Genomic DNA, 72,089 nt, shown 5'->3' with positions numbered 1-72,089 from the left:
TAAATCCACTGGCTCGGCTTCTACATAGGCCTACTACCCGTTATATGATCGAGGATACTCGTCTCTACTCGCATTCCGAAAAGACAGACAACCTTCCAATTTTCAGATTTAGAACTCGCGGCTTTTCTTCTGGCGACCTTGACTTGCCTCAGCCATCGAACATCACACCTGTTATACGAGCGAGTTTTCTTCGATTATACTTGCACTGTGAAAGGACAAAGTTCCTTTCAGTGTGCAGGCTTACATCTTCTGCCATTTCCCTCTCAGTCCTTTGGTCAGATTTCGATCGCAGTCCCCTTTCCCCGCGTAAGTGGTACCTAAGAGATTACGTCCATTTTCGGCTTTTATCTTCAAAATTTTCTAGAGCTCCTTCAGTGGAGCAGTGTAACCCGGAGTGAGTCAAGTGGCCAAAAGACTTAGAGCTCACATACTTAGTTTATTTCAGCTCCGAGGACTCGTTTTCGCGTAGCTCTTAAATTTCTCCTCCCATTTCCCCTCTCTTTCAATTCAATTCACAATTAATTCCTATATACAGCTCTGAGAACGTTCACAGTAAGATGATCGAAACGTTAGCTCCAACAACTGAGACAACACGGCACACGCCCGGAAACTTACAACCCATGAACAGCAGCCGCGGAAGCCTATGTCAATACGTAAAAGTATAGCTCGTGTAAAGACTCGACTTCGAGTCCTGGCAGCGTCCTTTTTATCTTATTGGATGTGTTCTTCAAACCAATTCAGTGTCACTTTTTCTGTATTTTGCTAGTCATATTCCGCAAAAGCATTCTGCTTACCTTATGATATACTTCATACAATGAGAATGTGGGAAGAAAAAAAAAGGAAGCCTTACTAGCAAAATTATTTCCTTTCTATGGAAATATTTCGATTACAGTATTTATAAAATGAAAAAGGATATGCACAAGTATTATTGTTATTATTATTATTATTATTATTATTATTATTATTATTATTATTATACAAAATATCAGTCACGTGACTTCACTCCAAATGACGGAAATCTTAAGTTAACCATGCAACAGTGTCCAAGGCATATTTGTGCCTGTTATAACAGTATTTGGAGCTCGTTTCTTTTCCTGTTTGGCAATTGTACAACTGGAATACAGAAAATATGCTGTTTCGGTAATTTATTAGGTCTTCTCCTTTAGTGGTTTAACGTAAATCGTTCACACACAGCAGATCCCATTTTCTCTGAAACTCGAACACATTTCATGACAGTCTTGAATCATTATGAAGGTTACATTTTTCTGTAATATTTCATAAGTAAAATATTTGAACTTATAGCCACTTCCCATGTGCACTGATCAGACTATATGAAGACTTCAGTAAAACATATTTCACTTAAAAATACTCATACAATAACAAATTCACAATATACTGATATAAAACCTTACGCTTATGAAATATTTTTATTGATCTGAAACTTGTCAAAAAAAATAACACAAGAGTCTTATATAAAATTGACATCCAATGAACATTTTTATAATCTCATTCAGAATCGACCCATAAATCTGGAAAACAGACAACTCTTACATTTCTAAATATAAAATAACATTTCATAGGTATATTTTAAAAGTAAATCAGCACATTTATGATGGTACTGGCACAATAAAACAATATTGTAAAGTAACTGAAAATTCGGAAGAGTCCTGAAATTTTATAACCAGACTCAGAGATCAAAGTATGCGTCTTTGCAAAATAATGTTGACAATTCATACAATTATAAAATGCAGAAATGTAGCCCATTCAGGAAATTAGTGGATACATAAATTACAAAAATGGACTAGAGTGGATCGGGGGAAGATGCCTCACTTTTTCTTTGATTGAAAATTTAAGAAGTGTTCATTTAGTTTTGAATTTCATATTGAAATATCAAAGTCTGGAAGGTATTTTGAAACTATACTTTTGGTACAAAACAGAAAACATTAATTACCTTGTTTATAGATACAGATTTTCTTCTTACCTGCACTGTAGGCATCTTTCCCCGATAGTCGGGTAAAATGGCAAATACAATTAACACAGTTACTGATATATGTGTTTTATCTGAACGTGGTTTGATACATGTACAGTATATAACAAAAATTACTTAATCTGAAGCTAATTGACACTTTCTCACTCGTTTATCACTACTTAGCAACACACTCATTGCACCTATTTTATTGCCATGTGCAAGACTCGTGAAATCACTTCTTGCACACAATAAATTCAATCCAGTACATTTTTTGTCGTCATTCTTTTTTAGGTGGCGTTTAAGGGTACGGTAAAGAATCTCGTATGCTGCGATGCTCTAAAACAGTTCATATCCCCTGTTCTAACATATTCCATCGCAAGTTGAATACGAAGTCCTTGACTCCACATTCCACGAGACCACCTAGACTCTACGGGTTGCCGAAAATTCACAAGAAGGAGGTTCCCCTGAGACCTATTGTCAGCGCCATAGGTTCTCCCACCTACCGGCTGGCCAAATACCTCACCAGTCTTCTGAATCCTCTTGTGGGAAAATGCAGCCACCATGTGAAGAATTCAGCAGAGTTCATCAAGACTCTACAGAGCATCAGAACAAATCCATCTGATATTCTGGTGAGTTTTGATGTTGTATCCCTCTTCACTAGAGTCCCACTCAAGGAAACGTTGGAGTTATTGAGACCTCACTTTCCGCCTGAGGTAATTGGACTCTTTAACCATACGCTCAGCTCCACCTACTTCATGTACAAAGGGCAGTACTATGAGCAATCCGACGGTGTAGCCATGGGCTCACCTCTGTCACCTGCCATAGCCAATTTGTACATGGAAGACTTCGAGCACAGAGCCCTGGAGAACGCGCCCCTGAAACCAGCTCACTTCTACCGCTATGTAGATGACACTTTGGTCGTCTGGCCTCATGGAGAAGAAAAACTTCAGGAGTTCCAAGAATACCTGAACAATATCCACCCGAACATCCAGTTCACGAAAGAGGTGGAAAAAGACGGATGTCTCCCCTTCTTAGACATTCTCATCTCCAGGAAGTCAGATGGCACAATGGGTCACAGAGTATACAGGAAACCGACTCATACCGATCTATATCTCAATGGACACAGCCACCACCATCCGGTACAGAAACGAACGGTCCTGTCGACTCTTCTACACAGGGCGAGAGGGATTTCGGACAAAGAGAGTCTCCCTTCTGAGATCTGTCACCTACGTAAGACGTTCCTACAGAACAACTTCGGCAACAGGGAAATCGGCTTGGCCCTCAGAAGGGCCTTTTCCGACAAACCACCTGCCGAGGAACAAGAGGAGACAAAGGGCATGGCATGTATACCGTTCTACGGCCCCATCTCGGGCAAAATTAGCAGAATGCTAAGAAAACACGGGATTAAAACCATCCATAAGCCGCCCACAAAGATCCAGAACTTGCTGAGATCAGTTAAGGACGACCTTGGTCTCAGGACACCTGGTGTCTACAGAATACCTTGTGAGTGTGGGAAATGCTACATCGGGCAGACGGGACGAACTATTATGGAACGCTGCAAGGAACACCAACGCAGCATAAGACTATATTATCCTGATAAGTCTGCAGTAGCCCAACACAGCCTAGAAACTGGCCACAAGATAGATTTCAGCGCCACCACCATCTTGGACAAGACATCAGGTTACTGGGACTTAGTTATCAAGGAAGCCATCGAAATCCAGCTAGATGGCAATAATTTCAACAGAGACGGGGGTCTACAGCTGAGTACGGCATGGAAACCTGCCATCAATACGCTTAGACCACCAGCACTCGGCAGACAGTCGGGACCAGCAAGTAGCTCCTGATTGGCTACCATGTCCACCAACCAGAATGCGCCTGGCGGTCGGGACTAGGAACTAGCTCCTGATTGGCCCGCAGCGGGAAGCCCTACTTTTGCATATATACCGGCTAGACGTGGGGGTTTGCGGCAGTGTCCCATCTCCGTAAACTCCAAGTTGTCCAAAACCAGGTGATTCGACTCATTACCCATCTCCCCCGAGTCGCCTCGAGAAGAAAGTTCCATGATGAACTAGAGTTGTCAACCATAGACGAGTTCATTGCTCGACTGGCAAGGAACCTGTATGCGGAAGCTCGTGCTAACCCCAACCCGCTCATATCTGGCCTCGGCCAGTATGATCCTAGGTTACGGCGTAGACACCAGACAGGTCCATTAGCTATACTATTGAGACAGGAGGACAGGGAGGCTGGCGTTACTCCCAGGTTTTGGTAGCCACGACTCAACTCCATGAGACTCCTTGGATAGTGCAACCGCTGTAAAATGACCTTGTCTTAACTGGGCTAAACAAAATCCCTCCATAACATTATCTACTTTTGTTGATCGATGGAAATCTAATAGAGCCAATTGGCTAGTATATATCCATCGATTCATAGAGTCATTCAACCTAAGAGCCAACTGGCTAGTCTCTGATATTGAGACAACTCATCCTGCCTAAGGTTTTTCCGTGGTTTTCCTAAGGCGCTAAGACAAATGTCGGGATGAGCCCTAAAAGAAATGGGCCACGGACCTGCACTCATATCCCCATGCATCTCCCTAATTAACAATTACATCTCTCCCCACTCTTCGCAATTGAGCCATCATATAGCCAAATGGCTGGTCTCGAAATTGAGACAAATCAACAAGGCTCATGACCTCCTACATAATAGCCAAATTGGCTAGTCTCTTATATGAGACAACTCATCCTGCCTAAGGTATTCCGTGGTTTTCCTCAGGCGTAAGACAAATGTCGGGATGAGCCCTATAAGAAATGGGCCACGGACCTATATGCCCTTCCCCATATATATTCCACCTTTCTTATAAATTATGTATGCCCTAGTTCAGATAATATTAATAGTCTATTAAACATACGAGGTCACTCAATAAGTCGCAAATTGAAAGGACAGGGACCTCTCAAATTGCAGCTTAGATTTCACGGCGCTTCTTCCGACGGCCTTCACCTGCTTTGTCATCGAACAACAGATGACGGCGTCTTGCCATCCTAACGGCACACACCAGCCAACTCCTCCTCGCCCCGTTCCGTGATCAATTGATCAGTCTCAGCCCCCCTCGCGTATGTGGTACCTAAGAGGTTACGTCCAATTTCGGCTTCCCCTTCAAAATTTTCTAGAGCTCCTTCAGGGGAGCAGCGTAACCCGGAGTGAGACTAGTGGCCAACAGGCTTGGAGCTCACATATTTAGTTTTGTACAGCCCCCAACCCCTTGCAAGGACGCGTTTTGCGTACCTTTTAAATTTTCCTCCCAATTCTCCTTCGATTTTTCGATTTTTTTCGTCCCTCATCACTTCGTCCCTGAAGAAGATGGCAGAGCTAGCCGTCGAAAGCTTGGAAGCTAATCTCCAACTCACCTGGCTGAGAACCCGAGAAGAGTTATTCTACATCAAACGCCGGGAAAGCCTCAAGACATACTGTTCTCAATCAACTGACTTCTATCAGAGAACCTTACGTAATGTTTACGCATTCCCTGCAAGAAAACAAAAAATAAAACTCTTGCAACAATTTGCAATCTTACTCCGAAAAAGATTGAGTAGCTTCCCCAAGTATCGGAGTGAGATGCCTAGTGCTGTGACGTAACCTAAAATGGCGGAACAAGGTCGTTGGTTCTTAGCAATACAAACTTTAGAATCTTTACTACAGTAACCATTATAAATGTTTTACAGTTATTACGAATTCAAGGATGTATTAAAATTGCAACATACCTTTGCAATTATTTTATAGCAGAAAAATGAGCTGTTTTCTTACTTTTCTTCTTTTCACAACAAGAACACGTGGCAAAATGAGTTAGCTTCCAGGGCCGGCTCGTCCATAAGAGCTGCGGAGCTGTAGCACTCCCTGCTTTGACAGGAAAATAAAAATAATATTTGTTTTAATTTGTAGAATAATTGTTACAGCTTTTATTGGTAAATTGCTTTATATTTCATCTGGCCGGGTATATGTACTATTATCTTATCCATAATCTTTTTGCGCGTCGACTGTACTGGAATTGACACTGCATTCAAAGTCGTCCTGGGATCTGCAGGGTAGGACAGCTCATAGAGAGTCTGCCTTGCTTGGTCAGGGGGTAGAGAGGTGAAGGGAAGTAGAGGGAAACTGCCGCTCTTTAAAACCCGTATTTCGCTGCTTGCAGAGCCAGGCCATTCAAGGGAAGATCTTTCCTCCACTCCCACACCGCCATTGTAATGCTACGTCAAATGAATTCTCTATTCCCTTGAAACTTAATGACAACATTTTTATTTTCTCTTCACATACTTATTGTTGTAGAATCGTATCGAGATAATATAACGAAATTAATATTGTATTTTGCCTTATTATTACGTATATATCCAGCCTCCAGCAGAACCTAATATTTGCCATAACTCAAAATGATTGCACGAGTAGAATTCGTTTGATATAGCACGTAAAATACGAAAGAGGCTTCTTTTCCAGTTTTAGAAAATTGTTAACCGTCAGTATATCTGAGTGTTGCTTTGGTGTGACGTCTTAGTACCGTAACTTAATCAGTGCAAATGTGCAAGCATGAGTGTGTGTGAATTACAGAATATTTATTTTATTTTTCTCAACTTTCCCTTGCGGAGAAGATTGACGTAATGAAGTGAAATTAAAGGGTCGTCCGTTACCCGACTTAGATCTTACTCAAGCTTCATCCAGCCGAAATAGTGCATATATGTAAGGAAGTATAACAATGAAATTTACGCTAAGCGTTTGTGGTTACGTGGATGTGAAAAAAAAAATTCTGTATTTTGTTTTCCATGTCTCCTCTTCGGTGGTGATGCTGCATAGACTAGGAGTGGTGTGACAGATTTAGGACATTTGCCCCTAAACATTGAAAAGCACGAATATTCGCAATCTCATCTGAAACATGTTGTTTCATTGGCTATGTTAGGTAAAGCTAATATTGCTGCGCAATTAAATGAAGCGTACAGAACAAACATTCTCAAACATAATCAAGAAGTGAGAAAAAATCGTGAAATTATTTTACAAAATATTAATTGTGTCACATTTTGTGGCCAATATGAACTTCCCCTTAGGGAACATGAAAAAACGATTCGAAGAACCGTGGTGTATTTCGTGGGTTGCTACATTTCTTGAGTAATCTAAAAGAGCCTCTCAAAAATCATTTGAAACATGCCACTGTTTGAAGGTAATTCTAAAACAATTCAGGATGAACTGGTAGATTGCATGTTGAGTGTCTGCCGATTTGAAATTCGGACTAAAATCGATGGTATTAGTTTTTCTTTAGCGATTATGGCAAATAATTCCACAGACATCTCCCAACTAAGTCAGGAAGTTTTGATTTTTCGATATGTAGTGCATTTATTTTTGTCCTATATTTATTAGTAATGATATCAAGAAGTGAAATTTGTATGTACCAAAATCTACTGCAGCTCCCCCAATCCACAAGTTCACGAGCCGCCTCTGTTAGCTTCCACTCTACAGACATCCAACTGTCTCAGTGACCATGAATACATGCGTGTGGCGTTCTCTCTTGGAAGAATGTGAAACTACAAAGAAATAAGCATCTTCCCCCGATAGTCATCTCCCCCCGATTCACTCTATAAAAATGCAGTTCAACCCCATTTTAATATTTTAAATTTATTAAACAATATATACAATTATTAATTAACATCACATGAACAGAATCTGAACCGTGAGGTATCCCAAATTGAGGCGCTGGGAACAATAATAGCTTAACTCTACTTAAGTCGTTATTCCGGCGATGGCATTTTCATAATCTTCTTTATCGACTGTAAAGTTGTATTTAATTTCGTTGACACTAAATAGCAGGAGAGTTGATTATGGGAAGTGCTGTGCTAAGTCAAAAGGTTCAAAATTCGCAATACAAAATATGTTACATTCATGTTTTATACAACAGTGTCTTGGCAGTATCTTGTACTTATAATACCGTTTTCCAGCCATTCAGTTCTTCACAACGTAATACCTCCCTCGTCCTGCCTTAATATTATTAAGAAGAATGATATTATTTCATTATTGAAATTCTTCAAACCAGAAAATGATCTTCTCTTAAAAATATTTTGGGTTCTGAACCAGTGCTGGATGAAAATCATCTTGAAAGTGAAATCAGTGACCACGAATAAAAATATTTCACACAATAGAGGAGTTTTCATCTGTAGCATAGTTTCGGAACTGATTTTCTTAATACGAGTTAATTTAATTTTCTCGTACATCTTCTGTTTTTAAAATTAAAACAAATGTGATTTTGTTTCTATAGTATAGCTCTATGAAAAATGTAAGAGCTTGCCGGGTAAAATTCTTATTTTGTATTATTTTGATAAGTTGAAACCTTAATGTACCGGTACTTTTATTTCTTATTATTCATTCAATAAAGTTCGTGTATGTTAGCGAAATAACACTTTTCTACTGATTTTAATGCCTAGGTATTCTAATTTAACAATTCTCAGACTTTATATGCAATAACGACTTAAGTTTTCAATAATTTATTTACAAATATTTAAAAATGGATTGTGTTTAAATTTGATTTGGATTTAAATAATTTACACAGTCTAAAATATTATACAAAAGAAATGATACAAGTATTTGTACAAATAAAATTTCTACATTGTTTCAAAACTTTGACATCGTTTTTCTGAAAACATAGTTTTTCAACATAAGCTGTTATTGCACCCAGTGCCTCAATTTCATCTATACAAACATATACCACGTGAAAGACGAACTAAGATATGTATAGAAGGATTTTAAACAGTGGTGTATTTCTAAATAGAAAAGTGGCCTGACTCTGTGATTTCTGTACTAGCAGTAGTTGTTTTCGTCTTTGCAGTCTAGTAGTACCGGTATCCTCTCGCTCTGTCAGGAGCATAGGACATCTGTAAAACACCTCCATCTAACTCGGTTCCTTGCCAAAATTTAATTACACTCCGTGTTTTGCCGCATGTCTTTGTCTACTCTATGATTGTCCTTTTCCAAGTACTGTACTATGTTTAGGTCTTCCTACTTTCCGTTCGTCTTGTGGATTCCAGTCCAGTGCCTGCTTCTAGATAGATTTATCTTTCTTCCTCAAAGTACGACCTATCCTCCTCAGATTTCTCATTTCAGTTTGTTCTTCAATTGGTTTCTCACCACAAATGTCCCACATTGCAGCGTTACTTATTACTTCAGTCCATCTTATACCAATTATTCTTCTCAAGCAACGATTCGTCGAAGTCTTCTTTTTCATAATAATAATAATAATAATAATCATCATCATCATCATGTCATCATCATCATCATCATCATCATCACGATTTCGCAGGAATACTTATGGAATATCAGACGAAAATCTACAGATTCGAATCTAGATCAAGGGCTGTTGGGTCTGCGGAAAATACATCACTATGATACACTATGATATTGTTTAAATATGAATAAAATGTAACTTCTTATAAGTGCAAAATTTGACGATAATATGAAAACCAGAAGAGTGTCCTTGCGCCGCCCTGCCTCGAAAAATGGTACCTTTGCTTTGCCAAAGTCAGTCAGGCCTGATTTTTTAAATTTCCGTTGGACAGAAAGCCGTCGACTTACACAAATCATTATGTATGTGTAAAATTTAAATTGCGGTTTATTTAACGACTCTCGCAACTGCAGAGGTTATATCAGGGTCGCCGGTGTGCCGGAATTTTGTCCCGCAGGAGTTCTTTTACATGCCAGTAAATCTACTGGCTACTGGCATGAGCCTGTCACATTCAAACACACTTAAATGTCATCGACCTCGGCCGGGATCGAACCCGCAACCTCGAGCATGGAAGGCCAGCGATATATCAACTGTGCTACCGAGGGCGACATGTGTATGTGTGTGTCTATATATGTATGTATGTATGTATATATATATATATAGACATGAAATGATCAGCCTAAAAATGTCCCGTTAAGGGCAAACGCCTCCTCCTATAGAGGGAGAGCTCTATTCGTCTCACGCGGTGAGCTACTCCGCGTAAGAGATATGTACATGCTTGAAATTGTTCACTTGGTTCACACTCTGCACTGTTTGATATTCTTCGCTTGTTTCTGTCGCATTGGTTTTAGTCGCTGTTCACTTGTCTTCTTAGGTTTTTCCAGTCTTCCCTATTTCTTGCTCTGCTTGACCAATGGCTTCCTGCACGTTCACTGAAGAGGTCGGCCATCTTCTTCTTGGTCTTACGCGTGATCTCTTGCCAATGCGGGGGTCCCATAGTGTGACTTTCTGCGTCCATCTTCCGTCTCTAAGTCGTGCAACATGGCCTCGCCACTTCCATTTGGTGTTGGTGGCTTGCAGTGCTGGATCTTCAATTGCTGACATCTTTTGTAGCACTTCGTTTGGAACTCTGTCCCTCAGTGATAAGCCTAGTATCCTTCTCAGCATTTTCCTTTGACATATCTGGAGATTGTTACGAAGGTTGGCAGTGAGACCATGTCTGACACCCATACAACAGCATAGGAGTTACGCAGGTCTCCAATATATATAACCAGGGAACGGATTTATATGGACTAAAAATATATGAAATATGTAAATATATATGTAGTTATTTTTACCAAAATATGGAATTAAATATGGATTTTTACCAAAATATGGAATTAAATATGGACTTAAAATTATAAAAAAAATGACTATGTACGTTAAATATTGGTACATTTTAATCAAACTAAACAAAAAATATAATGGACGTACCTTATCTTCCAATGTAGTTTCAACAAAACACAATTTTTATTGTCTGTTACCATAACAATAGGTTACAAACATTTCTTTCAAGTGCTGAAAAGTGAATCTTCTTCTATTGTCTCTGAGGATAGATTTATACTGACTAAAAGAGCGTTCGACGTCACAAGAAGTAACTGGTACATAATTCAATTTCACAATGTCTGCTGGGGATAAGTCCAAGTTAATCTTCACTGTTGATTCACCACTCATCACAGCAACAACCTTTTGTAGTTCTTCATATCCAGGGTTTTTTGAAAGTACAGTGTCCACCTTAGCTCTTACTGCATCTGCAACTTTACCTCTACCACGATTCAGTTGTTCCACAGTACTATTTATAATTTCAAAACTTTCAGATAGTGAAAGGTGCCTATTTTGGAGACTTTTGAGCGTTTTTATGATGCATGAAAATGTATGCTGAATGTGAGCTAAGTCATTCTTCACACTTATGTCACAGGTAACTGTTTTCGCAGTATCAATTGAGACTGCATCTTCAGAGTCCAATGCAAGGAGAACATTGTTAATAGAGTCTATATGTTCGGCATAATATTCAACTGCTTCTAGCCATGTACCCCATCTAGTTAAAATTGGCTTTGGTGGCAATGGAATTTCAGGGTACATTTCTTTCAACACGTTAACTCTACTGGGAGCTTTGAGAAATACTTTTTTCACTGATGAAATCAACAAATCTACTTTAGGGAAATTGTCTCTGACCACTTCTGCCACACGATGAAATGCATGCGCCACACAAGTAAAATGAGTCAATTTAGGATATACAACAGATAATGCTTGTCCAGCTTTGACCATATAAGGGGCAGCATCGCTAATAAAGAATAACACATTATCGTACATAATACCCTTTGGCCACAGGATACCCATAGCTTCGTTGAACAGTTTAACTATAGTTTTGTTATTGCACTTTTCTAGAACATCGCAATGTAAAAGAATTCGTTCAGAATATTGTTCACTTAACAAACCGATAACTACATTACCAACAAGTCTACCTTCTTTGTCGGGAGTCTCATCAATGGAAACCCAAATTGAACTATCTTTAATTTCATCTCTTATCTTCTGTATTGTCTCATCGTAGATGGATGGAGCATACGTCTTCCTAAGTGTTGACTCATCCGGGATTGTATGTTGAGTATATTTTTCAAGGAATTCCCTGAAGACCTTATTCTTTAGTTTGTAGAGAGGAATATCAGCAGAGATGAGAGAACGGCACAGGTCGATGTTAAACTCAGATCTTACATTCGATGTTGTTGGTTGTGTTAAAAACAATTGTCTCTGCTTGGAATTTAGTTGTTTGTTGGCCTGATGTTTACTAGTTGTAATGTGTTGTTGCACCAGGAACTTTTGTGTAGATGATACTGCACACTGACACAAATTACAAAATAATATTTTATTGTCAGTTGATAAACCATCTTCTTTAAATTCTGAAATGTAACTTGTTAGTTTTGATTTTAAATTGACTGAATGACGTACTTTTGGCATATTTACCGTCTTTATAGTATGATTTACAAAACTGAACCTATGTGTACTCTGACTGGCATTTAACTGTTGAGCTGCACAACTGAAGTCTGTTAAAAATTTTAAATTAAATTAATACAGTTTTGTAACTTACTTTCCCATTGTTGATAGGACTGCTAATTTTCAAATAACTCTGATGTTAAAGGGATTACTGAACATGTGTTTAAATCTCTATTGTTGAAATGTATTTTTAAAAGTTAATGGAATTTTGTTTTGTTTTATTGTTAAACCTAATATAATATGGACTGTTTTATATGAAATATGGAAAATATATGGAAATTAACGAAAATATGTACTAAACTCTAAAATATGGAAAAATATGGAAAATAAAAGTAGGATTTTTCAACCCTACACATTGTGAAACATAAAGATAATGCAAAATATAAATTATATTAGCTTTATAAGTAAATATGTATTTACATATAAATCCTTTCCCTGTATATAACATAATTTTAGTGATGATGTTGACAATACTGATAATAATTTAAATTTTATTCATATTTCAATAACACAATTTTAAATATTTTCTGTTAAAAAGAAATGGAAAATACTGATAGATCAAATAGATTTATTGCTTTGAATTTAAAACAGTGTCATATAATGTACTAATATTCATATCACCATGCGCACACATTTACATACATACATACATACATACATACATACATACATACATACGTACGTACATACATACATACATACATACATACATACATACTGTACATAGGCTACATACATACATACATGCATACATGCATGCATGCATACATACATACATACATACATACATACATACATACATACATACATACATACATACATACATACATACATACATACATACATACATACAGTGAGGGAAGTGAGACGGTATGCGCCGGTAAGGAATACCGCCACTAGTTTCTATGGCCAGAAAACGTACCGTTAGTGAAAAATTGCATACCGTCACTGAAAAAATTTGATCCGTAAAAATTTATTTATACATTTCTTCACAGCAAAGAGTACTATCTGTTTGCTTCGTAAATCTAAACCTCAGCCTTATGGAACTGTATTCAAATTGTATTGAGACATGTTTATTTGATAAGTCAACCCCTGGAATGCTTACAACGGTAGCATTTCAAGTGGTGGTCATTGTTACCAATTTACTGACTGTCATTTTTGTTGTTGTTGCACTTTTTAGTAATAATTAAATAAAGCACTTTGAAGCTTTAACATAATTTTAAATAAGTCTCTTTCAATGGACATTCCAAAACAATCTTGTAAATAACTGAAGTAACGTGAAATTATTTTATTAAGAAATGTAATGTGTTGCGTAAGCTAAAAACATGCGTGTTACTGACTGCACGAAACAATTTATTATGTAAATCATGCATGTTTATTTTGTAAGGGAGGGGGATGCCTCTTTTAAATGGGGGTATTCCAGGGAAAATCTTGGAGTAGCATACAGCCTTTGGTTTTTTCCCACTTCCCTCACTCCATGTATAACATGATGTACTCGTACGTATAAATGATTTGTCGAAAATCTTTATTTCTCATAGGCTACAACGGCGTCTGTAGTAGGTTAATTATTACATCAGAATCTCAGAACTTTTGCCGTACTGCCGGACATGGCAAAACGAGAGCAATGTTTGATGACATTTCGTGAACAATCAATCAGCATCGTGTGTTGTTCTTACATCAAAGGAAGATTAATAGCGGTCGCTTTACGTACAGATGGGGATCTCACCCTTAAGCTCCCTTGCTGACGTCATGCGAACGCAAACGGGTTGCGTCACCGGTAACCTCCTGCCCTTTGTATGTAACCTATTTGTCCGCTACATCCTGCTATTTGCTGGAATCGCGATCTCCCTCCATGCCTCCCACAATCAAACCCTCTCCCTTCATTTTCAATTACCTGTAATTAAGCGGTCTCCCATTTGTGTTAATATTGACGCTAGAGAGTGCTTAATAACTTTTACATCGTAATGAAATGCTCTCGAAATATTATTGAGATGTATGAACGTCATGTGCTTTGACGTCAGTTACTCTAATCATATGCTTGATGAAAACCACAGCGAATTCTCCGTAGGCTGCATATGTGGACAGTTTCTCATGCCTCGAGAGAGTTTTACCCTAAGCTAAAATTTTGGAAATTTTCGACCAACACTAGACGGCAATGCATTATCACGGTATTGGGTCTTTAATCAAGACAATATAAGACTACGTTAACAACAAATATTCATGCCTCAGGCGGGAGTTGACACCATGATATTGCATTCATGCAGCCTTGAACCTTTCCGCGTTAACCACTTAAAGCGGACGACAAATCATCTCTCACCTCAACAAATCCAGGCTTATATCGTTTGAAGAGTCCACTGCAAGAATGATGGATGTCACTTTCTTGTCAAAAATGAACCAAGACTGTCAATGCATAGCTTAAGACATATACAGGGACATCAATTTATTTTTACTTTAATTTTTATTGTACCTGAGTTTTTGAATGTACTTCACTCCCACCCCTTCTACTAATGAAGTTCAACCGTCCTCCACACAGATCCAAGACCGCATATACAGTCACAGTAGCCTTACGGTCACAGTAACCAATACGTTCCAAAAATATGTTCGCGTTTTCCAGTGACGAAAAAGCTTTCAATATTGAATCATTTTCGCACAGGTACTGTAGCCCATTTGCCTACGTCGCATCCCGGTTTCCCCCACCAGCTTTTATTCGCCAGCTAGTGGCTAGGCTGTCTTAGCTCTTTTCTGAGAACATTAATTTCTGTTAGATATTGGATGTCTACGTAATATTATACAACTATTTAAAATAATTTAAATGAAAGGGCCTCGCTATGTAATTAACTGTCACGTGATTTCCTCCCTTTCTACGACCCTACGACATAATCACTTGGACGGACAGCAGATAGTATGTCTGAGTAATTTTGTCTTTTCGGATCGGGCAGAAGTGAAGATTGAATTTACAGTACGTAAGGTACTCTTTTATAGAGTAGGTACGGAATTATTTCAACATGAATTACTAGTACGAAGAACGAAATTGGTAATTAGGATTAGGTGCAATAGTCTATAGTGCGATAATATGCACATTAGAGCTGAAGCCTGTATCGAAATAAACGTCCACCATTTTAAAAAGTGTGTTTAAATATCCATATTATGATTATTTTTAAATTTAACTTCATTCTCTATATTGTACGCTAATGTGCTGTAGACAGTATAACATACACTGCATAATGAATACGTCCACATGGACAGCTCAGTTCGTGAGTAAAAACACTCATTGTTAATACAATACTGTATTTTGATTAAACAAAAACCTAATGAAAATGATCAAACTCAAAAGCGCAATATTTCATACTTTACGTAAATGAACTACTTTTCTTCCCTCCTATACTTAGTAAAGTGATTTGTTTGTATATTACGCCAGTATCATCGGACTCCAGTCGTGGAAGGGGGTAGCAAACGGCGTTGATCCAGAGATAGGCCTATAGGCAAGTTAATATTAAAAATGTTAGTAAAAATAAAATGATGTCCCTGTAGAATATACATAGAGAGAGTTATATGACATTAACACTGATAGTCATTGTCCAGTAATGATCGGAAAATTTCAGTTAAGCTTTGAGCGCTAAGCATTTCAAACTTTCAATTGCTTCTCCTGCAAAATGTATTCCAAATGACATCCATCATTCTGGCAGTGGACTCTTCATTTGTAACATTCCAGTACACCATAACGACTATGCACAATGTCTTTGCAAAGGTTCATCACTATTAATAACTGCATTTGACTATATAGCCTAAATGGAGTATCGATAATTTTCTTCTGTTAAATCTTAATAAATGTTGCTTTATGACGTATTCTAAAAATAAGACAGTTGCTCAAAATTCTATGAAATTAATGGTGTGAAGTTACTTAGAGTAGAACATTTAAGGATTTGGGTATTTATTTTACACACAACTTATGTTTTAAAATGCACTTAAATCACGTGGTAATTGATGCATATAGAAAATTAGGATTTATAATCAGAAATACAAAAGGATTAAAAAATATAAATACTATTGATACTCTATATAAAATTCTAGTTAGGAGTAAGCTACAGTATGCGTCTGTATTATGGTCACCTCAGTTCCAGTCCCGTCAGATGCAAATAGAAAAGATACAGAAAAGATTTTTACATTGTTTATATTTAAAAAAGCATCACGTGCCGTCTTATGATAAGCAAATTTCATATAATCAGTTACTTTTTTAATTTAATTATAAAACTTTAAAATCTCGACGATTAATAAATAGTCAAATTTTACTCTATAAGACTGTTAACGGTATACTGAATAACTGTGATTTTCTCAAATTCCTTCAGTTCAATGTAAAAAAAAAACAGAATTACGTCATAGGCAATCTTTTGTTATTCCCATTCCTAGAACTGTTTTCTTCAAGAACTCTCCATTGTTTGTTATGTGTAATACTTACAACTCTCTGTCTTTAAACTGTGATTCTCAATTAGATTTCAGTTTAACAATTGAAAAATTTCATAAAATATTGAAAAGAATTTTAATTCCTTAGATATTTAAATTATGAAGAAGTGTATTATAATATTTTTACTCTAGTTTTTAAATAATTTTGCATCATTATATTGACATTTGGCACTATATTAACTGCAATATTATATTCTAGCATCTATTACCATTATGTATTTTCTTTCTTTCGTTTGTGTTGTTGGTTTTTTTTTTTCTTATTATGTATTTTGTGTATGTATGTATGTAAGCCACCTGTATTGGAAGCCTGCTTCCGTTGGTGGTGGATTTAAATAAAATAAAATAAAATATTTCGTTTAGAAGAAGTATTATGATTAGGGCTAGGATTCTTAGGTAAATAAATATTTTATTTCCACTGTAATTAGGTTTTAAATTTCGGACAAGGTCACCTGAATATGTATTCAAAATTTTATTTCGCACAAAAACATATTTTGAATTTTTTTATGTAAATACATATTTTAGAATATTCACTTAAAACATATAAAAATTAAGTTTTCATCAAGTAATTTTCGACAAAAGCCCCATTTCAGATCAATCATCACCCGAATTTTCAGAGCAGTTGCTTAGACGTGTTGTTTCTCGAAATTGCCTATCTTTGGACTTGTGGAACTGCAGCGAGCGGTAAGAGCTGTCACCACTAAAAATTGCACTGTAACATACATAACCACTGATGTGTCATTAAGGAGTACCTTGGAAGTTATCATAACGCTGATTCAAGGAGCAATTGTAATTTCGAAAACATCAGCTGCCTCTGTTTTCGTTTCCGATCATAAACATGTCTCTAGTGAGTGCACGTTGTTTCCCAATGGCCAGGGCTCCTTATCAGTCTTAGAATAATATTTCAGAAGTATTTTATTCTTTCAAAACTGCAGGGATCCTTCTGTCAGTAAGAGTTCAGCACATTCCTGATGTCGAGAAAAAACTTAACAGGCTTAGTGGACCTACAGTACAGGCTGTTATCCTGGACTTTCCTAATGGCATATTCTAGAGCAGTGGTCTTCAGCACTCGCTGAAATTTGCAAAGGGTAAGCGGAGCCGTCCCGTGTGCCCCGTCGTGCAGCAGGAAGAGATAGAGAGTATACCCGCTAGCAGTTGCGAGTGCACCATGGTGCACGGTGTTCTCCGCGGGTAAGGGACGCTAGCCCCAGGGTGCTCTGTGCTGACGACCCCTGTTCTAGAGCATAGTTAAAAAGTAAAGGCTATAGGGCAACTCCTTGTTGTAGTCCGCAGTGAATTGGAACACCATCAGATAGAAACTGGTTTATACGGACTCTGCGGTACGTTTCAATGAAACAAATTTTAATTAATCGAACTAGTTTCTTGGGAATAAAAAATTGAATAAGAATGTTATGTAAATCTTCTCTCTTAACTGAGTCATATGCCCTTTTGAAATCTATAAATAACTGATGTACTGTAGGGGAAACCCGGGAAAAGCGGATAAGCTAAGAATAAGCAATGCCACAGGCTATATTTTGGTGATCCCGAAACAAAAAGTTAATGACTTTGGTTGTGACACATGTTGTCTATATATCTACAAAACAGCAATTCGTTTCTCGTACCTACGGACAGTGATATAATTTGAGAAAGAAAATATAGTTAACTATTCGCTTTGCCCGTGTACCTGGGCAAAGCGAATAATTAACCCGGGCAAAGTGAATATCCCTATAAGATTTTCACCTTTCTATTTAATTTCTATTCACTGATAATAAAATTAAATCAACACATAAAAACGATGTTAATGAGTCATATGAAACGATAAGAAATGTTATTACAGCCCTTTACAGGACGTTAGATTAGTACAAAATACAATTTTGAACAAGTCGACGTTTCACTGGCACTGAAGACTTGGATTTCTTCTGCTTTTCCTCCTGCCCATAAGTTACTTCTCTTTCAACGTTTTTAATCGGTATAGATGTAAGAGCTTCAGAGCGCTGACATTTTCTTCGTTTAACTAGTATCGTTTGAGGATCCACTTCTGGCACTGGTCTAAATCAAAAGAACTGACTTGGATTCTCCTGCTGACGTTGTTGAGGGTTTTGGTGTAACCGGAACTGAAAATCTAAGTGTAATTGATGTATTGAATATTTCTTCAATCTCTGTATATGCCGACATCAAAGAGGTGGTTGATTCTGAGTGACCATTAACTGTTTCTTCAGCCGCTGAAGAAGCTGGCACCGCAGAATTTGTTAAATCTGAGCCATTTGTCGTTTCGCTGATTTCTGTCTCAAGTGGGCGATCTGTAAGTTCATATGGAGCAAAATCTTCATCAACAAACACATTATGGTTGTATGGCCAGATAGCAGAACCATTGATTGGAAGATTTTATTTCTTCAAGTGCTTCCTTCATGGCTTCTTCAGACCATTTGGCTTGCTCCGTCTTCCTCTTGAAAAATTAAACCATCTGAAAACACATTACGAACTATTTAAGTAAAAATTAAGATCAGTATTGCTGATTTATAATTTAATTAGTGTGACTTAATGCCTCCACTATGTAAAATGATCTAACACGCTTTATTACAATAGACAAATACATATAAAAATACAGCTGATACTTATATAGTCAAAAAAGGTGGCAGGGCAAAGCGGATAAGTTATCCACGCCACTTCGCTTTTCATTTAAGGTTATACAAATATAAACGTGAATAATCTTCTTCATAAGTACGGCACTTTAGAAGTAATAGTATCGCCTATAAATTACTATCACATAACAAAGAGTTTCTGCAATACTGTATGTTGTACATATATTTCTCTTACCTTGAAATATTTTAAGAAAACAGTCAATTTTCTTCAAACACACACTGACTTCTTTTCTCACTAGCTAGAATGACAAGTCAGTTCCAGCAGCAAAATCTGGTAGGGATTCTTCCCCAACATAGCAGAAAGCGCTACATATTGGCGTTTCTGAGAAATAGACATTATTCAGTTTGCCCGGGTTATTTGTTTTACCCGGGTCTCCCCTACCCTTATACTTCCTCTTTTCTCCAATATCTGTCGAATACAAAAAATCTGACCGATAGTCGATCTATTACGCCTAAAGCAGCACTGATGATTCCCAATAATTTCATCTACATATGGCATATATTGGCAAAAGTGCCTCACTTGAGAATTGGTGTCTCATAAGCTTTGGCAATGCTTATCGCTCTGTATGACATAAGCGTCTTCCTCCCCTTTCCCCTCTACTCTTAGCTCGTTGGTGTGGGCTGATTATATGTTCAGTTAGCAGTGGCGGAATCATAGCTTGTCAAAGTAGTGTGTACGAGCTGAAAACGACTCACATGTGGAATGGGAAAAGTTCTTTTGCTGTTTAGAGGGGAAGAACATACATTGTCTGTTAAGCTCAAAAATCGTAGTATCAGGTGTGACCGCGTAAATTACACGGAACAAATTTTACTTATATGTTAAACGTAATTTACGTCGCGTCGAAAAACTAATTTTTACGCGATTTTATACGCAGCGTAATAAATTATTTTAATTTTAATAAAATACTATCACAATATAATTGGCAAGCATTTATTTTAAATAATTTCATTAATCACAGAAGGGAAAATAATTTGAGTGGTGAAATGTAATGCACATAGGCTACGAGAAGTTAAGAAAAAGATTAGAATATTTTCAAACGTGGTAGTAGGCCTATTCATACAAACAAGAAAAAAGTCTAATAAACATCGGTATTAAAATAAATATTTTTGAAGAAACAAGGACTGTGAAATTAGTATTTTAACAACATCATAATTATCTTCTAATGTCAGCATTTTGCTTGTTTTCTATTGCAATACAGTACACCAAGGAGTAAATAGATGTAACATACCCAAAGAGACACGAGCAAAGGGCTCACATGAAAAGATAGGCTTACAGTTGACTTACTAGATATTAATTTTTGGACGCATATTTATTATGCTTTTTATCTTGTTTGTATGAATTCTACCTACCTTCTACCTAACACCCTGCATGACTAGACTATCAGATTACAATATGATCACGAACAATCTACAGGGACATCATTTTATTTTTACTTCAATTTTTATTGTACCTGAGTTTTTGAATGTACTTCACTTCCACCCCTTCTACTAATGAAGTTCTAACTGTCCTCCAGACAGAATCAAGGCTGCATATAGTAAACAGCACTGAGTTAGTGAGTATAGTACGTTCCTGAAATATGTTCGCGTTTTCCAGTGACGAAAGAGCTTTCAATATTGAACCATATTTTCGCACAGGTACTGTTCGTTTGCCTACGTCGCATCCCGATTTCCCCCACCTGCTTCTGCACGCCCCTCTGTAAAAGCTGGGCTGTCTTAGCTCTTTTCTGAAAAGATTAAAATAACTTAAATAAAAGGGCCTCGTTAAGTAATTAACTGTCACATGATTTCCCCCCTTTCTACTATCCTGCGGCATGACTACTTGGACGGACAGTGGATAGCATGTCTGAGTAATTTTATCTGTGCGGGTCGGGCAGAAGTGAAGATTGAATTTACAGTTCTTAAGGTACTCTTTTATAGAGTAGGTACAGAATTATTTCAACATGAGTTACTAGTACGAAGGACGAAACTGGCAATTAGAATTAGATGCAATAGTCTATAGTGCGATAATATGCACAAAAGAACTGAAGCCTGTATCGAAATGAACGGCCCCATTTTCAAAAATTTCTTTAAATATTCATATTATGATTATTTTTCAATTTAATTTCTTTCTATATATTGTACGCTAATGTGCTGTAGACAGTATAATATACACTGCATAATGAATACGTTCGCATGGATAACTCAGTTCGTGAGTAAAAAGACTTATTGTTAATACAGTACTATATTTTGATTAAACAAAAACCTAATGAAAATTATCGAACTCAAAATCGCGATATTTCCTAGTTTACGTAAATGGATGAACTACTTTTCTTCCTTCCTATACCTAGTAGAGTGATTTGTGTTTTACGCCAGTATCATCGAACTACAGTCGTGGAAGGGGATAGCAAACTGTGTTTCCGGTTCTCTAAAAGTATAGCCAGATTAATATTAAAAATGTTAGTAAAAATAAAATGATGTCCCCGTAAAAGTGTGTAGTAAAAGTCAAAGATGTCGCCTCTGGGAAAGTGTGCACAGAGAGTTCTCAAAAGGACAATAGATTTTGTTTTTTTCTTGTTTAATATTGACCCTACTATGAGAGCGGTTGGAACAAGTTACCTAGTTGAGGTTTATCCGGGGTTTTCCCTCAACTCTTTAAGAGCAAATGCGGATTCATTTCGCCGACTTATCACCTTCATCTCATTTAGACGCTATATAACCATAGCAGGTAAAAAAGCTTCGTAAAATAACCAATTAAAAAAATCGTCGGCAGCTTTGATGGCTAATACGAGTAAACTCTGGTGTATGTATCAGTGTGGCGATTAGCTAAGCAAAACGCGGAAACACTGTGCAGTGTCGGCGAATCTTTTCATATGATACAAAATATTATAACACTTGATATGAAGAACACGTATGAATTACCGCAAGTAAAGGACGTTGATAGCCAAGGAAGTCGAGTAAACAACTATTTAACACTTTGTTTATTTAACTTTTCAGAGGAAGTTGCAATTTTACTACTTTTTTTTTACATTTAGAGCAAATTACACATTTTACGCGTATTTCACGCATCGTGTAGAAATTAATTTTACGCGTAACTTCCCACGTCTGCCTCATACGCACTAATGGATGTTATACGACATAATTCCTTAAACACGCTGCATTAAAAGTACGAGAAATTAAATGTTGTTTGTACGTATTATTTCCCAAGGAAATTTATAAAAAATAATCGAATGTGCATAGAAAACTAAATATGATTTCTTGAAATTATTTTAGGTCGAGAAAGTGCAAATGTATTAAGTAATCTTGAGAAGCGCCAGAATATTCAAGAAAATAAACGTAGACAACGTGATGAAATATTATTGGCTAGTTACGCAATTTCTCGCCTGCGATTTAAATCAATTCAGCGACGGAGAAACAGTAAAGAGGTTTGTGATTAAAGCTGCCGAATTAATTTGCCCAAATTGAATAAAAGTTTTCGAGAGTCTTTCCTAATAATTCGCCACTGACCGCTTTAGCGATTACGATTAGGTGACACAGGTCACTTTTATTTCAGTAGGTTATTTTACGACGCTTTATCAACAGCTTAGGTTATTTAGCGTCTGAATGAGATGAAGGTGATAATGCTAGTGAAATGAGTCCGGGGTCCAACACCGAAAGTTACCCAGAATTTGCTCATATTGGGTTGAGGGAAAACCCCAGAAAAAACCTCAACCATGTAACTTGCCCCGACCGGTAATCGAACCCGAGCCACCTGGTTTCGCGGCTAGACGCGCTAACCGTTAAGGTTGGTTCACAATAAACCGGGAACGGAAACGACAATGAGAACGAGAACGGCAATATTGTTAAAATAAATGTATTTAAATGTGAGCGTTCACAATTAACTATTGTGAATGCTCACATTTAAATACATTTAGTTTAACATTATTTCCGTTATCGTTCTCGTTGTCGTTTCCGTTCCCGGTTTATTGTGAACCAGACTTTACTCCTCAGGTGTGGACCGCAGGTCACAGTAGTTTATGTTTCCCATCCCACCCGGCAGTCTGCTCTCCTAGTAAACAAACTATTTCAAATCGAGTGCCTCATGTAACCGAAAATTGTGCCCATCTCTGACATATGGAGTTAATTTTCTCAAAAGAACATTGAAAAAAATATTGTACAGCGTCATCAAAAGTGATATTCCTCAACAGTTACTACAGTTAGCACTTTCCTCCTTCTTAAAGATAGGCACAACTTATGGACTGCTTTCATTGTTCTGGTACAATTTCATCTTCCAAAATAGCGAGTACAAGCTTATAAAGTTAGCTACATATTGAGCTTCCACCCTCTTGTACTAATTCTAATGGTATTTGATCGATACCTGGAGACTTGCACTTTTTCAGATTTTCTATCGCAATTTCGACTTCAGAAAGTGTGGATTCAGGTATAAAAGGCTCAGCAGTTTGTATTTGAATTTCATCCCGATCACTTCTATTTCGCCTATGTACATTTAGTAGTTGCTCAAAATAGTTTTTCTGTATATTCAGGATTGAATATGAAATCTGCAAGCAAGACACCATTCTCATTCTTGATCACATTTATCCGTGCCCGATATCTATTCTTAAATTCCTTTATTCCCTTATATAAATCTCTAATGTTTTTATTCTATTTGATTCTACCTCATTCAGTTTTTCCTTCAAGTAATATCTCTTTTTGTTCATAAGTGTACGACTTGCTTCCCGTCTTTCAATGAAATAATTATCTCTTCACCTCAACTGGATCCTGTAAGAATTTCAATTTTGCCTGTTTTCTTTTTTCTAATACCATGCAACAATTTTCATCAAACCACGGTTTCTTTCTCTTAGTTTCATAATAATTTATGCTTTGCTCAGCTGCAAATGTGATTATCTCTGATATTTTCCCCATACACTATTAACATCTAACTTCTCCTCAACTTCGTCGGAACATCCTAAAGTGGCAAACCTATTTGAAATTTCGATCTTATAATGTTGCTTAGTTTCTATGTCGTGTAATTATGGAATATTGAATCTCTTAATATTATCTTGTTCCTCTACTCGGTCGACTACTAATATTCTTTTTCTTACTTATCCAATTACCAGATTATTGAAAGAATTACAATCTGCCCCCTGAAGGTTCGAATGTCTTATCTATCAAGACTGGATGTGTGTCAATCCATCTGGAGAAACCCAGGTATATTTATTTATATCCTTATAGGGAATGATGTACAGCTGTCAAAAAAAAAGTGGCCGCACTCGTGAACAGCGAATATTTTCAAAGTCCACTTCGGGTCGCGGCGATGTTACACGATGCATGTGCTTGTACAAGCAGTTCCGGAACTATGAAAGTGTTCCATATCTGCTCCTCGCAGACCAGCGGTAGAGTGCTTGTTTAATGATTCAAAGGTTCTGGGTTCGCGCCTTCTTCAAGTTTTCATTTTATTTTTTAATCGTTCCTTAGCGATGTAAATGATATTCAAATTATAATTTATATCGAGTTACCGTTCTTGATGGATATCACGTTATTTATATTTTGTTATCGTTCTTTAGAGATATGAATAAAATTCAAGTCATCATTTGTATTCTGTTATGGTTTTATAACGATATGAATAATAATTATTATTATTGTATCTCCAATGGGGGTTAGCCCTATTTTACATATGTATGTTAGGGCTATAGTTTTATACACAAAAAAGATAAGCATAAAGAGAAATGGAAAAGAAAATTAAATTAGCTTACGCGATGTAAACAAAACATAAACAATCCGTAAATTAGGCATTGCGATTGCAAAACAAATATCAGTTATCAATTTGAAACATACAAAAACATTAACAACACACATACGTAACACTTCTATAACACAAATATGCAGCTTTCCATACCATACATCATAAATTAATACACAATAGTCATACAAACACAATCAAACTATAATTACGACATTGCGACGACATCAAGCATCCCATAACTGACTCACATACATAACAAATCAAGCATCCGTTGCAACACATACACTTCAACATAGTAACCACACTTTTAAAAGTTACAAATTTGGCTCCAAGAAGAATAAATAGGACACTGTTACTAATTACTATTCTTCTACAATTTCTTAAATACATCTGTAATAAATCTGTGAAATTCCGATATGAATAATATTCACGTTTTTTATATTGTTATCGTTCTTTAGCGATATAAATAATATTCAAGTTATCATTTATATTGTTTTCCTTCATTAGCATTATAAAATAATATTCAAGTTATTTATATTGTTATTGTTCTTTCGCAATATAAATAATCTGTATTTTATTTAAGTAATTACTATAACACAAATAAACATCTTTGTTTGTAAAATAGGTTATTTTATTTAGATAATTAAATACGTATTATATAATATCGTATATTAATTAAACAAACCGATATTTATCATTTATATTCTGTTATCGTTCTTTAGTGATACTGTATAAATAATATTCAAGTTATTTATATTGTAATCGTTCTTTAACGATATAAATAACATAAATTTAATATTAGGTTTGGAAAAATCCAGTTGCATAATACTGCTATTAGTTTTTCTTTTTGTATTATTACATTATACTATCTTGAACCACAATAAAATGAAAAGGAGTAACGAGGAATTGAACCTGAGTCGTTGACATCTAAATTCCGAAGTTCGTCCGCTGAGCTACGAGGGCAAAAGTGTGGAAACATTTTCGGAAAAATTGGCCCAATCACACTCTAAGATTTTCTGATGATTCGTAGAAGCTAGTCCAGGATGCGGGGGGCAAAGGCTAATTGAGATTTCCCGATCTCTGATAGGGTCAAACATCCTGATAGAATTAATATTTAACCCTTGCCGTGACTTTCGGTGAAGTCCGGAGGGCCCAATTAGTCAAATCCACTCTCCTCATCTCCACGCTTGGGTCCCCTGGAATTTAATAAGATGCGAAAGAGATAGTAGTGTGCGGAAAGCAACGGGATGTTACCGCATTTAGGCCTATGCTTCCCAAGAAAAACTGCAAACATGAACAAAGGAAGCTTTAAATAGAAGAAGAAGGATCTTCTGCGGACCTCTGGAAAAAGAACTAAGGAAGAGACTAGTGAAGGGCTTTGTGTGGAGCGTGGCATTGTATGGGGAAGGAACATGGACATAACGATGAAATGAAGAGAAACGAATTGAAGCATTTGAAATGTGGATGTGGAGAAGAACGGTGCGTGTGAAGTGGACAGATAGAATAAGAAATAAAATTGTGTTTGAAAAAGTGAGTGAAGAAAGAATGATGCTGAAACTGATTAGAAAGATAAAAAGTAACTGGTTGGGTCTCTGGTTGAAAAGAATAATAGACGACATTAGGATATGTGGATCATATGCGGAGACTAAGAGGAATTGCAGAAAATAGGAAAGATTGGAGATTGCTGGGTTTGCAATGAAAGACCTGCCCATGGACAGAACACTTATGTATGTATGTTCAGAATGCCTGGAATATCGTGTCTAAAAACAGTCGCTATTTGCAAAGACTAGTCAATTCCATGCCCACTCGACTGCAAGATGATCGAAATAAGAGGAAGATAGACTAAATATTGAATTGTGGCTTTTTGTTCTGTTTTTTGAACGCTTAATTGTTTGAATGTTTTAAGGCCGACGCCAGTAAATTTGTTTTGTTTATGCCACGAAAGATATTTTTATTGAGAATAAAATCTTTTTTCTTTCCATTTGCAGCCACAATATCATAATGATAAAGTCATGGCATAATATATTAATGAACCTGATGTTAATTACTAAAATAATCGTAAAAGAGAAAGGAGCCATTATGTATAGTTTGTCTCTCTCAAAAAAAGAACAAAAAAGAACATAAAAAGCACGTGGTTGTAGTCTTCTGTAGAGGAGTGAGCGTTTATAACTACGATATAGCACCATCTACCCTGACGATAACCTATCACTGATAAAGTCGACCTTTTTTACTGCTGATTACATATATTATTTTATGGATAAAGAATCCTGTTCCTAATTGGTGATTATGGTTTCCTTCCTCATATTACAACAAGTAATGTCCTATTTGTGATATAGCAGTCCATCCAACGTAACCTCCTGTACTCCCACAAAGTCTATTCTATATCTAGCTAGTACTTTTGCTACCAATGTTACCCCTCCTGTTCTATATAGACTTGTTACATTCCAAGTACCAAATCTCACAACCTTACTCCTTTGCTGTGTGTCAGAAAATCAGTCCCATTGCGAGGCCTATGTTATAGTTTCGCATCAAGTTGTTTTTTACGGTGAGGGGTTGTTAGCCCTTCGCATAACCCCCAAGCTGGATGACCACTCCTTATCGACTGTCCGCGATTGCTTATTCAATATATGCGCAGCTACCCTCCGTTATAAAATTCATAGCTTTGTTTATTAGTATGATGTTTCATGTGAAAGGAACATTGTACACCAACCATTGCGGAGTCTCATTACTGCTCTACGGGTCTCAGTGTATCACGATAGACTGCATATATTCCTGCCCGTACGGATATTTTCCAATTAATTTTTTATCGCGATTCCATTCCTTCTAACCCAGTTCCTACACGAAAATGCTAAATAACCTACTACTTAAATGGCCTAGTCCTCCTTGCACGGTACATTGTGTAACCTGTTTGCAGTCCGTATATCCGAAGTGAACTCTATCGTCCAATCAGTGTGAAGTGATATCTCTGCCGTAGGATGCTGCTTCTAGAACTTGAATCACACTCGTTCACGTGGCTATCTATCGTCATTAGAGAGCTGCAATATAGGGCTTACAACCGGTTTTCATTCAATCGGTCAGAGAGCACCGTCAAGGTAGAGCATCCGACCGAATGTTCGAATTTCAACCGGTTGCCCCTGATGTTTTGCAGGCAGACAGAGCACTGACATTTTCTGAGTACACAAATGGAGTAACACTTGAAGGAAATTTACCACATGTAATTTAAAAAAATATATGTATTTGCTTAATAAAAGCCTACAAATTATTGCGTACTTTATTGCACTTATCTTCATAACATATATAGTACATTGGTAGATGAACAAATGGTCACCGGTAACCAGAAAGGGAATAAGTGTAATGCTTAACATGAAATATAGTGAGTAAAGAAATGCGATAATAGAATAAATTACAATTACTTACTAAATAGAAGAAAAAATAAGTACTGTGAACTCTCCTAAGTGCGACTGAACAGAATTGAAAGTTCAATCCAATAAGGGTAGTGGGTGTGGCAGGTGAAAAGAATACAAATTCTTATTGGTTATCCAGCAACGAACACAGTACTGTACTTGCATTTCCTGCCAGCCCCGAGACTTGTGTATGCGCTTCTAGTACAATAGTGAGTTTCGACAGTTCCGTCTCACAAACGGCACAATTCTCAAATATAAAAAGAAGAGTTCATTAATTTAAAATCAGTGATTAAATATGGATGTCCTAATCAACAAAATATTCTGTTTTCCTATAACAAAAGTATCACTACAAGACACAGAACTAATTCCCATTCAAATGGCAAACCCATTTCTTAGTGCCGTATAGGGGCGTGTCTAATTCTCCTACTTAATGCAGTCGAACTATAGGATGTCGAACTTGATTTCTGTCGAACTTAAGAGCTTCCACTGTACATACATTCGATTGTAACGTTTACACTTTAACCTAAAATTGTATACCTCTAAAACAGTAGTTGTTAACGCCTTTTAATTACTCTAGGCAGAGACATTATTATTTCATTAATGAATAATTTTTTCTATGTTTTTCTCTTGACGATAATAACTGTACTACTTGAATGAATGGAGGAATGAATGAATCAATTAAACAATCAATCAGTCCAATCAATTAATCAATGAATCCATACATGAGTGAATCAACGAGTTGATTGATTGATTAATCGATGAATGTATTTATTTATTTATTTTTTTTTGTAGTGAGAGAAAGATTATCAACTAAATAGTAGGCTTAGACGATGATAATCGGTCCTAGCAAGTGCTCTTGGAACTCTCGCATGGATCAATGTGGTCTACCTTTGCCTTCCACCCCTAAAGAGTAAGAAACAACTCCAATATTCGTTAAACCGAACTTGAGATACGGAAGAGCTTTCCTTAGTCTACTGACTACAGCGCCAGGCGTTCAATAGTAATAGCCTATATAATTTCTATTTTTTTTTCGTAACCGGTTGTGCACAACTCTAATCGTCATGTGGTTATTTCAGGATGGAAAGGGAGTGAGCCTTCGGAGAGAATGAGTGATGGTGATGGTGGAGAAAGTAAATTGATGGGAGAAGGTAAAGAGCAGGACCGGACAGACGCAGTATGAACTAAGCTCCGATGCATGGACAATAGATGAATAGGTAGCTCTTTTACAAATGTATTAGTTGATGTTCACCAAACTACTTTGTTAGAAGATTGTTTATCATTTTTCATATGACATTTGTTATTTGGAGTGTAATTCTAGTAAATACGCCTTAAATTTTTGCGAATTTGAAGAAAGTTTATGTTATTTGTGGGCTAAAGAAGATGGAGTGTCAAGTAAAAAAACAAAAAAAGACGAACACTTCCGACATATTCTACTCTTTACGTTTAATAGAGAAACAAAGGCAGCGAAGGCAAGTCGATACATGTGTGCCATGTACGAGGAGAATGCCATCGGAGAAAGCACTGCAAGAAAAAGATTTTTTCGTTTCAACACACAACATCCCGTTCAAAAGTAGGCTATTATCCATCCACAGAATATGATGTTATGCGTCTGATGGATAAAAAAGGCGTCGTGTATACTACGAATTACTTCCCAGGAATGTAACCATAGCTGCTGACTTTAATTGCCAATAACTCAGACGTCTTACGGCCGCTGTTGAAGAAAAAGGACTGAGAAGACTGCACCAAGTGCTACTACAACACGATAATGCACCCACACACTCCGCTAACATGACGAAAGCAACTATCCAGGAGCATGGTTAGGAGATGATTCCATATCCCCTGTATTCTCCCGATTTCCATCTTTTCTGTTCTCTATCCAACAATCTTCATAGAGCTCTTCCGATAATGCAATTTATGCTTTACAAACCAACAGATTTATTCAGACGCGGAATGGAAAAACTATCCCAGCGTTGACAGAGAGTCATAGATAATGTAGCAAAATATATTACTGATTGATTTGTCTTCTTTCATCTGAAATAAAAACTTTTGTCACAGCGAAAAACGCTTCGAACTTTCGCATCAACCCAATAATAGCTCTCCACACCCAGTCTCGCTACTGTCTTTAAATTTCGAACTCAAATTGTTATTTCCCTCCAAAACGCATCTTCCCCTTCTCTAACTATGGGTCCTTCCCTCAAGTTAAAATGCTTCTTTTAATGTTTGTGATAATAATTTTCTCGTTTCTAGTATACTGCGAATGAGAGTGAATGAATTAGAGAGTAAGTGAGCATGAATTTGGGAGTGAAGAAACCGAGCGATGTGGCTCCTGCGTTCATGGACTCGCATTCGGGAGATTCGTCGTTCGATTTCCGGATCGACCAACCTGACTGTGGTATTTCCGTGGTTTTTCACAGTTACTTAGGCAAATGCCGGGTTGGAATTTTCATTGTCAAGGTCCATTTCCCTTCCCCCCGTGTAGAGAAAAAATTTAGATTTCATATCATTCATCTTCATTTCATTCCATAACCATATTCAGATCAAGACGTATGTCTTTGTCCGCTTACCGGGGAGGAGGACGTCCTCTCCGCAACCGTTCCTGAGTTCCCAGCCTTCCGCAATAACTCTGTCAGGATTCATTCCTTAATAGCATTTCTAAGGGCGCTTTGACATCTTGGAAGGGCCGTTGGAATGCATCCTGTGCTGCTTGGTCACCTTGGCGGTATGTGGCCAGTGGACTGGTACAGCTCACCCTCATTCATCCCATAAATTCGAGGTGCACAATAGGCCTCAGTATGGCCGACGTGCGAAGTGTCGTCCCTAACCCAACCCTAGACACCGTTACTTAACCTAACCTAACCTAACCTGGGAGTGAAGATATATACCAGGAGGGGAGTAACAGTAATTTAGAATGTTTGTGAGGATGATTCTGCCGAGGCTGAGGGTATGTGAGGATGTTAGGGAGGATTAGTGAAATGGTCAGACTGAACATTATAAAAGTAACCGTCGAACTTCAAAGTAGAAAAGAGTACCGTATTGCTGTCCTGATACAAAATTCAGAGCAGACTAGAATTGATCACTCGCCGCGTCTCATAGTGTGCAAAAACGATAATCTAGGTGGACGAAATTAATAACTTCTCTAAATTTCAACGGATTCTTATGGAACTTCGTACAGATCTTATAGGTAACACAATTGTTTTCTATATACAAACTCTGATTACGTTTGAGTTAGATGAACTACCTCTTTACAGGGGTGATTTTAGACAAAAGTAATAACTTCTTCCCTATCTAACATATTTTTATGAAACATTGTACGGACGTTATACAGTAGGTGGCATATATTTTTGTATACAAACTATATTTACGTTCTATAATACAAACAACCTCTTTATAAAGGTGTATTTACACAAAATTACCTTCTCTCCTAATTAGCAGATTTTTATGAAACTTTGTACACAAGTTACAAGTAGTACCGTATTACTTTTTGTATACAAACTCTTATTACATCTGTATGCTACCTGTAGGCCTAATTGAGGCGATAGCCGGAAAAAGAACCCACAAGCAAAAGTCATGTTTCGAGAAAACAAAGATTGAAAGATTTGTTTTTATGTAATAATTGCAACTTGAATGCACTTTTATCAAAATAACAATTTGCATACTGTTACAATAATAATTGTCTACAAGTTTTTGTTAAATAATGCATTCCGACTTTAATAATGTTATAAATATACATATTTTATTGAAATATTTTTATAAGCCCCTTTTCCAAAGAAGAAGCTTATTTTATCAAATACCTTTAGTATGATTATATTTTAGCAGACATTAAACATCAGCATTGAACAGCGCACATTACAGAGGTTTACAAGTTCATAATCATTTTAATAAAATTATATTTCTTGCATATATCTCATAGTTACGTCATAAATTCTACCGAATACGTGAAAATGAGGAATATCTGTTGAATACAGAACACAAACTATAGATTATTTGGTATTAATCTAGAATGGATTCACACTCACTTCAAAGTTTATTTTCAGAGTGCAGTTTACACTTTAGTGCACATCCTGGATGGACTCACACTCACTTTGAGGATCATCTTCACTGATGTTTGCTGAATTCCACAAATACGCAAGGATGCATGGGTTCATTCATTTAGCTACCCTGCCCTCTGTTTACAAGATATTGAAACGAAACTTTGTAAGCAAGTAGATGTTAAAACATAAAATGAATTAAACATTCTCCCGAAAAAGGACCTATAGACGTATGGGCTCATTTTCCGGCTACCGCCTCAATTGTTGTACAAAGTTTCATAAAAGGTATATTATATAGGAGAGAAGTTATTAATTTTGTCTAAATTCACCGTTATAAAAGGGAAGTTCCTCTTATAGAAACATAATCAGAATTCGTAGACGACAAATATATGCTACCTCTAACTTCTGTATAAAGTTTAATAAAAATCTGTTACATCGGAGAAAAGTTATTAATTTTGTCTAAATTCACCACTATAAACGGGAAGTTCCTCTTATAGAAACAATCAGACTTCGTTAGCGAAAAAAATATGCTACCTCTAACTTCTGTATAAAGTTTCATAAAAAGCTGTTACATCGGAGAGAAGTTATTAATTTTGTCTAAATGCACCCGCTATAAAGGGGCAGTTTTTCTTGTGCAAACGTAATCAGAGTTTGTACACAAAAAATATGTATCGCCTGTAAGGCTATAAAAGTTTTATAAAAATCTGTTAGAATGCAGAAAAATTATTAATTTTGTTCAACACTAGATTTGCGTTCTGATTCACTGTGCGTTTGTTAAGGTTACATAAAAATTTGTCCAATGTATTTTTAACCTGATGTTCGATGACATGTGAATAATTTTGTAGGCCTAAACATTCACACAATGATTAAAAACTTCCTTATTCCATTATTCTTTTCTGCTGTTATGCCAAACGTGAAACAGTTGCCGCCGCGTTACCGCATGCCCCACCACTGAAAATAATTAATCACTGAAAAATGCGCAAGAACGCGCAAACTTTAAAAAAAGGATTCAACACACTAAGTGATGCTGTATTAAATGGTAAATAATTGTTGTAACCGGACGTGACCAATTATACTAAAACTCACATTATGATGCATATAATAATTCAAATAATGGACTTTAATTAATAAACAAAATGGTTTGACATAAATTATCTTTCTATCAACGAAAATAAAACCATAATTATTCCATTCTCATTGTCTGAAAAATGTAACAAACCTCCTACATCTACATTAAGTATTAAATTACATAATCCTGATTATTGTCTTATACAGTGTAAATGTCCGATTATTAAAGAGTCCTCTGAAGTTAAGTATTTAGGCATAATTTTCGATAATCATTTAAAATGAAACCAACACATTAATTACCTTTGTAATAAATTACGTAAAATAGTATATTATTTTGTTTTATTGAGGAATTACCTGTCAATAAGTTTATTACGTACAATATATTTAACTTTAATTCAATCGGTAATTATGTATGCAATTATAGGATGGGGTAGCTCATTTAAATCCAATTTTAATCCACTTTATTTATTACAGAAGTAAATAATTAAAATATGTCTTCATAAACCTATTGATTTTCCATCTCAAAATTTGTCTCCAGACTTTAATGTACTTAACGTAAGACAAATTTATTATATTCTATTAATAAAATTCATACATAAAAATCGAAATAATTTTGAATTGTATTCTCATAGTTATGAAACAAAAGGTATGAATTCTTTAAGATTGTTTGAACCAAAATGCAACACTGTTACAGTATTTAATCATAGTAGTAATTTAGGCCCAAGAATATATATAACAAATTTATATTTAAATATCCTAATCTTGTCAATTCTAATAGTTCTAGTATTAAATTTAAAAAGTTATGTATGGATTTTATAAAAATTGAAAAATTGTACATTTAAATTTATATACTATAATTGCATAGTAGACATAAGACAAATTGTATTAATTTCAATTCAGGAATCCGCCCCTGAGCACGAGTTCTGCTCTTTCAGGGGCGAGCTAAAGTTTTTCTGTATATATGATATTTTATGTTACGATTATTAGCAAAATAATATATAAAAAATAAATAAATAAATTTGAAGAACTTAATTTTTTTTTCAATTGTAATATTTAAACCATACTGTAAGAAGAAAAATACTTCGCAAAATTGAAATTGAAATTACATTAGTAAGAACGTATCTGTCTGAACAGACTACATTTCTCACAACAAAATAAATCACTAACGAATGGCACTTATTCGCCCACTTAGTAAGCCTCTCTGTGTACGACTGAACCGGAGCAAGATGTGTTAGAAAGATCTCCTTGTTCATACTATTCTAAATATAGCTTGCTGCTTATACTTACTTACTTACTTATTGGCTTTTAAGGAACCCAGAGGTTCATTGCCGCCCTCACATAAGCCCATCATTGGTCCCTATCGTGAGCAAGATTCATCCAGTCTCCATCATCCTATCTCACCTCCCTCAAATCCATTTTAATATTATCTTCCCAGCTTGCTGCTGATAAAACAGTAAAAGCTATTTCTCACAGCATTCTCCAAATGTTAAACAACATGAATTCATATTCATCTATGCTTAATTTAACAAGACGAAATTTGATTTTTGTCCATCTAGATTGGGAAAATTGCATACTGTGCGTCTGTGACACAAGCGCTAGAGAGCTGGATTCTATCCAGGCGGACCATGTTCGATCCCCGTCAGGTCGTGAAGAATTTTGTGCTTGACAAAGCAGATGTTTAGGCCTACTTCTGTCCTCCCATCAAAAATCTCTACCTTCCAATAATTTCTTCTGTCATCTTCAATGGATGGAATGGAGTTTTCTGGAGAGGGCACAGTGTCCCAGCATTGCGACTTTTTACGATCTATTGCTCAAACCGCCAACTTAGGCGCAATCCTAAAGCCACACCGGCTGACTACATTAAGGTTTGTTGCGTACCCAGGCTCCGAGCAACCAACTCCACTCGTCCCTAGGCCAGCCCCCTCCGTGCGTCGCCAGCTGACGTTGGGGGAATGCTATTGAATGATGACGAAATGGAGAAATGTTGACGGAATGAAGTAGGTGCCTAAAATCAAAGAAATAGGAGAAACCCGAGAGAAAACCCCAACTGCGACCTTGTCCGCCACGAGTGTCACTATGGACTTTCCACTTAAAAATTCCAGACTTGACCGAGACTCAGTCACACCAGGAGACGTGTTAGGATGTAACCTGGGTCATCAGGCCTGAGATAGGAAGACCCACCTATTAGCATCAGATTACTGACCATCTGTCAGACTTGGACAAGCATCGCATATACTGTACAGGGCGCACAATGGGCCAATGTAAGCTTAAATGCAAAGAGCGGTCCCAGGCCCGGACCTCTAAAAACTAAGCCGAGGTATTAATTCATTATACGAAGCTTGGAAATGCATGATGTGAATAACCAAGGTCCTACTATTCACAGATGATTTCTATCCAAAATACCGCAAGTCAAACACCACGACATTCATAGTGGAGCGTCGTGAACCCATTAGGTCTGTATGCAAGACCCAGTGGGGCTTCAACGTGAGAGCTGGTATACTCGGGGACAAGCTAATAGGATCGAACTTTCACATGGATTATAGATTATAACTTGTTAAGGTGCTGCTGAACATTGTTGGTAATTCTGGTACTTCTGTGTTTTACACTACGATTCTTGGACAGCGGAAATATTTTCTAAGGATTTAACTACTTATTTGTTCAATAGGGTGTACCGAAATTTTTTTTTCGGAAAATGAAGGTGGCTAGTGCGGAAAAGTTGCGATTTGTGGCAGAAAGACTTCAGGAGAAAGAAAATTAAATTTAATCAATATCTTGTGTCTCCTCATCAATATTGAAGATTCGAATTTATAACCCATACTTGTAAAACTTATTATAACGACAGTTTGTGTACCTATAAGCTACCCCCGTCAACCAGATCTTTTAAAAGTTAGCAAATAAAGTACAAGAAGGGAAGCATCTGGCACCAGAATCTTCTTGTGAAGCGAGAGAATAGAGGGATTCTGGCAGTCAGGGTAGCTTCTGCCCAGCAGTCGTATTTGGTAAGCTACGCTGGCCAGGTTTGTATCGTTGTTGTTTCTGTGAAATAGTGTATGATATCAGTGGTTTAGTGGTACATGAAATAGTTCTTACGCATCGTGTTGTCATGAGTGGAAAAAATAATTCCGTACTCGCCGTACTTACTGCTGAGAGCCCTTTGTTCGGTACACCAGGACCAATAAGAGAGTCGCTACCTCCAACTTATAATAATGTGATAACACATTTTCTTTGGATCAGAGAGTTAAAACAAACGAAATAGGTGGAAAGCACCTGCCAACAAATCTAACGAGGTTTGGAAAACAGCAAGCTTTCCTACCATCAGCATGCATAGGGTAGTGGAAATGATAAAATTGTATCATAGCAAATATCAGAATATTCTAAAATCGCACAAACAAAGTGGGCTGACCTCAAGGGCGCATGAGTAGGCTTTTATTAATAAAAATCGAAAATTGTTTGATATATGCACTTGTAAGTGCCCAGATCCCGACAGACACTGTGAATTGAGTTAAGTAGGAAAGTTGCATCGATAGAACTATTTTTCTAATAGACTAGAGAAATGAACGAAATATGATGATTGCTAATATCGACATTGTGACGACCGAAACACTGTTTAGGTGTGAATATTAATTTGTCTTCTCCATGCAAATGAACTTCCACTCCGGCATCAAACGAAACATTTTGCTGGTATCACTACAGGTCCAGGAACACGTTCTGGACCTATCGGAGAAGAGCTACTCTATTGTAAGACAAAATCAGTGACGAATTTCAAAGCCATTGAAGTACCCTGGATCAACAAAATTAACGTGAAACGGATCTCCGTTCTTAGTACTGACCAGGAGCATCTTCTGGGGATCTGCCAAGCCGTTCATTCTGGCCATTGTCTGATAGAGCTTGAAAGGAAGAAACCAGGGCCAGTTGTTCACTCTCGATAGCTTACAACTGCTTGTAGGATTCTCTGCTTGTATGTGAGCCGTAGAAAGCCTTCACATAATTTAGTGTGCATAGCTGAGAAACGAAGCTGAGAACTAAGTCTGTCAACATTTGACACCGGAGTATACTACTAAGGATGGATGGAGGGATGGGGCTCGAAGTACAGCCACCTCCTCGTCGTGAGCCCTGGATTATTTCTGAGTGTAAATTTAAAGAAATAGGCGAAGAGCTGCACTACAAAAAAATTGAAAACAGACATAGAGCATTATACTCGCGAAACTTTAGAGCTAATGCGGAGATACAGGATACTGTCGAATTACTATTTTCTTTTTTCTACACTCTTTCTACCACAAGTCGTAACTTTTCTGCACTAGCCACCTTCATTTTTTTTCGATACATCCTATTGTTCAACATCTGTTATATTTTCTATTAGCAATATGAATTTTGTCAGACGTTTCCACAATGTTTCCAAACATATTTTTGAGTTGCGGGGAGGATGCTACGAACTATTTCGTTTTTTTACAATGGTAACTCTTACCAGTGGAACATAACAGTGACAGAGGTAGAATTTCTCAGCACTAATGTTTCAAAAGCGACGCATGTCGTCTTCATCTGAGGGTTTTTCAGGTCACAGTAAGAATCCGTTGCCGAGACACAATAATCACAGAGCATATTATTCATCTTGTTGCCTGTACAGGGGGTTTTAAGTAGGCCTATGTATTCAGCTGTTGTCTTCATATTGTTTCGTAGAAGAATACTTTGAGCAGGATTCGCCCAATTGTAACGGAGATGTGGATAACGTGGCGCAGTCATCGGCGTAACTCAGGCGATAGCACGTTTTCCTGCTGATCCAGACTTGCAGTCGGACATGGGTTCGGTTCCCGTTTAGGATGATTAAGTGGTTGAGTTTTCTCCGAGGTTTTCCCCAACCGTAAGGGGAATGTGAGGTATTCTATAGCGAACCCTCGACCTCATTTCATTCAAGTACCATCTCGCTATCACCAATTCCATCGAAGTTAAGTAACCCAGTAGTTGATAGCGTCGTGAAATAATTAAGTCAAAAAATGAACTTGGTGTCACTCCAACAGTTTGTAAATGACTTGGATTTTGGATTTAAATGTCACATATAATTGGTATTCTATTTCGGGAAATCTACAGTGCGTCTTCCCCATCATGCCCGCGATGATTGACCGGCCGCGTGCTCGGTGGTAGGCCGCGCTTCTGCCGCTGAGATGGCAAGCGCGCTCGCGCAACATAACTCTTTAAAACTGCTAATAGAAATGCTGTATGTGACGTCCATTTACTTCTACGCATATTTCACACCTTCTCAAAAAATTGTCATTCACACGCACTAGTTCTTCTATTGTAATGTACCTAATTTCTCTTTGTATGTTTTCTTTCAATTCGTCTAGTGTATGGAGATTAGTTTTATACACTTTATTTTTTAACATTCCCAGAGGTAAAAATGACAAAGCGTGAGATCTGGGGATCTGGCGGGGCATAAATTCCTACTTATAACTATAACTCTGTCTTCAAATATCCGACGCACTTCGTTCATGGATTCGTACGCGGTATGGGCTGTCGCGTTGTCTTGTTGGAAATATACCGAAACACGTTCCACATACGCTGAGTCGTCACATAGAGGTTACAAAATGTGAATGATGTACCTGGCACTGTTAATTGTTTGTTCATAGAAAAACAGTCCAATAATTCTATACCCACTGCTGACACACCACATCCCTATACTGTTTCCGCTGTAAGAAAAATCCTAATGTAAACATGAGCACGTGGCTGTCATATCCGTGACTAGCTCACAGTCGAAACACTCACACGACGCAGGAAAATATAGTCCGTATTTGGAAACTATCAACTTGTATTATATGAAAATAAAAAATTAAATTCTAGTTCTTAAATACAATAAAACATATAACTTCACTCGTATGTAAAACGATATGTAAAAGAAAAGCTACTTTTATATTTTGTTATGTGCTATGAACGCGGATGAATACAAACAGTAATACCGAGGTAGGCTGTTCTTGTAACAAGCTGGCGTCACTTGAGATCGCAGTTGTTCACGTAAGCACGTGGTACTGAAGTATGGCTTCTGCATCCTCGGTGTGTGTGGTTATTAAACGTAAGAGTAGAAACCCTCTCAAAAGCGGAGAAAAACAAATAGTCTTAAATGTATATAATAAGTTAAATGAGTTTTAATAACAGTAATTATAAAGTAAATTTTTCCTAAGCAAATGAATGCATAGTAGTGAGGTTAGGCCTACTTGACGAGAAACGGGAAATGTTTAACATGAAACAGAATGTACAACAGTAGGCGGGAACATGTACTGAGAATCTATGGCGCCAAACAGTGGCCAATGAAGCCTCACTTCAGTGTGCCTAATATAAACGTGCTATTATTTATATTAGGATTTTTCTTACAGCGAAAAGATTATACATTTGAATGGTACAATGGAGCTTCATGCACAATGTCTGGTTTCTCTGATGACCAATATCTGTCATTCTGTGATGCCGCGTGGCCATGCAGATGAAACCAAGCTTCGTCAGAAAAAAAAAATCGATCGGGGATCAAGTTCTCCATTATTTACTTTTTCTAATACTGAATTACAAAAATTAAGCCTGGAATTGTAATCTAGGAGCTGTAATTCATGACATGATGGAATTCTATATGGTTTTAGTTTCAATAATTTTGTTGCCACTCTCACAAATGCTTTAAAGTCCTTGTCTGCTGTGCTCAACATCTCAGAGACTTGCGTGGGCTACGCTCCAAAGCCGCACCATTTTCATCCAGTTTTTCCTCTGTAAGAGCACGGAACTTTTGTTGTCTTTTTTGTCACTTACAGAACCTGTTGCATCGAATCTATTAAATAACCTTAATATTGTTCTTCTAGAGGGTCATGGCCTGTCAGGAAATTTACGTCTGAATTTTCGCCTCGTTGAAACACACGATTTTCTATTCTTTATGTACTTGTTGTACAGTAGAGGTGGTAGACTGAACGGTTAATCGAAATAATCGGATAATCCCTACCATAGAATATTTCATAGTGTTGTGTTTAATGGGTTTTTAAGGGGCAAGGAAACTTTTTGCAATGGCTAACTGCGGAAAAATAGGAAGTCTCATGTTGTAGATTTACATACTTTATACACTTTATCCTTGTTTTTTTTTTATTAAATAGCGGAGTTATAACTTCAATCTTGTATTCTGAAGCGAGATAAGCCATAGTTTCTCTTTCCCAAACTATTCAATTATTTGCACTTTCTTCTCGATATTTAACACAACACGTTTTCTGTTGACACCCATGGAAGGAATTTTCTATAGAAGTTATACAATAAGTCCACCGCTGTGGAGTAACGGTCTGCATGCCTGACGTGAAACTAGCGGGCTCGGGTTTAAACCCTCGTTGGGATAAGTTACCTGGTCGAGGTTTTACGGGATTTTCCCTCAACCCATTAAGAGGAAATGCTGGGTAACTTTCGGCACTGGATTCATTTATCTGGCGTTATTACTTTCATCTCATTCAGACGCTAGATAACCTTAGCAGTTAATAAAGCGTAACGTAACCAATTAAAAGAAAGTCAAAGTTATATAGTACAGCAATTCGAACAGTAGACCATACTTAATAACGGTAAAGACTTGTAATAATGTTCTAAAAAAATACGTAGGCTGCTAATATAATGTACTGAATAGCATTCGATATAAATTATTTCTGAAGCAAAAAAAAAAAAAATCGAGAGAAAGACAGTCGGATAATCCGCCAACCGGTTAATAGGGTGACGGATAATCGGGGTTCTATTACTTACTTACTTACTTACAAATGGCTTTTAAGGAACCCGGAGGTTCATTTTCGCCCTCACATAAGTCCGCCATTGGTCCCTATCCTGAGCAAGATTAATCCATTCTCTATCTTCATATCCCACCTCCCTCAAATACATTTTAATATTATCTTCCCATCTATGTCTCGTCCTCCCTAAAGATCTTTTTACCTCCGGCTTCCCAACTAACACTCTATATGCATTTCTGGATTCGCCCATACGTGCTACATGTCCTGCCCATCTCAAACGTCTGCATTTAATGTTCCTAATCATGTCAGGTGAAGAATACAATGCGTGCAGGTCTGTGTTGTGTAACTTTCTCCATTCTCCTGTAACTTCATCCCTCTTAGCCCCAAATATTTTCCTAAGCACCTTATTCTCAAACACCCTTAACCTATGTTCCTCTCTCAAAATGAGAGTCCTTATTTTTAATAAAAGTAATAGTATTTTCTTTCAATAATTTCAAGGGAAAAATTGTCCCGAAGCCCGGTAACGAACCCGGGTCATTTGGTTGACCGTCAACATTCTACCTAGGAACTATAACCGTCACCGGCTCAATTTTTCCGTTTAAATTATTTGTTTATTTCTTCGAAAGGCGATTCGTTTATGTTTGTTTTATTAGTTTTGAACACGATAGGCTTTTGTTCATAACAGAAGAACAGCAATAGTAGTAAAAGGTAAAGGTAAAAGATAAAGGTGTCCCTGTAACATGCCAAGAAGTCACTTTGGGGGCATGGAGGTAGGGCCCATGCTTTCCATGACCTCGGCACTAGAATGAGGTGGTGTGGTCGGCACCACGCTTTGACCGCCTTTTATCTACGGGAAAGATCCGGTACTCAATTTTATAGGAGGCTGAGTGAACCTCGGGGCCGTTCTGAAAGTTTGGCAACGAGAAAAAAGCCTGTTACCACTTGGGATCGAACCCCGGACCTTCCAGGCCGTAGCCAGCTGCTCTACCAACTGCGCTACCCGGCCGCCACAGCAATAGTAGTAGTAGAAATAAACAAACATTGTTAAAATGAGTTCAAATTATTCAGATATTGAAAATTCTGCAAATTCTACAATCGAATGTTTAGTACCATCGAAATCTCGCATAAGATTTAAGTGGAATATAAAACATGTGAAGATTGGCGTACCAAGGAAAATGTATAAATGTTTAGAATTAATGTTCATAATAAATCAAATAAATTCCATTTTATTTGATTTAATGTGTACTACACATTAAGCAACCAGTTACGTAATTTCAGTATCATTACCTAACTAATTGCGTTATAGAAGTATCATTACCTAACTAGTAGTGTAATGAATGTGTTAGCTACATTTTTATTAGTGATGTAAAGTCCACATTACATAATCAAAGTGGTTTACACCTTCACTATGGAACAATGAGTCATATTGAGAGCTTGCTGAAGAAAGGGTAGGCCTATTGGTTAATTTTGGTCCCAGTTTCATAATCGTGCCTATAATTAATCCAATGGAACCTTCCTCTTTTCGAAATCGTAACGATACTGACAGACAAGGAATTCTCTCATTTCTAATGTCATGATTTTTCTTACTCCCGCTTTGCTATTATTTTTATTTTCTCTCCATTTGAACTTATTCTCCTTGCACAATTTTATTCCTTTCTTCTTCTGTTTAATCTGCTTCCTTCCTTCCTTCCTTGCTGGCCTCCTGGCCGTGTCACATTTCTCCATGACGTGAAACTGAATGAGTAGTTCTGCATACTACATGCCGGTCAAAGTCAAACGAATCTGTAACAGCATTAATTCGCACACGTGTTTTCTCTAGTGTTATGAAAGAGTTTGCTTTCCCTTTCTCTGTTCCAGCCGACTTGTTCCATTACGCGCGCCAATCTTTCATACACTTCTGTGACGGCCGCAGTCCTTCCTTCCTTGTGTTTTGTGAACAGGAATACTGAGTTCTTTCACCTTTCATGAATTCCAATACAGTAGCCATCGGCTGCCTGCTCCACTATTAATTTTTATCTCTATTATGTGAAACGATTAAGTGCTTCACATTCAAGAAATCTGGTCATACTTTCTGTTAATACGGTGACGTCATTAACTACAATAGGCCTTGGATGATGAATTACGATGTGTTTACAACAAAGTAATTTCGAATTCAGCCAGCCGTATCGAAACTTAAAGAGGAAACGAGGAGCATCGTTTCAAATCATATTATGTCCAAAAAACAAAATTTTACAGGAAGAACGAAAAACTGATTACTCCTTATCTGGATAATTTTTCACAAAATGAAAAATGTGAGGTTATTATGCTTGAGGAGTACTTCAAGGAACTTGAAAAAAATGAAATCACTTCTCAATTCTGTTCTTCAAATTGAAGGAAAATGTGTTGGACATAATACGTTCTCATTCAATAATTGTACAAACATTTTATTTAAAAATTCTTAATGAGGCAAATACATAAAATAAACAATAATTATTGTTGTTATTAAAGAGAAACATTATCTGTTAATATAAAATTACAATTTCCACATTAAACATTTTGATATACAGAGTGTTCATAAGTTCTTCTTGCTGTCATAATGTTTTTAATGAGAAAAATGAATGCATAAAAACCATTATTATTGTTATTACTATATAAAACATTATTTTATTAATATAAAAATATACACATTAAACAAATTTTGATGTAGGCCTACAGGGTGTTCATTACACCCACCCGGCTGGATTCATGGTGTTTGAATCTTTTTTACATTTTTTCGAATCCTCCTCCTTCTAAACAGACACAAGTTGCCATACTACTATCATCCTCATTGCCAGTTACAACAGTAACTGCATCGATGATGTTAGCATAGAAATAAAAAAGCTTCACACAATTGAAATAAGCCGCTGTTTTTTTCTAACTATTCCTATCTGCCATAAGTTACTATAGGTCATAGAAAAAATGAAACAGTAATTTTACATTTTAAAAATTGGAAGGTATTTTCAGTTCATTTCCCTTCTCCGACATCAACTTCTCCCTCCCCCACGAATTGGTAAATACCTTGATGCGTAAGAAAGGGGTAAAGACCTGAAGATTTGAATGTTGACTTAGTATTGTAGTAAATTAAATTAAATTAAAGTTATAGAATTTCTACACTGATTAAAATATTGCCGGGGTGTGATAAATGTTTGTAGAGAGTCTCACAATCCCTACATTCTTCATTGAAATCTATTTTTACGTTGCCTCAGAGATTTCAGTTTGAGTTTATGTGCATGTTTTGCTACTTTCGGGGTCCTTCTGAAATGTCATCTACGATAGTTCCTTGTTCCATACTGGAAACAACTTCGATCACACACAGCTCGCAAGAAAAAGACTGTCTTGTCCGGTTTGAATATGAAGCAATGTCGAGAAAATTGCGCCAGATTGTCAGTATAACTAACATAATAAAGTAATTAATTAATTTCATTTATACCAATTCTATAACATGAATATTGGACGTAATACGATATGAAACAGACACTATAAAGGACTGAATACGATTTGAAACAACCGCTACTTTTAAGCAGTCATTTACACTGTTAGCGAATACGATTTGTTACAATCAGACTTCACAGCGTCAAAGACCGTATCCGAAACTATACGAAAATGTATCAAACTCAATTTTGTCCACCAGTGGACATAATACGATTTGAAACGATGCTCCTCATTACGATATATAATGACTTCATTATTATTCGTATACAAACCGGAGTAATTAATAAATAGGGGAGTATGAAGACAAAAAATAATAATTTAAGATAGTCTATTCTCAAGTACTCAACTACGGTATTAATTTTCAAATGAATACAATTATTTGTAATTACTAATGACGTATTATTACTCATCAATTTCAAACAACTAATTGGCTTCACATTGATGTGTGAATCGTTTCAACTATCAATTGCATTGTTGCCTGCAGACTAGGCCTCGTGGCATGAGGAAGCAACTATGAAGTAATTAACGAGAAGGCTCCAGCTTTTTAAAATTTAAATGCGGGGAATATAAAGACAAAAATTAAAAGATATATCATAATTGTATTTTAAATCCCAAACATCCTTACAATCTCAACCATGCCCAGTGATAATCACGAACATTATAAATGTTTCAAGCAATTAGAGATTTTATAAATCTCCTGTCATTTTTATATATTTTTGTTTTTAACTTTAGATACTAAAGATAGCATCTCCAAAATCTATTATTTACCAAACTTACCACCAGAATGACCTGCTCAAATTGAGAAAGTATACCTAACAAAATGTAATAATTTTAAATAATAAAACAAGATCATACATATAAAATATTTATAGTACATTTAATATAAGTATAATTAATTGAAATTATGTGTTGTTATCATATTTTTAAAAATACCAATAGGTGACTCAAGAAATATAAGAGCAAACTATTATTGATACAAACATTTACAAAGCTTATTTTCTTAGCAATAACTAACTGGAAGAATTGGAATTTAATACGCAACTACCCCGCAAGCATTTCACAAGGCACTACATTGACAAGGTATCCTGCCCGAAAGGAAAAAAAAAAAAAAACAAAATATGTTTAGTTCAGGAATGAACGTGCTTGCTTTAGTGCAATATTTCAAATGTTTCATGAATATGATAAAGATATAACTCGAAGAATGTACTATATTTTCTCTTCCTTCTGAACTATATCCCCATTATAATCCATTTTCATTTTTCCTACTCCACTCACACGTATACTTCAGTTCCCTTCACTCACCTTCGAAAACATTCCTCCTCACTTCCGTCGTTTTTTATCCGAAATTCAAAATCCCATTCAAAACAAATTCCTCATTGGCCTTTTCTTTATTTTTCACTTTAAGTCCTCGCTTTCGTTATGCCTACATTTTCTCTTCACATTTTATATTTCTCCTATTTCCAACCATATTTCCTCCTTTTGATTCCTAAACATTCTCACATCTTCACTTCGCTACTTCTAAACACTTATCTCACCACCTCCCTATCTCAATACTAACTCAACCTTAATTTACTCATAAATCATCCCCACTTTCATTTCCACTCACCATTTCACCTCTTCTCACTCATCCCTAAACACTTTAACCTCCTTCCTCAAAAGTAATAACAGTTCACTATGTGTCTTTAGTTATCGTGTGTGTCATCTTGTGATTTGAAACAACAGCTGGCCACAAAATGAATTCTACAAACTAAAAATAAATGCAGGTACATAAAACCATATTATCTTTTTTCAAGTCCTCGATCCCTTGTTTATGGTTTATGGGTACTCTTCAAGTTGGATATGCAGGAATAGTTGCTAAGATTATATCGGATTTCTTTTTCAACACAAACGATGGGAAATCAGATCACCTAACATATACATGTCACCGACCCTCAATCGCATCCTCACTCACCCTTACTTCCATCATCACTCAACCTTAATTTCGTCCTCATTCATCTTTATTCCCATCGTCACTCACTCTTAGTTCCATCCTCATTCATCCTTACTCCCATCGTCACTCACCCTAAGTTCCATCCCCATATCTCCTTACTGCCATCGTCACTCATCTTTAGTTCCATCCTCATTCATCCTTACTCCCAACGTCATTCACCCAAAGTTCCATCCCCATTTCTCCTTAATCCCATCGTCACTCATCCTTAGGTCCATCCTCATTCATCCTTACTCCCATCGCCACTTATCCTTACTTCCATCCTCATTCATCTCCAATCCTATTGTCAATCTTACCTCCATCAGCGTTCATCCTTACTCCCATCGTTATTCATCCTAAGTTCCATCCCCATTTCTCCTTATTCCCATCGTCACTCACCCTTAGTTCTATCCTCATTCATTCTTACTCCCATCGTCACTCATCCTAAGTTACATCCCCATTTCTCCTTATTCCCATCGTCACTCATCCTTAGTTCCATTCCCATTCATCCTTACTCTCACCCGTAGTTCTATCCTCATTCAAAGAACTCCTACGACTACTGCAACTATAGTATTTCTTGATGATATCAAAGAATATCAAATGAGAACACTGAGACCACATGGAAAGCGTTGATAGCACCAAATTTGTAATGTTGAGTGAGATAGAAGAAACCAGGCCAAACACTCATTCTCTTGTCTCTGGCTTGCTGGCTTCATTTTCGAGGGCCGAACCCGGGATGGGTCCAGGAACTTTTTTTCGCATTAGCCCATTGTGCATCCTATATGCAATGATTGTACCAGTCCTCCAGGTGGGCTACGTGACATTCGTGAATCCGATGCTGACAAGTAAGCTATCCTGCCTCAGTCCTAACTGAATCTGGCCCTATTCTCCGACGAGCACCTTATAAACCCCAAAGCCCGGAGTTTCAAACTATGAAATCCTAAATCAGCATCGAATACCCGCCGATCGCTATCATCTGCTTTTGTTGTTCGTACTTTCTCTCTCTTCGTAATTTTGATTTTTCCATTTATCTTCTTAATCTTGTGCTTTATCTTACTCTATTGGTTTTCTTCTTTTCCCTGGCCGTTGTAGTTCCCTGTTCCGTCTTCCCCTTCCTTTTATTTTTCGTATTTTTCTTATTTCTGTCCTCTATTACATTTTCTACTTTTTTCTCTCCTTGTTTCTCATCTTCATCTTCTCCTTTTTGTCATAATTTTCTTCCTTTACTTCATCTACGTCCTTTCTTCTTCCGATCTTGACTTCTTCGTCCTATAATTTTTCTCTTCTTGTCTTCTTCACTTCTCGTCTACCCCTTCTTTAACTTCTCTTTCTTCCCCTTTTCATTCTTGTCTTTTTTCATAGTTTTCCCCTTCTCTCTTTTTCTCCTTAACGTCATTATCACCTATTCTTTTATCTTTAATTATTCGTAGTCGCTTTTTGTGCTTAGTTTTTTTATCCTTTTCCTCATCTTTTCATTTTCTTCTTCGTGTTATTCTTCTAGTTCCTTGTCTTCTAAATCTTTTTCTTCAGTTTCGTCTCTTTCATTTCTCCATCCTCATTTTTCGGATTTTCTCCTCTATCTGTCTTAACCTTTTCTATTCCATCCTCCTCGTCCGCACGTTTTTCGATGTCTCATTTTACTCTATTCTTCTCATCTTCTTTGTCTTCCCATCCTCTATTCCCATCCTTATCTTTTTGTTCGTCTTCTTCATCTTAATCATTTTCTCCTTTGCTTCGTATGTTTATATTTTCATTTTTATTCACCCCAATTACTTTATTTTCGTCGTCCTGTTCTTCAGCTTCCTTTTCTTATATTGTCTCCCCTTTTATCTCTTTCTTCCTCTTATTCGTCATCTACTATTGTACTGTAAGTATAGGCTACCTGTATAAATTTCAATTTTCTCTGAAATTATTCATACTGGAAAGTCTCTGTTAGTGACCAGGTATGTGACCTAAGTAGATAATCCGTAATGCGTCAAACATTAGTGAACACGATCAAAAGAACAGTACGAACTCCTATGACGCAGTTTGCCACAAGCTGCCCACGAGAAAACGGCCGAGCCCATCTCGAGCAAGACCGAGGGTTATGGTTGTCCACTACACAATCCCTTTATCTAGAAATCTCAAATAAATGCGCAAATACTACGGTTTACAACTTCTATCTTATTTAACAGACGCGTAGAATTTTTTTAACTTTAGCATTTGCAAATAATTGCAGATCTCTAAATATTATTATGATATTGCGTAAAGTCGCTTTCGATATTATAAGGGATATAATATTTTCTCAACCATTCTGACGTCAGAAATAAGATTTCACATTCCGATAGTCTTCCTGTTTTCCTTTTTGCTTTTCTTCTGCCGTCTCGTGTACAGCCTTTCCATTTGAATTAATGATCTTCGGTTAATACATTGTATTAATACTTTGTGCTATTCACATATAGCATGAATAATTTTATTATTAGTAGCAGCAACAGTAATAATAATAATAATAATAATAATAATAACAACAATAATAATGTTGTCTCGTCTTAATTATACAGCTTGATTACGTACGTTTGACACATTCAATACATAAGAATTTAGTTATTACCACTTAGTATTCATTTTAATACCTGAAAGTTATTACAATAACTAAATTCTTAAGTAATAATAATCTACTTTTCGTAACTCGAATGAAGAAACAATTCCTTTGCATATTTTGTAACATATGAGCGAATACGAGACGATCACAAATATATTGAACTTTCTTATCCTGAAATAAAAATGACGGAAAGAAAAAGTATAAGACGATATGCAATCTCAAAGAACAAATATCTACTAAATTACAAATACAATATAATAATAATTAAAAAAAACATTTCATATAGCTATATTCCTGTCACCAGATGAAGAAATTGCACTTTCTCCTTTATATTCCTTACTTATTTGTCAATAAGACGATTGTTCAAATAGACTGATCTAGATATTACAACGTGAGAAAATTATTAAAGCTGTAGATATCTACCGTATGAGAAAATTATTGTAAACGTAGGCCACCGTACTACCTCAAAAACTACCTGAAATGCACCCTATTAATTACGAAGAATGAGAGGCAGTATAGATGTTAAAATATAAAACAAAAGAAGAGTGAGCCAGGAAGGGGACAGAAGACACAGGAGGAAACAGATGTCGAGAAAGGAGCATGAGAAAGGGAAATGAGCGTTAGGTTGAATAACAATGGAAGGATAGTGAAGAAATGAGCGGTGGGGAGTGAATATAGGTGAAGGGGAGTGAGGATGAATGAGAATGGAACTAAGGATTAATGACGATGGGAGTAAGGATGAATGAGGATGGAACTAAGGATGAGTGACGATGGGAGTAAGGATGAATGAGGATGGAAGTAAGGATGAGTGACGATGGGAGTAAGGATGAATGAGGGTGGAACTAAGGATGAGTGACGATGGGAGTAAGGATGAATGAGGATGGAACTAAGGATGAGTGACGCTGGGAGTAAGGATGAATGAGGATGGAACTAAGGATGAGTGACGATGGGAGTAGGGATGAATGAGGATGGAACTAAGGATGAGTGACGATGGGAGTAAGGATGAATGAGGATGGAACTAAGGATGAGTGACGATGAGAGTAGGGATGAATGAGGATGGAACTGAGGATGAGTGACGATGGGAGTAAGAATGAATGAGGATGGAACTAAGGATGAGTGACGATGAGAGTAAGGATGAATTAGGATGAAAATGAGGATGAGTGACGATGGGAGTAGGGATGAATGAGGATGGAACTAAGGATGAGTGACGATGGGAGTAAGGAAGAATGAGGATGGAACTAAGGATGAGTGACGCTGGGAATAGGGATGAATGAGGATGGAACTAAGGATGAGTGACGATGGGAGTAAGGATGAATGAAGATGGAACTAAGGATGAGTGACGATGGGACTAAGGATGAATGAGGATGGAACTAAGGATGAGTGACGATGGGAGTAAGGATGAATGAGGATGGAACTAAGGATGAGTGACGATGGGAGTAAGGATGAATGAGGATGGAACTAAGGATGAGTGACGCTGGGAGTAGGGATGAATGAGGATGGAACTAAGGATGAATCACGATGGGAGTAAGGATGAATGATGATGGAACTAAGGATGAGTGACGATGGGAGTAAGGATGAATGAGGATGGAACTAAGGATGAGTGACGATGGGAGTAAGGATGAATGAGGATGGAACTAAGGATGAGTGACGATGAGAGTAAGGATGAATTAGGATGAAAATGAGGATGAGTGACGATGGGAGTAAGGATGAATGAGGATGGAACTAAGGATGAGTGACGATGGGAGTAAGGATAAATGAGGATGGAACTAAGGATGAGTGACGATGGGAGTAAGGATGAATTAGGATGAAAATGAGGATGAGTGACGATGGGAGTAAGGATGAATGAGGATGGAACTAAGGATGAGTGACGATGGGAGTAAGGATGAATGAGGATGGAACTAAGGATGAGTGACGATGAGAGTAAGGATGAATTAGGATGAAAATGAGGATGAGTGACGATGGGAGTAAGGATGAATGAGGATGGAACTAAGAATGAGTGGCGATAGGTTTAAGAATGAATTAGGATGGAACTAAGCATGAGTGGCAATGGGAGTAAGGATGAATGATGATAGATCCGAAGATGAGTGATGGCCAAATTACTATTTCTCTCTGGAAAAATGCACAACGGCGGCAGTTAAAATGCCTAGTAGTGAGATCAGTAGTCATACACGAATGTTTTCAATGTTAGTAGACTAAATCGGTACTGACAATACTGGCTAACTCATCACGATATCGGTCGAAGAATGTCCAAGTGAAGGCGCTTGCCTGCCGATCTGGAATAATGCTCGGGCGCGGGTTCGATTCCCGCTTGGGCTAATTGCCGGTTGAATTTTTTCCGAGGTTTTCTCCAACCGTAAGGCAAATTTCAGGTAATCTATGTGCGAATGATCGGCCTCATCTCGCCAAATATCATCTCGCTATCACCAATTCCATCGAAGCTAAGTAACCTCTTAGTTGATACAGCGTCGTTAAATAACCAATTAAAAATACGTCCAAGTGACGAGACAATCGATTCGAAAATGGCCTTGAATTCTGGTGACCGTTATGGAACTAATCTGTGTTTGCCTATCCGTCTATAAGAATTCCACTTATGTTATCCGTCCTACCTAATAGCTGCACGCAAAATGGTTCACTTATCGTTTGGGTACAGAAGTTTCGTCCACAAACTCATCCTAATATACACATTCATACACAAAACATTAGCGATCCTCGACGCTCGAGTCAGGAACATATAAATTAGATCATAGCAATGTTGCAAAGAATATAAAAACTTTCACACGATCTGAAAAACCTGTTAAAGGAATGGAACTGTGTTTTATATGATATGTTCGGAAACGCACAAAAAGCTAATAAGCTGACATGTATAGATATTTATCCTTCACCTCAAAGTCTAATCTAGCTGAATCTAATGTAATTTAATCTATTGTAATCTAATCCTTCCATTGAATGGGAGCAAAATAGTAACAAAGTCATATTTATGTCTCAACAGAGTCAGAATTATTTTTTTTATTTTTTATTTATTTTTTTTTCCTCACATAAAAACCCTATTTTACATGAGCATATTAGGGTTAAAGTTTACAATCAACTTGAGATAATATAATATAAATACATTTTTAACATTTTTTTTCTGTCGATGTTATGAATAAGAGAAATGTAAACTTAATTTTACGACAGTTACAACTAGCAACACAAACACATGAGAAGTCTACATCAATCATAAAAGTAAGCGCTTAATTATACAAAATACATAAAAAATGATATCTGTAAATATAAAACATAATTGAATAACAATAACATAGAATTTGGCATGACATAATACATATAGCGTCCATAAGTCAACAAATATTATTATACATACTAGAGCAATGTGGAATATACAGACATAATCATACAAACAAATATTTCATACCCAAGTAAATTTGTAATTTACACACACCCTTTTATAGCATAGCATAGATGGACAATTCTTATCGTTTAAGGTTAAATTTTTTAAATAATACAAACAATACAAGAACAATATTGACACTTACAATTTTCTATTGATGTGGTTAATAAAATTAATGTTGTACAATGGCTTATTGTAGCTCATATTACAATTACAATTATTTAGGTGCATTTCAATGCTGTATCTTCTATATCCATAAAGTGGGCAATCAAATAACAAATGTTCTACTGTTTGTTCACTTCCACAAACGTATTCATTTCCGTTCTCTACATTAATATGAAATATCCTGATATATGAAGAAATTTACCATGGCCGGATACAAATTGTGTGAGTATGAAATCAGGTATAAATAATGTGCACTTTAAGCGTCTATGTACATCGGGGAAGAATAAATCTCTTGTGGTTGAGCCATTATTACTATTCTTCCACTGTGAATTCCACCTATTTATTATTTGTTTTTTATACTCAGCCTTTGCACGAGATAAAGGACAATTTTTGTATGCACAATCACCTTCGCTGGAGGCTGCTAATTTCGCCACTTCATCAGCTCTTTCATTTCCAGTGTGACCGTCATGTCCTTTTATCCAAGAGAGACAAATATGGTTATTATATCTTGAGAGTTTGGTTCTTATTTCTGAGGCTATCGGATTTAAATTGAATTTATCTTTAATGGAGAGCAATGCTGCTTGAGAATTTGATTGTATATGTGAATCAGTTCTGTTTTCTATGCACCATATAACTGCTTGTTGGATGGCATAAAGTTCAGCTTGAAAGGCAGTGCATATTGGAGCCAGTCTGTATGTAGATGTGAAGACTTCTGTGTCTCTTGAATAGACGACAAAAGCACAGCCCACTAACTCTTTTCCATTTCCTCTCTGTGTTCGAGAGCCATCGGTATAGACGTGAAATTCGTGCCTTCTGTTGCAAGTTGTCTGATTAACAAAATGTGGGTACTCACGTGGGTGTCCTCTTGACAGAAAATGTGTTTTCTCTTGCTGGAGTAGTTGTGAAATAACTTGTTCCATTTTTCCTGTCTGTCAGTTCAGATTGAGCAATGGCTGTTATATGTAGTGGTGCAATGCCTGCTATAACCAGGGCTGCGTTGTGACGCAGAAAATATTTTTTCAGAAATTCCATTTTTAAATAAGAGTTCCCTACAAAATGGCTATTCAAACCCATACATCCATAGCCCTTAATTAATCAATTCCTCACAATGGAATCAATACACAGGGAACCTTTATTCCGTATATTGCCACTGTTACAAATTGGGCCAGTAGACTTTTCACGAAGCACAATATAAAATCAATTTACTCCCACCCAGTGGCACTTGGTACCTAAAGTAACAAGGAGTTCACTTCTTTTATGATGTTATAGAATTTTCCAATAATTTAAACAATATCTCATTTCTGAAAAAAAAAATGCTACAGTTCTTTAAAGTAGATAATTACCTTAAACTGTGGCTGATGATGATGATGATGATGATGATGATGATGATGATGATGATGATGATCAATTGTCCTTGAAATAACATAGCGACTTTTCCTTACGTTATCATTCTGTCTTTCAATAGTCTCCCTGAAAGTTGAGCTAAGCTGTTGCCTAATTTCTGTTCTTCCAAGGACTGATAAATCTAGGCAAGCATTCGTATTAGCTATGGGTTTCTCCTCATACTTCTTGTTATATTCTGTTGGTAAAAAAATAACTTTATTTATTTCGTTTGCCAGAAAGATTCAATTAATTTTCCTTAAGTAGCTAACATATTTTAGGTAATGTATATTTTTCGGAATGAAATATATGTTTTTAAGAATAAATTCCTTGTACACGTACAGACAGATTTATTTCTATTAACTACGATACTGCAAATAAATCAGCTGGGACACAATTTATTTATTTATTTATTTATTTATTTATTTATTTATTGAGATTATTTCAATAACAAAGTTATTCCTGAACCTTGATACGCATGGCGCACCGTCACAATTGTTCAACCCTTGCTCAGGACATTCATCCTTCCACCGTCCGCGGTACGAGAATAGTCCTTAGTGCTAGCACGTTCGCGAGGACACTTGTATGTGCGAGAATCTTTGCTGCTCCTGATCTATGTCAATCCGAAGTTGACTGTTGCGAAGCTTAGCATTAATCTTGGCCATCGCATCAACTTAATGAAGCTACTATCTTGGTCAAGAAATCTGGTTATATGGTACGAATAATTGGAGATGCTATTGAGTTTGGAATACTACACTGTACAGTTATAAACAAGGAGAAAGGTTTCGCATTAAGCAGGTCATGGAAATCTTTACCTCGATATAGCAAAGACAGAAGACATAAAGACAAAAATAATATTTCACTATATAATAGGGTGACAACAGATTAAACATGGCACTTCCGTTCCTGCTTAGCGCATGATATCATACTTTGATGTCCACTAACTGATGACGAGAGGGTGACAAATAGGTAGGCCATTTTTAACCTTAAGATTGAACTGAAATACGCTAATGTAGTATGAATACAACAATCCAATATTACACTATCTTGAGTAAACCAGACTTCACAGGAGCCGATCTTCACATATTATAATCAAAATTTATCATCACACCAACCTATGTAAACAATTACTTATTAACAATTATTTTTGTTCATTGAGGATCCCAATCTAGGCTGCCCTCAGTGTCATATATTGTATTTATAATTTTTAGAAATGATCTATATAGCGCTAAATGCGCTGATCGATCAATAAATTGTTTAAAAAAAAAACTTTATCACAAACTCAAGCCAAATGACTTAATCCCCACTCCAGTCAGTGTTGCCAACAGTTGTTCGTATAATCCCGCTAGATGACTTTCGAAAACCCGCGATTTTCTAGCAATTATCTCTAGATTTTAATGTATACTTATTGTTCAATAATAATAATAATAATAATAATAATAATAATATTAATAATAATGGTCAATATAGAGCATCCACACGCCAATGTAACAACATCAGCCCACCATGTTACGAATATTGCATACTTTTTTCATTTCCAATGTGGCGCTATAAAGCAATTTTGAACACTTTTATCACAGACACAACATATTTAAATTCTTATTGCACTATAATATATGTTACCGTTAAAACCCAAAATCCGACAAAACCAGTTTCAACAAGTAAAAAGTAATTTTAAAATATAGATAGTAAGCGAATTTTCGTCAGATCTAGAATCAATGACAGGTTAGGTTTGGTTTGTATAGGTTTTTTTTAGGCTTTTACCAAACAAAAACCTAAACAACCCAAACCTAACCTGACATTGATTCTAGATTATACAAAAACTCACTTTCTATCTTTATTTTCTTAAACTAGTTGTTACTAGCTGAAACTGGTTTTGACGGATTTCGGGTTTTAACGGTAACATATATAATATGGATTTATCACTACATTAACACATCCATTATTTCACAGAACACACACTGAACGAATTAAACGTAATTATGAAAGCCACTTATAATGCTAATATGAATTTCATTTCAGAAATTTTAAAGATTAAAAACCGGTAGTATTCCCGCTAAGCAGGATAATATAATTTTACCCGCGAGATGGTTATCCAAAAAGCTAGATTTAGCGGGAAAACCGCTGAATTGGCAACACTGACTCCAATATGACCGGTAGGAGCACTTACCTGGTTTCTGTGCACTTCAAAATGTTTGTGCCTGGCTCTAGTACTGTATTTGTACTTTGTACTCTTCTTAGATCTCAATACTACTTTACTAATTTTATAATTTATTCGTTTACTAATTTTATAATTTATTTTCCTCTCGTTCCGTTCAATTCTCTTGCCTGAAATGAGTTCACTGATTAAAATTTAGTCACGCATCCGTTACTTGATCGCACAATATGTTGGTGCACTGTTTCGTGGCAGAAACGTCATGAAACCTTACTAAATCCGATACGCGTAAAAGGTAATTTCTACACAACGCGTAAAATGCGTCATTCATGCCAATTTTTTAGTTGGTTATTTAATGACGCTGTATCAACTACGAGGTTATTTAGCGTCGATGAGATTGGTAATAATGAGATGGTATTTGCCGAGATGAAGCCGAGGATTCGCCATAGATTACCTGGAATTCACTTTACGGTTGGGAAAAACCTCGGAAAAAACCCAATCAGGTAATAAGCCCAAGCGGGGATCGAACCCGCGCCCGAGCGCAACTTCAGACAGGCAGGCAAGCGCCTTAACCAACTGAACCACGACGGTGGCTTTCATGCCATAAATGTCAACATGTAATAAAATCAAATCTTGCTGTAATACATTAAATAAAGTGTTAAATTTTAACTCGAGTTCCTAGGTTACCAACATGTATCGCTTGTGGCAATTCATTCGAGCTCGTCATATTAAGGCTTCATTTGTTCTATCCTTTGTAACGATACGCCGGCAAAACGCAATGTTTCCGCGCGTTGCTTAGCTACTCGCCGCCCCGATACAGATCCCAGAGTTTAGTCATCAAAGGCTGTCGACGATTTTCATCATGTATATTTCTTCGTTGTGTTTCCCACGGTCCCATCGGTATATTTTTTCGTTATATACAGGGTGATTCACGAGGATTTACCGTCCTTTACGGAGCTCATTTCTGAAGACATTTTGAGTAAAAAATGTCATATAAACATAGTTCCTATTCTCAATATTTTCAGAATTACATTAATTTAAAGTTTGTAAAATACGTTGTTTCTTTAGTTTTGAGGTAAAAGAATAATGCAAATAGAGAATGAACCATTCAGAAGTATCATTTCTTTAATTGGCACGTATTATGAAGCTAAAAATATGCTGTGAACTCCTTAGTTGTTTCGTACAGACATCTTTTTCCATTTTAAACTAGAAAATTACATTATTCTTACGCACTTATGACAACAATTATTACAAATCACACCACTTCCACCGACTTAATTATTTGCAGTTAAATTTTGCATCCTAATTTACAGTCTTGGAGAGTTTACAACACATTTTAAAAAAATGTCGCCGTCCGCTTGAGTACACTTGGCCGCACGCTTGTGAACGGTACTCGTCGCGCTAAGTAACTGCATACGGCTATTTTTGATTTCCGTAGCGCTCGCGCTGGCTGCTGACTGCACGCTGATCAAGATCACGCGTTCACAGCAATGCGTTTAAATAACGAAATGTAACTCTGTAAATATTGAGAATAGAACCCATGTTTATATGACATTTTTTGCTCAGAATGTCTTCGGAAATAAGCTCCGTAAAGGACGGAAAATCCTCGTGAATCACCATATATATATATATATATATATATATATATATAGCACAATCATGCTCTTTTTGCTTACTTACCATCATTATGCCATCTAACTTGAAGATACAACACGTTCAATGCTTACTACGCAAACGCTGTAAATAACAGTGCAGGAAGTAAATTTTCTACAAACTTGAGATAAAGTCACTTGTAAATTAAAAAAGAATACGAATTCTGACAGAACATGCTGTGACTTCATTTATTAACATTAAAACTGAACGTGAAATTTGAACAATTATTAAATATTATGGGATAAAGACTGTCCTCTTTATTTGTAGAAAAAGATTCAGATATTTCAATTTCATATATTGCAATAGCTTTTTATTTATTTCAACATTGCATACACCAGAGTGCTGCATTGGAGTTAAATCGCTCGCTTGAACTCGGTCGAGTGTCGCACCCTCGAGTGAGATACGACCGGTCGTGATACGCTCGTAATAAATAGAAGCACAGTACAAGGTCATCTCACCGACATGTCTTGTCTTGTATGGAAGGCGACAGATAAGATACACATATGTTTTGCTCACACGGTAAAAATAAGGCTTTATTTTCTGCGTTTATGACAAACCTTTAATGGAACAGTCAATGGAACGTACCAAAACAGGAACATGAAGTTATAAATAAAATAGTATGAAAAACTTCGATATATAGTTATTATTGCTAATTAATAATTATTCAATATTTGATTTACCACATATATAATATGATAGGTCCATACATAGTGTTTCATCTATATACTGCGACAATGTCGAAACGTTTTACAAAATATTATTGATATAGCAGTAGATTAATAACAATATTAGTACAGAGATAACGTCACAGAAAATATAATAAAAAGAATAATCATGCTGCACAACTGTTACAGACGCAAAGATTGATACACGTATTATTATTATTATTATTATTATTATTATTATTATTATTATTATTATTGTTATTATTATTACTAGGAAACTTGATACAGTTCTTGCTTTATCGTGATTGTGTTCTCCGTTTATAATAATTACATTTACATCCAGTAACATCTATCAGATGTGGCAAAAACAAAATCACTCCTGTGTGGGAAAAAAAGAAAAAAAAAATTTACCTACAACATTTATATTACATTTTAAAGCAAGTTTTGTACTTGTAGTATGGAGAGATTAGTTAAACACTCAAAGTTTTGAAATGATAAACATCTATGATGTTACTACACAGTTCATCACAGTAACAAGAACGAATGTCTAACGCTCGACTTATACCGTTCGAGGATTTATCGCTCGTGACAATTTTACCCATCATGCATGTGCGCTACCTATCGGATTATGCTTGGCGCTCGAGCGAAAACGTCCGATGCAGACCTCTGGCATACATATAAAAGACAGTCGTATCCAACAAATCAAACAAAAGAATATAAAAACACAGTCACCTAAAAAATTACAAATTTCCATTAATAAACTGACAAACGTTCAGTTCAAAATTAATACATGACTAAAATACATAATAAATAAAATAAAGTTATAAATTAGGCCTACGATTGTGCAAAAAATAGCATGCAATACAAGGGCGTTAAGTGCGTAACAGAGTACTTACCAACCTAGTATCGCAATATAGCCTACTATTACCCAACTCATATCATTATGGTAATTAGTGCCGTAACTTTTTATAGCTGAGCCCCCTGCAAAAATGATGTCTGGTCCCCTTTCCTTGCTGCCATTTTTTTCATACTGTAATAATTTTATTTTTTTACATCTAATTTGAATAAAACAACTTAGCATAACAATATATATATATATATATATATTAATTAAGTGAACAGAACTGAAAAAATTTAAATGCTATAACTACTATTTTACTAAGGTTATAATTATGCAATAATACCTAAGACAAATTTAATGTGGAGCTCAGTTCAACACGAGCTTTTCCCTTCTGGCCTTTTGGGAAGCAAATGACTCAATCAAATCATGTAGATCAAGTCTTTGGGCCTTTTCATATTCAATACTTAATACACTGAGAGCACTATGTTCTTTGTAAATAAACAATAGCCTAAGTAGAGTATAAGATGTGAAAACTACCCAAGTAAATATTACCACTACTCTGAAAGGATGTCTCCAGAAATGTCTGAAAATGCAACTTAATATTGAAGTACAAGCAGAAATATGGGATACAGTATGATCAAGAAAAATACATATTCACAATATGTAGGTCTACTCATTGCTTTGGTAGAAGAAACCTATTTCGATTTCATTAAATGTATTTTTGTCTTGTTGAGTATTGTTCAGCTTTTGGGTTCATAGTTTAAAGTGAAATCGGTGTCGGTGTCTTGATGGTTATTATACTTCCTTTTGGACGTAAGATATACAGGGTGATTCACTAGGGGGGACCGTTGCCTTGAGATTCAGAGAGGCATTTTCGAAAATATGATTTAAATCCACTTTAAATATAAAAGACTGATATATAAACAATCAATCATTTGTATTCATTATTTCTTTGCATTTTTGTTAGTGATATCCTGAAATAAATTTTTTCTGCCTTTTTCAAATTACCGTAACTTCGTAATTATGAATATGATTTCATCAATTTATTTACATTTTTTGTTCTAAATAAACTCAGGAATTACCTCCTTAAACCGGGGAGAACTTTATCAGATAAATGGATAAAGGCTCAATTCTATGTTCTTACCAGCCCTTCATAACAAATAGCATCACATAATGACTGTAGTGACATTTGATACAGGAGATTAGCCACAGCACTGGCGTAGCTCAGGCAATAGCGTGTTTGCCTGCTGACCCGGAGTTGTGATCGGGCGTGGGTCCGATTTCCGCTTTGGCACATTACCTGGTTGGTTCCTCAACCGTAAGGCGAATATCAGGTAATCAATGGCGAATCCTCGACCTCATCTCGCCAGATACCATCTCGCTATTACCAATTCCATCGCTGCTTAAATACCCCAGTATTTGATACAGTGTGCTTAAATAACAAAGTGAAAAGGTGACTGAATACATTTGAATTCCAAATTTAATTTTTCATAGACATCTAGACGCCGACGTACGTATGTGTACGAGATGTACGAATTGAAAATTTATATAAAATTTAGTCTTGACATTGGGGCCAACTAACAAGTTTAAAAATAATTAGGAAATATGGTATTTATTCGTCCTATCTATGACATTTCCCAGTTTCCGTTGTCCCTGTAATTTATTTTATGAAGTACTCAAAATATATTAAGCAACAGTTGCATGTGCTTCTGATTGATATTCTATCTCCTCTTGAAATGCTTTGAACAGTACGAAGAAATATATCTTAGCTGCCTTTATTCTGTTTTCATTTATCTTTTGTATCTATGACTTGGACTGTTCGAATTATAATCCTACAGTACTTCAGTTGCATTTTTTCTTGTACAATTAACTACAGGATCCTTGCACTTAATCTTAAATTGGTCCATTGTGCGCCCTATACAAGTTGGGTCAAAAGTCGCTTTCCCCAATATTCGTTCTTAGGTTTCATACTTGTACATACACAGATATTGGGGAAGCGACTTTTGACCAACCTTGTACAGGGTGCGTCAAAAACACCTGACGATTTTTGCAATGCAATACATATCATATCCGCTAAATGTCGCTGCAAAATGGCGTACAGAGGGATCAATAAAGGAATCCAAGCCACCAGGACGTCCTCGTCCGCCTCGTACACCTGCAAATGTGGAACAAGTTCGGGAAGCAGTGCGTCGTAGTCCCAGGCGGTCAACTCGTCGACATGCTGTCGCTCTTCGTTTGCATGACAATCTTCTAAGAATGGCCATGGAGATCCTAGCTGTGTGAGCTGTTGCTTCATCTTGCTGAAACCACCACTCACGATGACCACGAACGAAATTCGGAAGAAGAGTTTCCAGCATGTTCATGTAACGCTCGGAGTTTAGTAACTGTTGCTCCTTCCTCATCCTCGAAGAAATAAGGCCCAATGATGCCACCCGAACAAATTCCGCATCAGACTGTCACCTTTTCACTGTGCAGCGGGCGTTCATGCAGTTCTTGAGAATTGTTGGGAGCCCAGTGTCGGTAATTCTGGTTGTTGACATATCCACAGAGGTGGAGGCGTGCTTCATTGGAATGATTAACGTACCCACAATACCAAGGTATTGCTACTAGGTGCATGACATGTGTCAAACTGCAGTCGAAACCCACGCTGCGTAGCAGTAACGGACTCTGTTTTGATAAACAACTCTACCACAGCAATGCGGTGTTCAGTAGATCAACGTTCCATCTCAACTGAACTCCAAAACACTGTTGCCAACATATCGCCCTAAAATCTCACGAACTTTTCAACAAAAAGTATTTAAATCTCTCCAAAGTTTGTTTAAAAAATCCCCATAAATGTCGCTAAAAATTAATAATAAATATCACTAAATAAAAATAAGAATAACATAGATATGCGGAGAAAAATATCATTTCCTCGTCGTCACCCTCTTCTGCGGAGTCTGGTTGTATTGTTGACGGCTGATGTTGAGGTGGAAGGTGTGGGTGCAGCTGATTGTGAATACACTGCACTTGAGCCAATCATTGACACTACACTTTCTGGCAAATTGTATCACTTATCTTATATTAAAATATATAAAACCAGCAAAAACTACAGTCCCATTTGCTTCACACGAAATGTCGGCACTCAATTGCCTCGGGTCGGTTCGGTGTGGAAAATCTCCAAGTTGCGGGGAAGAACCAAGATTACATTAGCTGCAGCTCGCGACTCGTCACGTGTCAATCAAAGTTGCCACCGTTTATGAGTGTTGGAGCAGTAGCATTGAGAGAGAGACCTAGCCCGTGAGAATCACTGAATCAGCATCTTTCACCCCTGATCACTGATCACAAATATATGAGATCAGGGCTTTCACGTATGAATCATTGGACGACTCAGTCATGCACCCATGCCTCTTCTAAAACTAGGAAGTGCATGACTTCAGTTGAATGTTTTAACTTAAAAGAAAGAAAAATGTTGAATATAAAAATCAGCCAGAATAGTGGCTAATCGTATTTTACAAAATTTGTCGCCGAGACTGATTCAAAATTCTTTAGATTTAGCGACTTATCGCTAAATATGGCAACACTGCTCCAAAACGTACACAACACAAGGCTACCCACTACAGCAGCGACATTCAGCGGGTATGATTTGTATTGCATTGCAAAAACCGCCAGGTGTTTTTGACGCACCCTGTATATGCGATGATATCAAAGTTCGACAAATGGCCTGGTGGCTTTCGTGAATCCGACGCTGAAAAGTGGGTTTCTGCCTAAGCCCTGACAGAGTTAGGTCCCATTCTCAGACCTGGTAAGTTCCAGGGTCCGGAGCCCCAACCGGTATATCAGTATCGGGAAATCGCCTGCATGAAAGACGAACGCGCAAGCGTTTCAGCCACAGACGCTCAGTCAAAGGCTAGCATACTGTTTGCCTTTTTTACACAACATTTTCACTCAATTAGGTCAATACTGTGTAATATTCCCTAGTCTTATGTGAACTCTTTATTTGTACACTATTTTCATTTTTCCATAATATACGTCATATTCTATATCTTATGTAATTAAAACATTATTCTTGTGCAAACATTTTGTTATTAATTGTAATTATGCTCTGAAGTAGGTTTTGTTCCAAAAATCCGACTGAAACAGATAATACCAACTGTCAGCCACCGTCATAACTCAGTCGACAGAGGCGCTCACCTTCTGATCCGGAGTTGCTTTCGGGAGTGGATTCGATTCCCGCATGAGCTGTATCTAGTTTGGTTTTCTTCCGAGATTTTCTCCAACCGTAAGGCGAATGTCAGGTAATCTATGACGAATCCTCAGCCTCATTCGCTATCATCAATTTCATCGAAGCTAAGTTACCTAGTAAGCTAGTTGATACAGCGTCGTTAAATAATCAACTAAAAAAAAGATGTCATCAGTCCAAAATTATTTGTTAAACTTTATAATTTGTATATTTCCGTCTGAAGATTGCAATTTTAATTATATATTTAAAGTGATTATCTGCAAAAAGAGGATGTTTATTTTTATTTTATTTTGTGTAAATACATAATAGCCTAATATAAATATATATGTCTACACACGTATTTCAGTTTCTGATATGAAAAAAATATTCACTAGCATATTTCATCACGTTCACAGAACAATAACACTAACGATCTAAATGTAAATCTTGAAAGACACATAAAATAATTCAAGACATCAGAGCGAAATATTTCACTGGACCTGAGTCTTGAACTATGGTGAAGCGAGATGTTCAAATAAATATCAAAAATAAAGTTTCTGAAATCTGGAGAAGCTATTCTATTTTTAGATGGAAGCCGAAGGAAGATAAGCGAAATTCTGAATTGTATGACTGCAAAGAAAATTCTTTCTATGAAAGACTCTTAAGCTTTACAAAAGCGTCTAAAAAATTATTGATGTATGTCAAACCAATATAAATACTTCTATAGAAGGAAGGATTAAATCGAAATCAAAATTGAATACAAATTAGTATCCTCAGTGCATGTTTTACATTCCACAAAATTATGGTTGTAGTTGTGTTAGTGATAATGGTGGTGAGAGTAGCTATAGTGATAATGGGGTATGGTGATTGTAAAGGAAACTATGGTGATTAATAATGATATTTATGATTATGATGATGGCAATGATGGTGATGGTGCTCTCTCCGTAAATAATATTGTACTAATCCTATTGTTAATCACGTTCACAGATTGTTTGTTATGCTATTCCTTGTTCATATTGCTATAGTCATTATCTTGCCACAAATATATGGAGATAATTTTAATAATTAGCAGTTTGATCCCGAGGCGGAGAAGAAATCAAATCCTTGTAAGGGCAGAAGAAGAAGAATAAGAAGAAAAAGAAGAAGAAGAAGAAGAACAACAACAACAAGGAGAATTCAAGTTTTCCGACTCGACATAGTATAGCGACTGCACTGTTGGAAGTAACGGAAGACATCCGAAAAGCTATGGACGAACGTAAAATTACATTACTGACACTACTAGACTTCAGTAAAGCGTTTGACACTGTAAATATCGACTTACTGACGAGAAAATTACGATCACTCCAACTATCATAAAGCACAGTTTTTTTGTTTTCCTCTTATCTCAGCGAACTTCAACAGTGTGTTTCCAATGGAAATCGAACTTCCTCTTGGCGTATCGTTGATTCTGGAATCTCACAGGGATCTGTCCTATCATCACTACTATTCACTATTTACATAAATGGCATCCCTTCGACTCTACAGCACTGTTATCATCACCTTTACGCAGATGATTTACAAATCTATATCCATACAACCCCTGACTCACTAAATGACGCAATATCATCTTAACGAGGACCTTGAATCTATATTTTTTTTATTTTAGTAGGTTATTTTACGACGCTTTATCAACAGCTTAGGTTATTTAGCGTCTGAATGAGATGAAGGTGATAACGCCGGTGAAATGAGTCCGGGGTCCAGCACCGAAAGTTACCCAGCATTTGCTCATCTTGGGTTGAGGAAAAACCCCGGAAAAAACCTCAAGCAGGTAAGTTGCCCCGACCGGGAATCGAACCCGGGCCACCTGGTTTCGCGGCCAGACGCGCTGACCGTTACGCCACAGGTGTGGACCCTTGAATCTATATCTGCATGGGCCAGAAAGTTTGGTTTGACTCTCAATGCAAGAAAATCGCGTGCAATCCTAGTGGGACATCAACGTCTACTATGCAACATTACTCCTGCTCTTCCAGTCAAATTAAACGTCACAATAAACCCTTTTGCTTCCTGTGTTAAAAAAACTTGGAGTTTACTTTGATACGTATTAAACTGGAATAACCAAGCAACTCATATTATCAAAAAAGTGCTTTCCATATGACATTCCTTAAAGAGCATTCGAAAATTTCTCCCTCTATCATTCAAGAAAATACTAGTGGAAACACTAGTAATGCCCCACTTTGGTTATTGTGATTTTCTACTGACTGACCTCAATGTCAACCAGTCGCAAGTATTACAACGTGTTCATAATTCTTGTGTTCGCTTCGTCTGACATGTCCGTCGCGCTGACCACATTACCCCATCCTTCCAAACTCTAAATTCGCTACGTAGAAATTTTCATTCCCTTGTTCTCCTTTTCCAAGTCCTTCACACCTCTACATCTACCTACTTTGCCTCCCGTTTCAGTTACCTGTCATCATATCATAATCTCTTCACACGCACGCAAAATAGCCGCATAGTAGCCATACCAACACATAAGACATCATCGTATTCATCATCATACACAATCTCGCTATCGCGCTTGTGGAATACCCTATCCAGTGACATCAGAGACTCTCGGAATTTAGCAGTGTTCAAAAATAAACTTATTAAGCAATTTCTTACTGCGTAGAGTAAGTTTAATTTTTTCTTAATTGAAAAAAAAAACTTCTTCGTTCTTAACTTCTACAGGGACTTCATTTTATTTATATTAACATTTCTAATATTAACCTGGCTATACCTTTAGATTAACGGTTGAGAACCCGAAACACCGTTTGCTACCCCCTTCCACGACTGGAGTCCGATGATACTGGCGTAAAAAAAAAAACAAACAAATCACTTTACTAGGGAAGAAAAGTAATTCATCCATTTACGTAAACTAGGAAATATCGTAATTTTGAGTTTGATAATTTTCATTAGGCTTTTGTTTAATCAAAATACAGTACAGTATTAACAATAGGCCTAAGTGTTTTTTACTCACGAAATGAGTTATCCATGAGAACGTGTTCATTATGCAGTGTATATTATACTGTCTACAGCACATTAGCGTACAATATAGAGAATGAAGTTAAAATGAAAAATAATCATAATATGGATATTTAAATACATTTTTTTAAGTGGTGGCCGTTCATTTCGATACAGGCTTCAGTTCCTTTGTGTATATTATCGCACTATAGACTATTGCATCTAATTCCAATTACCAGTTTCGTCCTTCGTACTAGTAATTTATGTTGAAATAATTATGTACCTACTCTATAAAAGAGTACCTTACGTACTGTAAATTAAATCTTCACTTCTGCCCGATCCTAAAAGATAAAATTACTCAGACATGCTATCTACTGTCCAAGTGGTTATGTCGCAGGATCGTAGGAAGGGGGGAAATCACGTGACAGTTAATTACTTCACGAGACCCTTTTATTTAAGTTATTTTAAACAGTTGTATAACATTACAATTCCTAATAGAAATTAATGTTTTCAGAAAATATCTAAGATAGCCCAGCCACTAGTCTTTACAGAGGGGCGAGCAGAAGCTGGTGGGGGAACTCGGGATGCGACGTAGGCAAACGGACAGTACCTGTGCGAAAATATGATTCAATATTGAAAGCTCTTTCGTCACTGGAAAACGCGAACATATTTCTGGAACGTATTATACTCACTAACTCAGTACACTTTACTATATGCGGCCTTGGTTCTGTGTGGAGGACAGTAGGAACTTCATTAGTAGAAGGGGTGGGAGTGAAGTATATTAAAAAACTCAGGTACAGTAAAAATTGAAGTAAAAGTAATTGATGTCCTTGTGCAATAAATTGTCTAGCCTTTATTAATCAGTTAATCTTTTAGTACATTGATTTTTATTGTATTTGTAAATTTAATATTAGTTGTAATTATAATTGTAATTGTATTCTTAATATTGTAGTTGTAATTCCCTGGTAGAGGGGAAGAGAAGGCCTAATGGCCTTATCTCTACCAGGTTAAATAAATAAACAAATAAAAAATAAAATAAATAAATAAATAAATAAATAAAGAAGAGACGACCATACTGAATCATCCATTTGGTTAACACTCTTTGACAAACGGAACCTTTGTTGAAGAAAGTGAATTTTAGCATGGCGAACTCACTATATACATAGTATAACCTATCGTATTATGTCAAGACAAACGCACGACGATGTGTAATGTCTTGAGATAATGGGAGGAAAGTGTATTGGAAACTCGGCCTGCCCGTGTCAGCAATTTGTGTTGCTAAGATTTCGGAAATGTCTTGTAAATTACTTGTTCCTTGTTTGTTGCCTTCGCCAGTTACCTGCCTTATCTACATAACACGGGTGTAGCTGTAATCTGCCTTGCGAGAAGGGAGATTTTATGAAGCTCTTGAAAGTTAACTGCATATGCAAGTCGATATAACTTTGTACTGTAAGGCGTCATTATAGGCAGAAGATAAGGCACGCTATAGCCCATTATAACAGCCAAGAGCCCATGAGCACACACAGCATCACCATGCAAATTGTCAAATGTTAATTATAATTCTTTCAATTAACATATTCTTAAAAATCAGATGCCATACCTCTTGGCCATGATTTAGTGTTCAGGATATGAGCAGCAAATAGCTCAGGAGCAGCAATTATAATTCAGTGTAACTGAACATTATCCACATAAAGCAGAGGTTCATCTATAAAAGCAGAATGAAAAGAACAGAGGTGGAGCAAACAACACTCCTTAAGACATTAACGAAGGAGAATAATTCATATTTAAATTGAACAGAAAAATACAAAGGGTGTCAAAAAATATATACACAGTTCAAGCAAAGAAAAAACTATGTTAACATAACAAAGCTTAATTCACACAAACGGAAAATGATGAGCACTACTCATCTTTGACTTTTACAGTTACAACAGTTGCTCAAAATGCCCACCATGGGCGTCGACACACTTCTGAGTACGTTGAACTACTGCGAAAGTGACCTCGGCGATTGCAGCACATGCCGTTTCAATTTCTTCCCGAAGTACTGCCAGTGTAGCTGGTTTTCTACGGTATACAACATTCTTAAGAGTCCCCCATAGGTAAAAGTCCAAAGGAGTTAGATCCGGAGAACACGGAGGAAACTCAATCGGACCTCTTCGTCCTATCCACTGCCCTGGAAGATTGTCATTAAGGTACGCACGTACATCTCGGTGGTAATGTTGTGGTGCACCATCCTGTTGGAAGTAAAATTCCTCATTTCCATAGAGTGTACGAATGGCGGGTGAGACGGACGTGCGTAACATGTTCAGGTACACTTGGCCAGTTACTGTTCCATAAAAAAAATGGTCCAATTAGACCTTTAGATGACAACCTACACCAAACATTAATTCCAGGGAAATTAACAGCCTTTTACACAAAAGCATGTGGATTGTTTGCACATCAGTAGACACAGTTATGCCGGTTAACAGTTCCGTTCAACTTAAATTTTGTCCCATCGGACCACCGTTCAACTTAAATTTTGCCTCATCGGACCAAAAAACTTTCTCTACGAAGCGCTCATCCCCTTGCACCATGTTCCGAAACCACTCACAGTACTGAATTCTCCGATCAGGATCATCTTCATTTAATGCATACAAAAGTCTTGGGATGAAAACTTTCAACTTTGCTGTTTTAATAATACGACGTACGCTGGTTCTGCTAATCCCAGTCTCACGTGCACATTGCTTTGTAGATTTCTGCGGTGAGTGCTCAAAACGTCCCAAAACCATAGCCGAGGACGCGGGGCTTGTTGATGTGCGAGGTCTCCCAGATCTGCCCTTGTAAACATCGCATACGGTACCATGAGTTTCAAATTTGTCACGAATGCGTGTAATTGTTAATCGCGTTGGTGGTTCTGTTCTGTACTCGCGTCTCCATTGCCATTGAACTTCAACAACATTCTCGGTTCTCCAATACCACTTCAAAATTGCTTTCCGCTGTTCAAACGATAATCTTGGCTCCATTTTTTGTTATTGTTGATTGACCTGTCGCGTAGCAACGTTAGCATAACGTATGTTAAGTCTATTTACAGGACATCATACTACACATTACTGATGTTTTTCAGTCCAACTTTGAAATATATTAAACTAGTGGCTTGTGCAGCAAATGCTGCTGCAAACTAAGTTCGTTAGACGTTCAAATAAACATTTTTCAGATTTATTTTCAATGAAGAATACTTGTCTTTTTGATAGTTATTTGCTTCCATAATAATGAAACATACTCCCTCTGAATGGATTTTTTTAGGCCAAATACTTTTTCTTGAACCTATCCAACTTCAGTTTTTGAGTTTCAACGCGAAAACGCAAGTATCAATGTCAGGACGATAGCAGTAGCTATTTCAGGTCATTGTGGATTGCAGGCAGAAGTTAAAAAAATGTCAGGTTTGCTAAGCTTTCGAACAATAGCATTTTCGTACAGCTGCTGCATGTAGAACTTGAAATGTAGAGCGTAAAATCATTTTATTCTACTAAGAGATCTTGCTGAAATGATCTGGAGACTACAAAATTTTCTAGGCCTCTTATTTTATCAGTAAGTAATACCTTTTGATCTTTCCTTAGGAACTGTAATTTTTGCGCTCTCTCGAGCCAATACTGAAGACAATGACACATATCAATATCTACACTACACCGCCATTAAGTATATGAAAAAGACCCAATCCCACTGGGTTAATAAGTATAAAAATATTTGATTTTTGATAACAATATTATTATCTTACTTAAGTTTTGTAGTTATATATAGCAGCCTTTCAGTAAATTATAGAAATGAAGATCTAAATTAAGATATTCTCTACATTTACTTACATAACCTCAAAACGTTCCACTTTCATGTCATCACTATAGCATCAATATTATGTACAATTAATGAAAAATACATGCATCATGATATTAACTATAATAATATTTAATTTCTAATGGTAATAATGCCATCAAACCACCTCAAGTTTCGTAGATTTGAATATCCAATACACAGCTGTACTCAGAAAATTATACACTGCAGAATCAGTTTTTAAAAACAAATTGAATTGAGCTCTAACTATGTCGGCAATCCTGCAGATCATGGCCTTCGTGTAACAGCTTATTGTTTATTGTAGTGTGTGTTTTGTTTTGAAATTCAATCAAGTCGGCCGTGATTCAATAAAATTAGTTCTCAAAACTGACAACAGATGGATTTTGGAAAATAGGAAAATTATGTAGGAAAATTGACATTTCACTGAAAACTACTATTTTTCCGAAAAACTTTGGATGCCAGGCATGAAAATGAGTGGTCACTCATTAAAATCCGTTCAGCCGTTTTCCCGTAATTTCCATTACCAGTTCAAATTATATATATATATATATATATATATATATATATATATAGATAGGTAGGTAGGTAGGTAGGTAGATAGATAGATAGATAGATAGATAGACAGACAGACAGACAGACAGACAGACAGACAGACAGACAGACAGACAGACAGACAGACAGACAGACAGACAGACAGACAGACAGACAGACAGACAGACAGACAGACAGACAGATAGATAGATAGATAGATAGATAGATAGATAGATAGATAGATAGATAGATAGATAGATAGATAGATAGATAGATAGATAGATAGATAGATAGATAGATAGATAGATAGATAGATAGATAGATAGATAGATAGATAGATAGATAGATAGATCCTGTCAAAGTATGTATACATTTTTTCGGCACCCTCTGTATATAAGGGGAGAACTAAAATTATAGCTTTTAATACGAATAGTAAGACATTTATACCAAGACCAACCCCATATTGACTAATTCTCTTAGTATACTTTTGATTACTTTACTCTCGGTTCTGGCAAAAACAAAATGGAAGAATACTCGAGTTTCAATCTTTCGTTGCTTGAATATAATTTCACTTGTCTCAGATATCCACCTAAAGTAAAGATTGTGGGACATCTCATGAAGAGAAGGGACAATACGAAATTGTAAATCTGGATTTCTTTATAAGAGTTTACTCACACATTCATAACAATGTTGACCTGGCCAAAATCTTACTTTATACACGAGGTTTATTTGCATCATCACGAACTGTTTCCTTATTTGATTTAGTACTTTTTACTTTCGATTAAATGCACACTAATGTAGAAATATCACATTGAACTTTGGAATTAAATTCGTATTCGAAATAATGTAACTAATTAATATTTGGATTGTCGTTGCTTGGTATAAGTTAAGATTATTAACCTCTCAAGTTCATAATTTTAGTTTTTTCCTCCGATGATGTCATATTGAATTTGAAAGACATTGTAGTAAATTAAATATTAAATATTTATTCTTCTCCTTATTTCATACGATAAACAATGTTATTTCCTGCATCGAAAATTAGTTTGTCTATTTGTTC

Source organism: Periplaneta americana, chromosome 16 (genome assembly GCF_040183065.1).
Source record: "Periplaneta americana isolate PAMFEO1 chromosome 16, P.americana_PAMFEO1_priV1, whole genome shotgun sequence".
NCBI lineage: Eukaryota > Metazoa > Arthropoda > Insecta > Blattodea > Blattidae > Periplaneta > Periplaneta americana.
The sequence above is the reverse complement of the archived record's forward strand: the minus strand, read 5'-3'. Positions refer to the sequence as shown.